The sequence below is a fragment of the Anguilla anguilla genome, chromosome 14 (assembly GCF_013347855.1).
Source record: "Anguilla anguilla isolate fAngAng1 chromosome 14, fAngAng1.pri, whole genome shotgun sequence".
Taxonomy (NCBI): Eukaryota; Metazoa; Chordata; class Actinopteri; order Anguilliformes; family Anguillidae; genus Anguilla; species Anguilla anguilla.
In genome coordinates this window covers 6,862,995-6,924,530 of record NC_049214.1, presented here as the reverse complement: position 1 = coordinate 6,924,530, position 61,536 = coordinate 6,862,995, and the positions used below count along the sequence as shown (strand labels likewise).

General features: G+C 38.8%; 1 protein-coding gene and 1 long non-coding RNA gene across 4 annotated transcripts; one reads left to right on the top strand and one right to left on the bottom strand.

Annotated features, from left to right (window-relative positions):
• Nucleotides 1-6,543: 6,543 nt before the first annotated feature.
• Nucleotides 6,544-24,181, bottom strand: LOC118212833. Of its 2 annotated transcripts, none has more exons than XR_004762322.1 (3): nt 24,103-24,181; nt 7,834-7,896; nt 6,544-7,397 (listed from the first exon to the last, which is right to left on the bottom strand). It is a non-coding gene; the product is annotated as an uncharacterized LOC118212833 (long non-coding RNA). The 2 variants fall into 2 exon arrangements; XR_004762323.1 differs by lacking the exon at nt 24,103-24,181 and adding an exon at nt 13,172-15,033.
• Nucleotides 24,182-24,236: 55 nt separating this feature from the next.
• On the top strand, nt 24,237-61,296 carry itga1 (integrin, alpha 1). Of its 2 annotated transcripts, none has more exons than XM_035391217.1 (30): nt 24,237-24,553; nt 37,619-37,739; nt 39,131-39,243; nt 39,994-40,082; nt 40,593-40,707; nt 41,422-41,549; nt 43,231-43,379; nt 43,641-43,791; nt 44,175-44,349; nt 45,147-45,220; nt 46,256-46,400; nt 46,878-47,020; nt 47,128-47,265; nt 47,576-47,845; nt 48,188-48,318; nt 50,356-50,522; nt 50,951-51,093; nt 52,203-52,313; nt 53,242-53,318; nt 53,608-53,734; nt 54,062-54,139; nt 54,286-54,362; nt 54,677-54,766; nt 55,791-55,899; nt 56,340-56,453; nt 56,944-57,048; nt 57,871-57,975; nt 58,460-58,555; nt 58,915-59,028; nt 59,129-61,296. In XM_035391217.1, exons 1-30 carry the CDS (start codon nt 24,511-24,513, stop codon nt 59,177-59,179), a joined length of 3,549 nt encoding a protein of 1,182 aa, XP_035247108.1. In that variant the 5' UTR covers nt 24,237-24,510; the 3' UTR covers nt 59,180-61,296. The 2 variants fall into 2 exon arrangements, with proteins under 2 accessions (XP_035247108.1, XP_035247107.1); XM_035391216.1 differs by having other exon boundaries at nt 47,128-47,271; nt 47,579-47,845.
• Nucleotides 61,297-61,536: the final 240 nt, after the last annotated feature.

Here is a 61,536-nt window from a genome sequence, read left to right as displayed (position 1 = left end):
GGATTGTGACGGCCTTGGTGATGGTGATAACACTAGTCTCTGTAGAGGAAGTGAGTGACAATTGCAATTTGGTAGTAGTGAGAAACATCCAGAATGCTCAGTGGAAGGATCAGACTCTGTGTTTTGGCAGCGGGGAAGAACATCAGCACCTTCCACCCCTGAGTAACCATGGAAATGGAAATATGTGACCCTGAACCCAAAAACGGAAGGAGAGGAGTGGACAGACGGGCAGCAACAGAGCAGTGCGATGCATAAATGCAGGCAGGGTTGTGGGAGGAGATGAATTAGGAGCAGTGCTGTCTTGGCCACAATATGTAAATCACTGTACTAAGTTTACAGAGTTGTATGCTACATCTGGTCAACAATGGAGGAGGCTGAGGAGAGATGGGAGTTTGAGAGGAGTGTGGGAGTTGAAGAGGAAGTCGATGACCAGGAATTCTGCAGTTTTGGATGAACAAGCGCACGAGAAGCCATCTAAAGGGAGGCCGGTCCAAGGGATTTCATTGACCATTTGGACTAAAGAATGGATAGCTCCTTGCCACTGCCACAGAACAAGACCAGGTTAAAACCTAGTATATGGCTGGACCTAACACACGTGATCCAGCCAACCAGTGGTGTGACTTCATAACTCGGCTGACCAATGGTGTAACTTCATCCCTCGCTCAGTCAGTCACAGACATTCGAGTTTGTAGGGCTGGCCCCGCTGTTGCGGTCCAGCCAAAAAGAGCACTTTCTTAGTCATAGTGTTGAGTAAATAGCATTATTAATTAAAGAATCATTACTTTATTTATTCTTTCTTATAAGCCACCAGGAAGCACATTTTTGTCTTATATTTGTATTCATGCTACCTTGAGGGATGATGATTATATACATTTATGGGCCGAGATGGTGGATCCAACATCCACCTCAAATTATAACGTATGTTTTATGCAGGTGCATTTCTTTCTCATATTGAAGTAATGAGTTTGAATGAAATCGTTGTTTTCTTGGTGTGGGTCAAAGGTCATGTTGCACTGGACTCACACACATTTTTAGCTCAATACATCGTACTTATTTTCTGGGTGTGGTGAGAGTCTCGCTGCAAGCAGACATCTTGAAAGCAGGGCTACAGCTGTGGTTGGTCTAAGCCTCTATTGCTGCTTTTTGCAGATGACATAACTGTCCTCCCCAAAGCATAGCTGAAGTTGGCCTCTCTCCCTCTGATTCATAGGGTGATGGCAGGCAGCAGGCTCTACCCTCCCAACAGACACCACTGGACTGGTGTTTACTTTCAGCAAGACAGGGAAGGTTAAATGAGGCACTGACACAGTGCTGCATTATACTGTTAAAAGTATGTGGACACTCTGAGCAAAGTTATCCCTCTTAACATGCATGCATTGTGTAGAATAAATTTTCAAAAACAAGTATAAACAAAATAATATGAAATAATAGTGAAATAATATAAATGTGATGAATGTTAAGAATGAGAGGTGAATGTGATTTGGCTCAAAATCATTGGAAGTTTTGAAAGCAACTTTTAAAATGTATCAATCCACTGTTCTGGCAAGCGGTTGTGGTGAAATTATATATATTTTTTGAAACAGGAAAGGGCCTCCCCAAACTGTTGGGGAATCACAGAATCATCTAGAATGTCATTGTTTGCTGTAGCATTAAGATTTGCCTTCACTGGAACTTACGGGGGCCCAGACAGCCCCAGGGGTGTCCAGATACTTTTGGTCTCTCATATATATACACAGTATACTTGCGAACAACCATATTTCATATGTTATAATTCAACAATTTCTCACAAACTGCGCCGCATTATATTGGTCCATTATGAAATGATTGCAATAAGACAGCAAGTCTATATAATCAGATTTATGCACAACGTGCATAAAAGGTTATAGGATATGATTCTCCTAAACTTGTTATCGGTAGCTGTTGGGCTCTTCAGAAAATGATTGGGGTCCTTTATTTCAAATCTTCTCAGTCCTCTTTCATTAATGATTTAGAAGGTAGTTTGCAGAGCACACAGTCCCTACAGATGAAGTGCACTTGATTAATGACCTGGAAGCCCTGTGCTTTTCAGCTGATTAAATAAAATTGACTTGATTTTTTTTTTTTACATTTTTATTGGCAGAGTTACCCATGGGGTTCAGATGACACAGCAGAAAGCTACATGCATGCTCTTTAGAGGATTTGAATTATTCTTATTTTTCCCCGCTTGTAAAATGAGAGAAACACGTGGGGGTGTTGTAGGATTGTTCTAACACCACTTAAGTCTCACAAATTTGCCAATGAGCCATACTTGATGCTTGGATGGTTTCAGCCTTATCATAACTGCAACAGAGTGGCGTCACTACTGATGCATATACCAATGAATTATAGAATAGCGACTGGGGGTGGGTGATCGAGAACTATGTATTTCAGACAAGGAGACTTGATTAACGGCACAATAGATGAAATTAAGGATTGTATGCACTGTAGATTAAGATGCACAGAATGAGTTCTGCATTTTGATGAAATATCATACTCTCCCAGAATAGATGTGGAATGGATGAATAAATAAGCTCTGGAGGATATAGAGGACATAAATTATACGATGGTTGGGGCCATGGTAACCATTTGACCAGTAATACATCCCTCTGAGGGGTTAAAACTTACCCTCTGAACACAAATTAGTTTTCTCTTTGTGGAAGACCCTACATATCTTGGGCTGGATGCAAACCAAACTGTCATTTTCACATTAATGTATATTTTATTTTTAGCGACATTATGCATGTCCATTGCTTTACTATCCAACATCTGGTTTCATAATTGTAAGAATCTATTCACATCTGTGTGTCAAACATATTTTATGTGATTGTTTGCAATGAATTATACTGCTACAGTTGTTAGACTTTCTTGCAATAATAACTGAAGTCCCAGAAGATCACTGATTTTGAAAGATATGTATTATTGTTACAGTTGTGTTTATAAAAGCACTTCCTGGCTTTGGTTGGCACTTTTGGTAGTATTTGATGGTATAAAGGATCAGAGTTATCTTCATTAGTACAGCCATTACATTATTACATTGCAACTATTGTTATACGCAGTAAAATGGTCAGTATTAAATCAGATCTTACAGAGTAAATAAAGTCATAGCTGAACTAATATATACTCTGTTAGAGTTGAATGAACACTGGACATTTTACTGTGTAGCATTCCTGGCCAGTTGCCAAGAAAGTGCAAAATGCATACCGTATCATTGAACATAGTTTTTGATCTTATATCTCCCCAAGAAAGAATTTGAATCTCTCTAACAAAATGGAGCTTGTTTATACAGAGTGATATCACTCTTCAGAGTGATACAAAACCTCCTTCACCATAATAATTATATGCCTACTTGCAGCACATATCCTTCCAGAAACAGCATGCTATATATACCGTTAACTAATAGAATAAAAATATATATTTAAAAAATATCCGCAGGATGTGAACAATTATTGTGCTTCCATTGGTATTATCAATCTAGTATGTTGCAGATCATTCCTCTTTCAAAGTAAGTCTGTTGTAACATCAAACCCATTTAATCAGAAAAATAAAATGGTCTGCTAGACCCACAACTGGGTATCACGTAATTGTGAGGCAGGATCTCACTTATTGTGGCTGTTTAAAGAGAGGAGGTCCAGGGAGGATGGGAATACTGCCACCCCCTACTGTGTGTGTGTGTGTGGACATGTATTATTATCTTTGTGAGAACCAAATGACCACACAAGGATAGAAAGATGAGGAAAATTATGCAAGGTTGGGACCTTTTGCTGGTCCCCACAAGTTCAAGAGGCTGTTTTAGGGTTAGGACTCAGGGTTAGGGTTAGGGTTACAATTCGGTTAAGGTTAGGGTTAAGGTTAGGCATGTTGTGGTTAGGGTTAGGGTTAGGGTTAGGGTTAGAGTTTACGGAATGAATGTAGTCAATGGGAAGTTCTCACAAGTATAGCAATAAATTCTTGTGTGTGTGTGTGTGTGTGTGTGTGTTTCAATTTAGTTTTATTATCACATTAGGCTTCTATGGATATTAAAATTAATATACACATGCATGTTTTAATTAAATACAGTAATGTTCTTTTGTTTCTGTAATTTCTTTGGAATTACCCTCTTAATGCTAGTTGTCATGACATGAAATATATGCTTATCCTAGAGTTCATTCAAGCTTCATACATGCAAATACCCTGATCGTTCTATTGAATGTATTTTGAATTTGAATTTTTGATGCACTGATGTAGAATTAATAAAATAGTTTTTTTTTTTTTTTGTAAAAACATGCTTCATGTCTGGATAGGAAAGTTTGCTATCATATGGCAAAATTATTGAATACACATAGTTCATTCTAATAAATAAATCAATGGAAAATGTGTGTAATCAAAATGAATCAACAAATTAACAATGAATAGCCACATTGTCCCTGTGATTTTCTCTAGTTTTCAGTATTACACTTTCAACAATGACATTTGTGTTACAACATTTCTTCTAGTTGCTGGAAGCTGAAGACAAGCACCATATGGTTTTTCAACAAGGCAGTGTGAGTCAGTGATTTGGCTACGGGCCGTGGACCTCCCGAAACGCGCACTGCACACTCTGTCGGGATGAGTACTCTCCACGGGTCAGCGGGATACCGAAATGCCTGCAGGTTACACAAACATGTTTCGCTGTAACACAAAGAGTTTGCTGTCAGGTTTATATAGATATTAAGCAGACCATCACTCTCTGTGCTGCTGGTGCTGAAGAAAAGAAAGGCTCATCTTATGCTCTAGTACTGTGCTACCGCCATGCATTACCTGAATGTGCTGAAAAACAGGTGATTACTGCTATGAAACCAGAGAATGTGAACATTGATACAGAAAGTGGTGCAAGACCTATACTGGTATCCTCACAACATGCCATACAGAACATTTATGCCAATTCACATTTTTTCCCATTTTTTTCCAGTTTCGTATTTTGCATTATTTGAAATTATCGTTATATTCCTAATGAATTAGCGCTAATTCCCTCAATATGCTGACAATTGTTAACATAAAACCACGATGTTCACCTTTTTTCCAATTGTCATTTTATACTTCTTCACATAAGATAAAGATAAAAATATTTTATTTGTCATTGTAGGCATACAACAAAATCATGCCATCTTGAACATCAAGAACAACCAGTAAATATGCTACCTCCCGGTCAAATGCCCTGTCAAAATAGCCTGCGTGACTTTAATTCCATGTGCAGCCAGCATTAAAAACTGGATTGAAGAAGATTTGATTAGATTAGGCCTGCTGGATTTAAAAAAAAAAATGTTAAAGCTGCATTTATGCTTAAACCTAATCTCCTTTCACTCTCTAGATACACAGCAGATGCCAGATGACATTTTTCTTCCGGGTGCATTTTTGTTATTTATTATCAGATGTGTTCTATTACTTTAGCACTGTGGTCACACGCAGTGCTACGAAATCCTCTGAGGCTCCCCTCATAGAACCCGAAACTCCCTCAATAGTGGACTCTCCGGCCTTAGCTGCCAGCTTTTATAAAGATTTATTTTTTTCTTCACAGAAATGAATTGTAAAAACTCTCCTTTTTAACCAAATAAATCAGAGTGCTCTTAGGAAATGGCTTCTCCCTGGAAAGCTAACAATCAATTTTGTGTGTCTGTATTTTAAACATAATACAATATAAAATCCCAGACAATCTTATAAGTTATATTTGCTATTGTATTTCTTAAAAAAAAAGAAGAATTTTATTTATTTATTTATTACAACAAACAGGAATTTGTATGAAATTGTTATCATTCATTTTAGAGGCACAGAAACCCATTTGTATAGGCCATTGTACAGCATTCAGACCTTCTCCAGGCAATAAAGCCCTCTTAAAAACCCAGGCAGAACCCTGCTGTTGATGCACTGTGAGAGTCCCACTCCAGCCACCCTGCTTTCACTGTGAGTTTTGTCTTGCTGTTCGGCTTGTGCAGAAGGGGTAAATCCTAATCCCTCCATCAATAGGGTCTGGGGTGGCTCCTCACTTTCATTTACCTCCTAATATCAGGTTGCATTAACGGAACAGGACTACAAAATGTTTCAGCATTGGCGTTATTATTTATTTAATTATTTGTATATATAATATATACGTTTTTTTTTAATGATTTGAATATAAAAATAAACAAAACAAAACTTAAGGATACATTTGGAATATTAATTAGCTACAGTACGTGTAAATAAATAAGTATTAATAAATAAATATTTCAGTAGCAAAAATGAAAAGCTCTAATATAATATGAATATGTGGGGCTGACAGTTTAAAAAAAAAAAATTATTATTATTATTATTTTTAACTTGCTGCTATTGTTCCAGGTCGAAATTAGCGTTTGGATCTGTTAGATCTTCAGTTGCTCACTTGCCTTCAGCTGTAATTAATTCAGACATTATTTACTGTTGCCCTTTACTAATGTCTTTTCTTCTGACCTCCATGCTAATGTCATATTAGATACACGAAGCATCAGCAGCTTCAGCTGTGTTTGACACTGAATCTCTTGCCAAATGCACCCCAGCTCTCACCCTTCTTTCAAAGTCACTGCAATCAACTCTTGTAGCCATGCTAGCCCTAATTATTGGCAATTAGGCCAGAGCAATATTTTTATACATGACCCTATGCATGCTGGGACATTATTTGCATAGTTATTGAAACAATACCTGATTTGTTGGCCACAAAATGCTGTGCTTTTCATGCTCTAAATAGTATATACATCATGCACTTAACCTTCAGCTAATTTGACATGAGTTTTTGTGTACTTGTGGTGTTTTAGCAGATTTGTTTTCTATAGACCATATTGAGTACACTTGTAAGCTGTATAATATACTATTGCACATAATAGTAGGCATAGTGTATGTCTACCTGTGGATGGTGCATAGAAACAATAGCGAGGGACTGTGTTGTGATTTTTACAGTTCATATAATCTGTTCTTGTTAGAGAACACTACCTTAACAGCCATACAAATAAAGGGGAGACCAGCAAGTCAGCACTGCTTTATTCAACATCTCAACTGCCAATAACAAAAGCCATGTAATGCCTATAACTTCCAACCTCCAATCAGCTTGGGATAAAATCATCCACCAGCAATGTGATTTAGGGGTGCAGAACGAGATACGCTGTGTGACGTGATATGTCAAGTAGGAACTTGGCCTGAGTGTGGTCCTTTGGCCAGCTGGCTGCAGGGAAAGGGACACCATAGATTCACTTGTGGCTCCCATATTGTGCGGGGCCAGATCACAGCGTCAGGCCAGAGCAACAGATCCCTTTTAAGAGGGCCAGGCAGACCTCTCCAGCTGACTCCACAAATCTGCCCTGCAGTGTCTCAGTTGGAGGCAGGATTAGGCCGGACAAATGTCCTGAGGGTCCGGTCACCTGTGGAAGGAAATGCATTGCAGATTTTTTTTTCCCCCCAGTATAAATACAGGACAGTATACAGGCAAACATGACTGATACTGGCATCCCATGGGGAGTACCTTGATTTAATACTTATAGATTCTTATTTCATTTTCAGCATGTAAAAATGTAAATGTAAAACTTCCTAAAGAAGTTTTTATTTGAAAGAATATTGTGAGAATATAGCATTTTCCACAGCAAAAATGACTCAGTTTGGTGTTTGCTGATATTGCCATTTTATGTCTGTACAAAAAACGCAACATCAGAATTTCATTGAGTTAAGCTGAGGAAAAACACTGACTAAGTGTTTTGGCATGAGGAGCACAGTTTAAAATCTATCCGTATATTTAATGGTCATTACTGCGCGTTATCAATGCTTAACTAATATATTAGAAATAAAATTGGCCTCCCTTACATTACTTGAAGACATGCACAAACATACAGGTTCACCCACTCACTGGCATTGTACTGCACAGTTCTGAAAAGAGAGATCTCATTACAAATGGCTTGTCACACATAGAATGGCATTAATGTGATTTTTATAGCTGTGATGTGGCACAAAACCCCTCTAGCAACAGGCCCTGGGATCTGGGCCATCTCTTTGAACTTAATATCACACAGAACTTGTACTCAACAAAGAACTCAATATCGCTGTCATTTATAAATGGTGTCCATTGTGCCAGGGTCTTGCTCATGTGATTAATCACACTTGTGCGCAGATCAATGGAATTAATAACATCTTGTGCACAATTCCATGCATGCCAAATGGCAGCAATACTGTTTTAATATTCAGGTTTAAATAAAGAGAATAGCTTTTTTGTGGTTTTCCAAGACTTTCAGCCTAAAAAGATGTATTTTTATCAAGCACATTAACACAATTATGCTAATAATTTATTTGTTCTTCGCCATATTGGGGGGAAAAAAAGAGTTCATTCAGTAGCATATGTGCATCTACATTATGAATATGAATGCAGTACTGACTCACTTGCACTGCCTGGCTGTTCTTCAGAATAAACAGAAACTAGATTTGACCAAATTTAATTGCTCCGTGACCATCGGCAGCGGCTTGTTTGGTAGCACGGGGGCACCTGGAATAATGGGTTAGCCCTGGTAATGAGAGGCCTGGTTCCACCCGCAGTCCCGCTGCATGGACTCCACATGGATGTAATCAGCCTCCAGCTGAACAGAATTTAAATCAGTAACTAATTTAATGCAGGATTACCTTTCGCAATTTAATACACAGCCTGCTTATTTTGAATATATACACAGAGAGATTATAATGGTTACACCAATGCTTTCTGAAAGAGAAACATATTTTGTGGACGAAAACTTTAGTGATAGTTCTGTTGATTCCAGAGGCTGGCGAGGGTTGCACAGGCTACTTTCATTTCTCAAAGCATGCACTGTCTGCGGGTTTTCTGCATCCCGCGCTTGTCATTGAAACATCTGAAAGATAAGTGCCAGAGACTGGCGAGGGTTGCACTGGCTACTTTTATTTCTCAAAGCATGCACTGTCTGCGGGTTTTCTGCATTCCACGCTTGTCATTGAATCATCTGAAAGATGGGTGCATTCGTCTTTCACTGGATATAAATCGATCACAGTTACTTCAAAAATATGGACAGTGTCGTGTGGGGTTAAAAACAGTGAAAAGTCTAGGTAGATCATCCTGATGGTGTATTGGCTGTTTTCTTTTGAACCTTCTTTTCAATTATCACAGCAATTATCTCCGACCTGCAGTGACAGCATCCATGGGCCCCGTCCTGTTACTCCGGTGCCCTTCATCAGTACATCAGTACAATACGCTAGCTGAGCTGTGCATTGCACCAGAGGGAGTTCCCCATGCGGGCAGTGGACGCTGACAGGGCGCAGGCACCTGATGGACTACAAGAGTTTCTCTTGAGCAAGGAGACGGGCACTCTGTTAACTCAGACTCTACCTCCCTGGGCAGTACTGCGGGCAGGTATATTATGCACAATGCAGCAGGGCTGCCAGTCAAAGTTGGCACTGTCGTTGATATCAGACTGATAAGAGGCACTACAGTCGCTTGTGTTTAAAATCACAAGGCTCAAAGTGAGATTTCAGACAGAAATCCCGGTCATCCTCCAGTACTGCCTCCAGCAGCTAAATAATGTTTCACCAGTCAATACGTTTAAGCATGCTGTGGCGTTCTTGTAATACTGTAAACAATATCCATATTGTTATAGTGATTTAAGAGTGAATGTGGAACAAACACACGTATATGAGGACACACTGCCACCTTCTGGTAAAAATGCACCAGAGAAACCCCTTCATGACTCAACAAACTAATGCGCAAGCGGTCAGTCAACTGGGTGCAGTCCTCTCTGCATGGTTAATTCCATTCATCATTAATTTAGCGGTCTTAATTTAATATATAAAAGCTTGAATGCAGCAAAATGGAGTCCGCATTAGTTGTCAGCTCAAATCAGAGACCTTTCATTAAAATTGACCAATTTTTCATTTATTTTCTTGACCATACAGATTAGTTCAGTTCAGTGTACACACAAGGACAATGCTCAAATGTTGAGGGAAGAGCTACACTCGTTTTAGCTTCAAAGCATACTGGTTTGTGTTAAAGGGTATCATTAAGATATCGCACCTTGAGAAATTTGAATAACTGGGTTTATTTTAGGAACACCTGCATTTTTTTTATTTTAACCATTTATAGACAATTTACTGTAAACAGAATGACATATTAAAATTAAGAGAGAAAGGGGGAGGCAGAGAGAGAGAGAGAGAGAGAGAATTATATTTATTTAATCCATTATCAGACTACTACACGGTACAGTGTTACATCGTACAGAGCATAGGCTGGGGCACCATATATGGCCCTATATAAGACACAGCATAGTGTCATGGTCTACCCTAATTAAGATTACTGCCTGTCACAGTGACTCTGTTGTATTAGCACATATCTCTGAGCAAATTCATTATCACAGTCATGCTCCAACCCGGCCGCTTTGTACTAGGCTGCCCTCTACAATAATCAGCCGTAGCACTTTGACTGACCCCGCCCGCCATTACACAAGATGCATATTCAATCATAAACATGATCGTTAAAATTATGTACATATCCTCGCTCTTTCCAGAACTATATCCCATAAATAAGGTGAGAGTGAGAGTGAGTTTCAGAAACGATGGTCTCAAGGGGAATGAAGAATTCTAAACATAAAACAACCGGCTCGCTGGCATTATTTATTCATGACGAAGCATCAGAAAGTCCATCGATGTTCATCCAGGATTTAAGAGTTTTACCTCCTTTGAAGAGCTTTCCCAAACACACTGTAGCTGTGCAGAGCCTCCCACTGTAAACAGTTGAATCATTTTGTTCCTTCTCCCCCCTCTGGACTATAGCATTGATTGATTAATCACTCTGTCAATGAACAAATACTGACCTTTTTGAAGTTCAGCAGCGTGCATTCAAAAGTCACTTATCCACATCGATCATTTAATGGAACATCAAGGCAGTGCATTTTAGATTGTCATGTCACACATTTAAGTTCAGTAGGCCCTCCATACCTTGACCTTCCAAAAACAATGTTGGAGTGAACAATGTTTACAGTATAGCGAGAGTATAAAGGAAAGCATTATCATCATTGTTTTAATCATTACATCAGTCACTGTTAGCTAATAAGCTATCTGTATGTAAAATTGAATTTCATTATTTTACTGTCCATGGTTGCAGCATTTAAACACTGTGTTGAATGAGATAAATAGTATATGAAAGACACATTACACATGTGTAATGGCAGTTACTTGAGGAATAGCACTATTGTAACCAGGACTATTGTAACCATCTATGATGCAAAAGCATTTTTAGCAATGAAATGAATACCAGAAAATTTGATAAGCTCAAGATTCAGAAGAAAACTGCAAAGTGCAGCAGTTGGTTAAGGAAACAACACAAAATTCAGGAGTGACCTATTTTTTTTTATTTTTTTTTTTACAAGCATTCCCATCTTGAAATCAAATTTGTTCAAATAAAGTGTAAACATCCCAGCTGGGGGTTTGAAAGGATCCGATAGTCCCCCCACAATCGGGCTGTGGGCATGAATAACAGTGGATGCAGAAGGAAGTGTATGCAATGTCACAATCCATGCTGCAGCAGGGCCTGTGCGCCAACAAGGCCTTCGGGAGCAGAGCCATTTCTCTCAATGGACATCACACACCTCCGGACTAATGGGAAAGGACACAGAACATAATGCGCCAACTAGAGCCTGCGCAGGCTGTAGTAATGGGTTATAAATCCAGGCCCTGGGGCAGGAACTGTCAAAACCCAGCAAGACACAAGCAGCAAATGTTTTTTTCATCTTTTTCCCTTCTGGGCAAAAGGCTCTCCACTGCACAGAGAGTTTCTCACCCCCACCCGTTTCTCACTCTTCACCCTTTAGCGAAGCCCAGCCACCCATGCTAAAAATAAAAGTATGCTTTTTAATGACTCATGACGAATCAGTGCTGTTCTGGAGCGCAGACTAGGTTCAGATCAATGGAACAAGCTGAAGCCCATGCCATGCCCATGTGTTCCAGAGCGCAGAAACTGCTTACAGTCAGCCGGGACTGGCCAAATAATGTGCCCTGAAGATGACTCCTGGGCAGTGCACTCAGCCCCTGCCCCATGGCACAGTTCTGCTCATAACCCTTCCTTTCACAAGACCACTACAGTAACACTGTCACTTCTTATAAGACTCTGCAACGTAGCATGGACCATGACACATAACTGAAATACAAGGTCGAGGTGTGAAAAAAAAGCCAGAAGAGAACTGGAGAAGTGCAACTCAGGTCACTAATCCACGACTATTCTACTGTTAGCCCACAGGTTTCCTGGAAACAGACTTGGCACTGATGAGTAACTGAAATATCAGGTCAATGTAACTGTTCTGTTGTGCAAGAATGGAAATGTAAAAGTGATGGCCTATATATTTTTTTTTACATAAAATACATAAAATTAAATATATTCTTTAATTTTATATTTACTGAACCATATAAGGGGTTACCTGGATACCTCTATTCCTCTTATTCCTCTCACTGTCTTCCTTCCTCAAATCCTCAACCCTCCAAATCCTTCAGCTTTTTTTTTTTGTTGAAAAATATACCTACACTTCCTTTTATAAATATAGCCGTGTCAGGTTTATACACAAAGACGGTACCGCTCCAACTGAAGTATTTCAAGCCTGCATTTCCTTCCACACAGTAGTACTGTGTGCAGTACAAGTGGATCAGTGAAGTACAGTCACATAATTGAAAATTTATAAAAATGACCTCTCATCTGTCTTGAATTTGTAATTCAAAACTTTGCTTTAGTGAAGTTTTACATTACAGTGCAGTGAAAATGTAGATGTGCTTGGCATGAGAAAGAAACACGGGCAATCATGTGATGAGTATTTATAAAGAACAGCATTGAGGATTATGAAACTGCTGTAGATGTACTCATTAAACTGAATCTTCGCTTCTATTACACCAATCATAGAAAACCTAAGTAAACAAGCGGGTCTCTGGGAGGGAATTATCCACTCGGAGGAAACGCATTCGCCAACTTCTTGATGACTTCCTTCTGGTAAGATAAAGAGGGAAACGAAATGCACGCACACTGAACATTTTTTTGTAGTCCATCCTGTTCTGATAGCAGTTGCTTTTGAATCCTAGAGTGTCATACAGCATTGACTGCCGTTTCACACGTTCAAACTGAACCATCAGAAGCTGCTACTGAATGTTCTGAGGACCAAATACTACTGACCTGTCTCAGCTCGGCATCCAACTCCGATTGGTTGGCCACCTTTCATCCAGAGAAGACGAATCCTGGAGATCCGCTGCAGGTTTCGTCTTGCTATACTGATCAGTGCCACTAGATCTCCCCAATAATTTTCAGTGCATGTTCAACGGAATTCGACCATCCTGTTTGTCATCTCATCCTGTGCTGCTCTACAACTGGCTCTTATCCAGAGCGAAGACATGACATCTGAATTTCTAACTACATGTAGACTTCCTGCCAAAATTTTTTAGCTTAGTGTCTTAAACCATTAAATTCATAAACATTCAAACAGCTGTCTTCTGTAAAAGACGCCTATTACACTAAATCTCAAATGGGGCACACCATGAAAATGACAGCCATGCATGTCTTGATGTAATTGGTGCAGGTGGGTCCCGGGTCACTAAAGCAACTATTAAACCTGGAACTATTAAACCAGATGCGGCTGAGTAAACCGTGTCCCTCTGAGTAATACAACATTCATTCCATTTCCAGAGGAGGGCTGGACATTGCAGCACGGTTTGCAGAACCACTTCACTTAAACTGAAAGGCTAAGTAAGCTAATGAGGATCTTCAGGGCCACAAATTCTGATACATTTGCCATCACAACAGATGACACACTCAATCTGTCCAAGAAGCTTGTACTCACAGAAGCAGCAGGCTGCTTGCACTGCAGCGCTGTAGTACTGCTCTGTAGCATCTACAGAATCTCTCCATACCCACCCAGTATGGGTGTTCATCAAATTCCCTTGGATCAGTTCATTCATCTCTGTTCTGTCCATTAAACATATTGTTGGGATACCGTGATCAGAAATGGCTCATACTCATGCATTATGTATTACTCCTGTATGCAATAAAATCACTCTTGATGTACTATGAAAAGTTAATTAGTTTCACAGTGACAGCCATGCAGGAGCCAAGGAACATCAGTGAGGTCAGGAGCTTTACAGGCATGGCTAATCACCTGGGGAAATGTCTGCCACATCTGGCTGCGAAAACCAAACCCCTAGGAGCTGTCCCCCTCCAGACACAGGCAGATAATCAGGTGGCATATGATTCAAGAGCTCTCAGCATCACTCAGCAGATCAAGAAGGAGCTGCTCACTGCAATGTGGGCCCGCGAAAGATTTGCAAGTTTCTCGTAGGGAAAACTTTCCACATCAAACTGTTGGTTCCTAGAAGGCTCCGGAAACTTAGATGACCTCCCAACATGCATATGGCGACTGCGAATGAGACGCTTCTGGTTCTCATACGCCATATCACATGTGGCTGAGAAAATATTGTGACAGCAAATATTTTGTCAAGAACGCCAGTTAACAGCTCAGCAGATCATTAGCAGATGACTGAAATCCAGGCACACCAGGACGGTGACTCAGTCCTCGGCAGGGGCGTAGGAGTGTGTTTGACATTGGGGTGGGACACATTTGCGGCCCAGCCCCCATCCCAGCTGACCGCCACAATAAATATTGTAGCTAGTGGAAAAGTTAATTGGTTCCACTCCAGCAAGCTATGAGTATTAAAGATGCAGATACATGCTAGCCTCACCTGCAGGGGCTGGCTTTGTTGTTCCTTTATTTTTCTGTATGCATGCGAGATATCTCCTCATGAATGATAGGCTATTAGTAGACAACCTCATGAGAGGTTAATAAAGAATACCAGAAGGTTTGTCAGGAATGACCTTCTATTTCAAAAACCTTGCTGGCCATCACTTAGGATGTTGTTATGTTCAAGTAATGTGTAGACGTGCAAAACATGGTAATATGATGCGTTGCATCAGACTGCATCCGTTTTTGGACTGCTTTTGTTGGCGTATTTTAGGATTAAGGAATGCTGCAAATAACAGAAGACTGCCAAATCAGACAGGGGGCCGTCCGACTTTTAACCTGGCTCCGATACTTTCAGCTAAAAGCATTCCAGCTTCAGAAAAGTCTATCAGAAAAGGTTAGATTTCATGACGGCACCAACAAATGTTCTATTCTTTGATACACATAAGGTACACAAAAGCATAGTCAATTAATTTATGTACAATTTATTGAACAATACATATAACTTTATAATCACGATATAATAAAATTTGAACAATGCAAGCAACTTATTTTAATATGTTAATAGTAATAGCGTAGTATTCACAATACTTATTGCAAACTTCCTCGCAAAATCCTGCGGTTATTACAGATTGATACTGTACCCATTCACTCATCTGATTGCAACCTACTGAGCCTGCTAGTTAGTAGGTACCTACGGCATGATTTGAATGAGGTGATTTTTTAAAGATTAGGTTCGATTAAAAGAAAGGATATGTGTGGTATTGGGTGGACCTGTTGACAGCACTCCTGCAACATGCCTTTCAAAATAAAGCTTCATTATAAATGGAGGGGGGGGGGGCGGTTGTGCAAGTTTAACTGTTTCCAATATTTGGGGGACATGTCCCCACTGTCCTGCCTCCTATGGCTCCGATTTTCAGTCAGACCTAGAAATATTGAACAGATGGATGGCTTCATACTGTAAGTACTCTGTAGTGTGTGTACTCCAGCCATCCCTTCCATTCATAGGCAAGCAGACAATCAGTGTAACATGGGCTAGTATACTGAAAAGCAGTAGTGTAGTAATACTGAAATCAAACCCTTGGGGGATGGGGGGGGGGGGGGGGGGCTGCAAGCTTGAGGGAAACCATAATGGTAAAAAATAAACCCAAGTCTTGTTGAGAAAAAGAGGAAGAAACCATATCTTTAAAAAGGCTGTCACAGAGTTGAATGCAATAAAAATCAAATTGCAGTTCACTTCCCCATTTTAAAATAGTCTATTAAAATATAACCACTCTATCAAAACCTCCAGGCAAGTTTTATTTTTCCAAACTGATCTGAAGAAACCAAGACAATCCCCGCTTCCTTTTTTTGACAGTAGATTGCCTAATTAATCCTTCACCGCCTTTGAATCATGAGCTATTCTCTACTCTCAGATGTGACAATACTGCAGTGTCAGAGACAAGATAATGAATATTAGGTCAAACATATCCTCAAAGTGTAACAGAGAGCATATTGAAATTAGCCCTACTTTTTCAACTCAAATCACCCTATGCAGTTTCAGTGCTATTGATGCTGATCAGCTATTTACAGTAGTATCTAAACTAAAGCCATTACATTGTGCCCTAGATCCCATTTCTACCAGTTTTTTTTTAAGATTTTCAACAGCATTTCTGAGGAATTACTGCATATTATTAACGGGCCATTGCAATCTGTCTTTTTTCCAACTAAGGTCAATGCTGCAATAGTTAGACCGCGTTTAAAAAAAGAACACTAGATTCCACCAATCACAGTAACTCCTGGCCCATGTGCATGAGTAAAGTACTGGAGAATCTGGTTTTCTGTCATCTATCTGATTTTCTAAACTCCAACTGTATCTTTGAGAAATTCCAGTCTGGCTCCTGTGCAGATCATCTCAGAGTTGATCTTGATGCCAAAAAAAATGCATCTTGTTACTCCTAGATCTGAGTGTCGCCTTTCATATAGTTGATCACAATATCCTAATTGACAGGCTGAATAAATGGGTTGGTGTCTCCAGCATGGTCCTGAAATGGTTTCAGTCTTACTTGACTGGACGTGATTACTTTGTCTCTGTGAATCTTCCTGTCAAAGAGTAAATATCACATGTGGTGTGCTGCATGGGTCAATTCTTGGACCATTGTTGTTCAGTCTTTACATACTACCACTGGGGACCGTTATGCCATTAAGCATGATATTAACTTCCATTGTTATGCAAACATTACTCAGTTATACATATCTGTGGTTGCAGGTGACCGTCACCCCATCAACACTTTGGTAATCTGTATCTCAGATATTGATAGTTGAATGACTTAGAACTTCCTCCAACTATATACAGATAAAACTGAGATTTTAGTTATTGGGACATGGCAAAAAATGATACAGCAATAAAACACCTTAATTCACTTTAATTTTTAATAGTTATACCTCAAGCTAAAAACGTGGGTGCTATTTTTAACAGTGATTTGTATTTTGAGACATATCAGAAATTTTACCGAATCTTTCTTTTATGACCTAAAGAATGTTGCAATGGCCAGCTCAGTTCTGTCCAAGGACTAACTAATGAAAAACGAAAGCATGCATCTATTAATAGTTGCCTGAATTATCGTAATACCATATTTTTTGGCCTCTCATGATTGACCAGCTACAGCATGAACAAAATGCTGCTGCCTAGGTGCTAACCATAATTAACAACATAAAGCTCTCATATTAAAATCACTGCAATGACTCCTAGTCAGTTTTAGAATGTGTTTTAAAGTGCTTTTATTCAACTTTTAAATCCTGCACTAGGTTACACTTCTGATTTATTGTCTATATGTGTTCTTAGTAGAGCTCGCAGATCACCTGATTCTCTGTAGTTAACCTTTCCGCATGCCAGGACAAAGACTTTTGAGACGGCTGGATTGTATTACTACGCTCCCAAACTTTGGAACATGCTCCCAGTTGACCTGAGGAAATCAGAAACAGTACAGTTTTTTAAAAATTTAAACTCAAGACCTATCTCTTTGATCTTGCCTATTTATAGACTTTGCTGAAGTGTCCTTTGTTTCCCTCTTTTTTATTTTATTTATTATTTTATCTATCATTCCTATGCTTTTTATCTTCTATAAAGCACATTGTATTGCACTTGCTTGTATGGAATGTTTAATTGTATTATTATTATTATTATTATTATTATTATTATTATTATTATTATTATTTTATCTTTCAGTGGAGCGCTTGACACAATCAGATTACTTATTTTTTTATGTGGGGAGAATAGTAGTAGAAGAAGTTTTGTATGGTGTTAAGGCAGCTTGAATTTAAAAGGAAATGTTCAGGCTAAGATAAAGTTTACTTCGCTTTAGTAATGCAAAAAGCTGAATTAACACCAGTTAGCAATGCAAAAAGCATCCCCACAGAAAAGGACCCTTATTGAGAAAGGGGGATGTAGTATGCAATGATTAATGTAGGAACCTTTGTAAGGAGGGGGACATTCTGGATGGATTAATTATTACGTGGAGACGGTTCAGATCCAGAAAGATGTCTATTTATTGCTCAGCCTACCAAAGTTAATAAGTTGTGCATACCAATGGAACAAGACTCCCACACTTTCTGGACACAAGTACCAATCGTATCAGCTCAGTGAATGTAGGACAAATGTTGAAGGCAGTGATTCAAAAATGGTCATTCAAATATGAACTGAGACACAAATAATTAATTCATATTTAACATCGCTAGCTTGTCTGCTACAGTGCTTGCGGTTCCCCGATGGTATGGCGATGGTATAGTTTTTCCAATACTCCAAGTAGGCATACATGATGAAACACAAGCAATTCATATTTTTTTATTTCTGTCATTTATATTAATGCATACATTAATAAATAAATCTGTCCTCCAGGACAAGGCCTAGCTCAGTTCAATGAGAGGGGGTATAATCTTGGCTGAATCGCCACTCTCTATGAAAACACAATTATATCATATCTAGGAGGTTAGACATCAATGATATAGTCAGACGCTTTGACTACATCTAAGTCCAACATTGTGGCCTGATGTAAACCACCACTAGTGAACACATCAACAGTCTAAATATCACCGCAGACCAAGCCTTGGACTGGATAATGCAGAAGACTGGCTTTTGTCTGGCCCTATAAAGCAGGTAGAACACATATTTATTATACAGAAAGTAACGATGTTCCAGCACAGCAGCCATGTGATACTCTCCAGCTCTTTTCCATATAATAATGCCCCCTCAGTCTCTGAACTTATGTTGCTCTTTTGAGAGATGGGGGATTCCTGAGCATAAGATGTTACTATAAGTGAAAAATTGAGATAATAATTCTTTTCCCCTTCTTCTTCCATTTTTGCTTAAAAAAAAAAAAAAAACAATCCCCAGTCAGTAGTGGGAACTACAGTATAGTCAAAAATAGTTCCATCTACATGAAACTTTGGCCAGTGTTCTCCGTTTAACCACTGGTATCCCGGTAACCTCTGTGAACCAATTCAACTTTGTGGTTAACTGTGCAGCTGCATGACAAAATGGTCTTCTTGGTGCAGTGCATTTGAATTTGCAAGGGAGGCATAAAGTAAGCCGTGTTATGGATCGCAATTCCCAGTTCAGGGGAACCAGACGCCCTTTCGCCCCCTCTCTCCTAACAATGTAGAGAAACTGCTTTGGTATTAGTGTGAGAAAACAGTGGGGAGACGCAGTCGCTCCCTACATGCTGCTTCAGAGTAAAAATATACACAATTCCCTGCGTACTGTTTTCGGCCAATGGAGTGGAATTACTGGGAATCTGTTTTTAATGGCGATGGACATGTTACATTTTGTGGGGGGAAAAAAGAGCACATGCATCTGCTTCAAAAAAAAAAAAAAAAAAAAACCTTCAGTCTTGAATCAGTCTTTATTCTGAAGAAATGTGGTAATGCTGCAAAATCTTGTTGAAAATGTCAACCAAAGACAAAGGAAAACACTCTTAAAAGGCACGAGGAATAATGACATCCAGGGACCTTTGAGTTTCCTAAGAAATCGCTGAAGCCTTCCAACTCCCCAGAGAAACTATCCCCAAAAGGTATTGAGATATGTCTTATATAAACAACTCCCTGTGCAGACAATTCTAGCCAAGAGCCTTGTTTCCCTGACCATGTTGGTAACATATTTGTACACTCTCCAAGATAACGAGCCATAAGCTCTCTGCTGAACTATCCACGTGTAGTCGGTGTCTGCAGTTTTATACAAACATTTCTGTATTAACTCTGCTTCCTTCATATTGCCAGTATAATTAAACATGCATTTATTTGTGTTTATAACATGCGGATGATGTATTCATTTGCACAACACCCCCCCCTTATAACAGGAAACATGGATTTTTACATGGCATTTAATGAAATCACATGCCATGTACCTATTCCCATATTGGGATGCAACAACAACACGGCAACATGAATGGCTTTATTTTTAAAGGAACTAACACAGTAACACAAATTCCTGTGGAAATGATAAAAAAACAATGGTGTCCTCTTAAACAACTGCCCCTGTCAAATGTACTCTAGGCCAATGATGTCAGTGCAGTGCTTACACTCTATTCTAAACCTCCCATGTGAATGTTTGTCAGCATTTGCAAACTTGATGATAATGAGGATCTCCTCAAGATATCATTTGAAAAACATCTGTAGTTTTCACTTTACACATTTTTGCTCATTGAACCTCAGTTCCAGCCCCAACAGGGTCTTTAATCACACCCTTGGGTCTTAAACAAGCCACAACCCCGACCATATTGTAGCCATTTCCTGTTTCAGGAGTGGGCGACCCTTTAAACCCAAAACAGACACCCCTGTTAAAGACAATATCCCCACACCGAGCAACATGGGATTCATTTATGCACTCATACCACCAACACGGCAATTGAATGGACTGTTTGAATGCACTTTCTCAACCATACATACAGGTTAGAAATGTCCTAAGAAACACCAAAAGCAATACAATCAGGCATCTTGAGAAAGAACTACAGGTCACAGGTGAGACATGCTGTTTTCAGTTCCTCGTTCGTAAGCAGTCTTCATTCCTGTGGGTTCTACTGAAGCTAAGGAATGAGATCCAATGATTGGCACTTCATTTATAAATGCTGGGCAGTGTATATACGGGGCAGACACCCACAGAGAAGTGTGGTCAATGTAGGTAACATGTAGGGCCTGCTGCATAGGAATATATATATATATATATATATATATATATATACATTTCTTTATTTTTTTACAAAGTGGGGGGGCAGACACCCACAGAGAAGTGTGGTCAATGGAGGTAACATGTAGGGCCTGCTGCATAGGAATATATATATATATATATATATATATATATACATTTCTTTATTTTTTTACAAAGTGATCTGACTTTCCCTCAGACCCTATCACTCACTGCTCTTTCTACAGAGGACTTCTATGGATTTTCAATTATTTTAAATGGAAAACCAAAGTAGGAGGCACCAGTGATAGATAATAATGGGATAAAATGCAAGCTATTTAGCCGGGGGAAATCCATACAACAAAGTCATGGACGGATGCTAAGAACCTCGGTCCTTCCCATACGTCCTTGAAATTAACTGGATATGAATATGCAGTTTCTTTCTGATATAGGAAGTAGTATAGACATTTCCCTTTTAGCATCATGAAATGTACACACAACATATGAACAGGAATGTTTAAGTGTATATTTCTGTGTGTGTGTATTTGGACCACTAAGCAATGTCATGTTGGATGTGTGTGTGAACCTGATACTAAGTCTACTGTCATCAAATTACTGTTTTGTAATGGCTGCCCTAGGCTGCACACAAACCTGATTGAAAAATCTGTAAAAAATGTGAATTGGACCGAAGGATTTTAACGGATTCTATATGAAGGAAAGGTCAATGATTCCTCAGATATATTCACCAACCTCATAAAACACTACAGACCCTGAGTCAATAGTGTATTCATGTGAAGGGAGGGTGAAAACACAGAAAGACAGGGGGGCCACTAGTTTTGGCATTTTTCTTTTTGAGAAACAATATTGCTTGACAAAAAAAAACAACAACAAAAAACACCTTTTCTCTGAGAAATTGCATTAGTATGAAATAATATATTTTTCCTATTTTTGAGCACATAATATAGATAATTATCTGTGTTGTTTATCTTATATAGCCTTTTCCCCGTCTTTATAAAGATTAGCCCTAATGCAGGAGGTGATTGTCGATGAAGAGCAGACTCCAAGGAACCTGCATTATGCTCGTAGTTCTACCTCCCATCAAAGGACAAAGATGCACATATGCTGCAGTTGCATAAGCAATGGCTGGCACACAGGTAAGAAAAAGACCATAATCAAATCTGCAGTACATCCGGGATTATAACCCAATGCTTATTCAGCATGAATGGTCCATAGTGCGAATATACAGTGACCACCATGTTATTTGGGACAAAGCCATATTTTTTATTCTTGATTTGGCTCTCCACAATTTTAGATTTTTAATCAAACAATTCACATGTGGTTAAAGTGCAGATTCTCTGCTTTTAAGGGCATTTTAATACATTTTGGTTACCAAAATAACAGCAGTTTTTACAGTGCTGTTATTTCCTTTCAGGGCACCATAATATTTGGGACAAATGGCTTCACAGATGTTTCTGATCAGTCAGGCGTGTTCAGTTGCTTCTTTACTGCAAATGTGAAAGAGCTTTCAGTTTACAGTCTTCATTTTCACAGGCTTTTGCTTGCCTTTGGAGTCCTTATTGTTATTGCCATGTGTCAACATAAGGACCAGAGTTATATGAAAAAACAGCGAGAGACACAGGCAAAACCTTAATCTTACCAAAATCAACTGTTTGGAACATAATTAAGAAGACAGCACTGGTGGGCTCAGTGATTACAAAGTACCTGATAGGCCAAGGAAGACTTCTACAGTTGATAACCAAAATATTCTCACTTGTTGCCAAATTGTACATTAAGGTGTTACCCCCCTTCCTGTCCCTTTGCTCAACATGGAACTGTTCAGGAAGTATATAACAATAGAACCTACTGCATACAACTTCAAACTTGCAGAATGTAATCCGTTTCGTTTTCTAAGAAGGGTAGCCATTTTATGTGCCTTTGTACTTTCCTTTATTATATAAAGTACCTCCTCAGCTAGGTATTGACAAGATACGTTAGAAGAATGCCATTGGCAAAGCCTGTACTTTGTACTGTATCCACAATATTTTGAGTGTGTACTCTCCCACTTGCACCTACTTTGTTTCTTTGTGTTCTCTATTTTCTCTGTTATGCATTATATTAGCAAAGATAGTCAAATGCCGGCTTTAGATGTTAGTGAAGTATTGGAGCAGATGACAGGGCATTGCAGTAGTCTACCCATGGTGTGACAAAGGCATGCAGAAATTCTGCATCCCCCAATGACAGAGAACAGCAATTTCAATATAATATTGAAGTCACCTAAGACATGAATGTGCTAATTAGTCTGGCTGTAATATGAGGGTCCTGTAAGATGAATACTATGTTCTACATAGTGTTAAACTGTTTAACATATATTTGTTTTATTTTTTAGTTTACGCAGGCAGCGGCTCATGGTAAAAGTTGTTCCCACTGCTCATAACACAGGCTGAATAATCAGAAATTAATTTTAAAAAGAAAGAATAGTTTTGAATAGCATTATAGCATACTTGAACTAGCCTATGTGTTTTTATTTTAACATGTTGAATGCAATTTAAACCAGCAAGCCAAGTCTCTGACAAGACTGTCATTCATCCCTGTTCATCCCAAGACACCAGTCCCTGTGGCTGGTCATTACCATGACACCTCCGAGTTGGACTACGGGGGGTCAGACTGTATGACACCTAATCTAATGCGCTATGTCTCAAACTCCCCAGCGCACACATGTGAGAACACATAACCACCAGACAGGCCTCATGTAATGGTGATAGTAACAGGATTATGTGGCGCCACAGTAAAGGCAAGTTTGGTGAAATTTGGTATGAATACCTGGAATGCTCTGACAATTGGCTACCATAGACTTTGACCATAGGCTACTAAAAAAAAAAAATTGGAAAGACCTCATTTGGGAGGTACTGTGGTGTTATATATGGCCATACTGAATTAACAAGACATATAGCATACATTTTGGGCTAACTTGTGAGGTACAACTTATCATGCATTTTTAAATTGGACTCCACCTACAATCATAACGAAGGGTGTGAGATTGATAGGTTGTTGTCGTTGCTGTCGCCAGTGTCATATGTGTTTGAATTATCATAGGCGACTACAAAATTCCAACACTTTGTTATTTAGAAAGGTTTTCAATAATGTACAATGGAAACAGTCTGAAATTGCATTGGGGTATGTGCATGCCAAGAAGCATAATGATTCCAAAGCTTAAAGTACCTTTAAAAAAGATCTGCAGACGTATATCATTGAGCTGGGACTCTCTCGAAGTCACTTTCCCAGGGGTTTGTTTGTCAACTCCTACTTGCATAGCCGAGAAAATCATAATCTCCGTCTGTAGTCTCATCCGCTCCACTGAGATATGCAACACAGATGATCCGTCAAAATGCACCCTACACCTTCTTCGTGGAATAGAAAATAAGGCTTTCAAAAGGGAACTTTTTTGCCAAGAGAAATACTTCAAACTCAAGATACGAACATACAGGAAATGCCTGGCGAATTCTCAGAGTAGCTCAATCAACCCAATCGCCCCTTGAGACTTGGAGACGCTGCTCAGTTGAACGTCTCGCGTTTGACTGGTAGGGTGAAAGAATCAAAGCTCCTACCGTAGTGAGTGTGGAACTGATCATGTTCGTCAGAGTGGAGCATTTCGGTATTATCATCGTATTCGGTAAGTTTTGTTAATCTATTGTTTTCCAAAAAGGAAATTGTTGGACCAGTAAACCATTTTATGTCTGGAGGCAGACTAAGGAAGCGAAAACGTACATGCAGTGTAACTAGCCTACCACTTAATTCATACTATATTCATACTAAATATGCAGCGAAGAGAGCATATAGCCCATTAAAGGTGTACAATGACAGGTATAAATGTTGCTTTTTTACTGTGATTATCGGCTTCACACTAAATGCTTGAGCTGTATGCGAGATCTGCAGCTTGGATGCTCTTCAAATTTGCATTGCACAGAAACTGACGCGTTGGTCGGTGAAGTACTGTTTTAAAAAAACGTAACCCGCGCAAATGCTGAGTAAAACAATATTGATAACTTTTTAAAAAGTTGTTATCAATAAATAACGCAGCCTAATTGTAACATTTCTAACGTTATGTTATAATCACATTTGCCTTGTAATGCCATTAGAATGTGTTGTAAATAGAGACATGTAGTGCATTGCCTTCGACACGCAGGGATAGAAATACCTACCGTCAATGATTATTGTAGAAAGGATCCTGTAAAGCACGATAATTAAGATGCATGTTTCCCTCGCATTCTGTATAGTCTGACAGAATGTATCTTATCAAGTTTTCGTTGGCATTTTCGGTTGTACTTTTTACTGAGCAATACTGAATGATGTTTGCCAGTCATTTTGTAAAATACGCCAAAACAAGATGAAACACGAACAGAATCTCTTTTAATTTAATATGATCAAATCATTGTGGTTCAGTGTATCTGCCTGGTGTTCTGTAATTGCGCGTGTCTGTTCTATATGCGTGCATGTGCTCGAATGAACTCACCATGACACTTAGATAAGGGTAAGACATAGAGAAACCTCTACTTTCAAATATTTCTCCCGGGCGTGACTTTTTCTGTGAGAAACCAATTAAGAAATCAGAAGACACATTGTGTCAGATACAATAGTTTCATTCTTTCAATGGTCTTCACATCTTTACTGGTAACTTTTTGAAGCACTGCAGAGGTCACATGGTGCATTTCAAGTGGGGTTCTCCACTGATAACAGCACTGAGTATTGCTTTGTAAAAGGCAAACCATAGCAGTTCAAATGAGATCCAACAGGTTATCCTGGCACAGTGGCATTGGCCAGCAATGTATTGATCAATTGGCCAGAGCACTGGAAATCTCTGATAGGTGTACATACAGTGAAATTATTCCTCCAGGATTACACGACTGGAGTAGTAAGTATCATTCTTGCCTTCAGAGAAGATGTATGTTTCCCAAGACTCTCTTTCTCTCACTCTCCCCCCTCTCTATCTCTCTCTCTCTCTGTTTCTCTCTCAGATTCCTTCTCTCTCTCTCCCTCGGTTTTCTTCTGTACATGTGATATGGACTCGTGACCTTCATAGCTGAATTGAGTTAGTGATGCAGCTGTTGATAGTAGTTCACAAGTAGAATCTCCTTGAACAAAATTCCCCACCAAGCTTCCCTAATTCAGACTTGTTCATACTAACTTTGCAGTGTGCCTAAATCCTGACATCAAGAAACTATGTTGCCATGACATATCTCCCTGAGCATTAGGGAAATGAAATTTCTCTTTCCATACAAGCACAGTTTACTGTCAGGATCTGCCCAAATTTGGTGCTGTCTGCCTCCATAAGTCAAATGTTTATAAATCAGAGGGGAAGGCTGGTTTATAACCATGCATTTGGACGATACTGAGAAATCCCACTTTGTGCTAAAGAGCAACTTTTGTACCTCAGTGTCCACGTGTGGTTATTGCAGTGGCGGTATTTAAGCCTTGTAAATTTCTTACAGAGATGAGACTACTACAGGTGTTTTCGGTTTGAGAATCATATCTCATCTGGCCTTAATCAGTGTGTATGGGACAAGTGAACTTAATATGGACCTTGAAACATGGCAGGAGAAAAAAATATAGAGCTGCACAAAGTGGCTGAAGTACTGCCACACGTCTTTTTTACCATCTGAATTATCAGGAATCTTTACATCTGCATCTGCTGATTTATTTACTGAGCAGCTTATTCATAGCATATTCATGTATTGTGGTTGCTCGTGTATATCATATTTTTGATGTCCTCTGATCTGCAAATTATTAGAAATCATGCAAGTAGATTGCAATGGCATTTTGCACACACACACACACACACACACACACACACACACACAAAATTGCATTAAAAACTTTTCTGAAGACTTCCAGAAAATGTCTGGAAGTTTTCAGGATAGTGTGTTTGTAACGACATACTTTTTCATCTATAAAACAAAGATTTAACATGCAGTTACACCGTGTGCTGTATGTAAAGTGTTGAAGTCAGCTTGATTAGAATCTTTGAAGATCCATCGAGGAATGCATTTATTTCTTTAAAGTACGTGCTTTGGTTAATTCATGACCCTGATGGTGTACACATTGAATACACTGTATCAATCACTCTGGATTGGTTTGTTAGCCCTCATTTCCTCTGGAATCCTCAGGGAAGACTTTTTAGTGAGAGCTACAGCTAAAATCCTGTTTGCACTGTTTTGTTTCTCAAAGATTTAGAAAAACAAGTCAACAGTTGTGGTGACTTTCTAGTCCTGTTTTAGTTTTGGATTTCTGTTTTCCCACTGTGAACACTTTCGATGTGCTGTTGTGACTGAAATTATTTGAATGCCATCCATAGCCTTGCTGAGGTTCACCCCAAACATGCATTCTTGGCTTTGGGAAGCCCTGTCATAAATTCAGGAACCTCTCACTTGACAGGTTCCTCAAATCCGCCTATGAAGCTATCATCGAGATGCAGTCCTCATGCTTGGAAACAAAAGAAGGCATTCTTTACCACTGAATAACCCAAGAAGAGATCTCTTAATTTTATAAAGTGTTAATCTGTATCCAACAAAGTGCCTATCATTAGATAGCTGGCAAAATATCTAACTTTCAGCAAGACCAACAGTTACCGTGTATGCAATAAAATGTAATGTTCAAACGAGAAATACTGGTACATGTTTATAGAAAGCTTCCTTTTTGTATTGTTACGCTTATGTTATTTCTGTGGGGAACCCTGAAAAGTACCAAGCTCTCGGTGCTGTATAGGTATGGGGCATGCCCCCACCAAGGCGTAACTTTGCGGGATGGCATACCTGCCATCCGAATATACCGTTCGATAAGAAAACTAAGCTCTCTCATGGTCACTTCATTTACTTCACACTATAGTCTGTGATCATGTCAACCTTCACCTACATGCCCATTCTGATAAAAACATATTGTTCTTTTACACGTTTTCTTACGCTTATATTTGCTTTACCAGAACTCACTCACGGCCACCCATATGCATTTCATGACGGCAAATGTATTCCTTTTATTAAAAAGTTACACCAGTTCACCACTGTGCCATTTATACTAACTATATTTCTTCACTTGGCTACCGTACAAAACCTTCTTATCAGCAAACGCCACGTTTCTACATTCATGTTACCTCGCCCTGTTCTCTATCTAGCCACATACAAATAATTACTACGTATGTACGTTCTGAAACTCCCCATTAAAACATTACATTTAACCCACCTATTATGTTTGGGGTCAATTTGACCCCATTCAATGTTTACTGTCTCTAAAAATATGGTTACCATACTTTTTTCAGCTAGATATTTAATGACTTTTCCTAACTTTATGGGGAAAACATGGCAAACATGAAATTAACTGAAGAAATTATTTTCAATGTCCTGTACACATGTTGTACGCATCGGTGTTGTTGGGGTCATTTTGACCACAAACTCTATTGTTATATAAAACCATCATTTTGATCTTGTTTTTATTGTGTTGGCTGAGGGCACTTTCACATTAATTTGTGTGTGTGTGTGTGTGTGTGTGTGTGTGTGTGTGTGTGTGTGTGAGAGAGAGAGAGAGAGAGAGAATGCGTGTGTGTGAGGAGAAAACATAGTTCCCACGAGACCCTGACTATGTGGCATCCTCCTCTGATGATGAGAATGAAGCCTTTGAGATACCACATTCTGACCCTCCTTTTGTTTCTCAACCACCAAGAAACCCCCGTCATCTCTCAACCACCAAGAAACCTTCCTGTCAACTCTCAATCACCAAGAAATGCCCCTGTCATCTCTCAACCACCAAGAACTGACATGTTCACTTCCAAAAATGGAGAACTACTATGGTCCGGATCCCCATTTGAAAGACAGGGTAGACTTAGTGCTGCTAATGTCATCAAAATGGTTCCAGGCCCCACCAGATATGCTAGCAGTCATGTACAAGACATGATGTCTGCATTTGAACTCTTCATAGCACCATCAATGCAAAAGGATATTCTTGAGATGACAAACTTAGAGGGGAGGCGTGTATATGGTGACAATTGGAAAGAGCTGGATGTGACCCACTAGCAATCCTATATTGGGTTGCTTATTTTGGCAGGAGTGTACAAGTCAAAATGTGAAGCAACAGCAAGCATTTGGAATGCTGATACTAGTAGGGCAATTTTTCCAGCCACAATGTCTCTGGAGACATTTCATGTTTTCTCCCACATTATGCGCTTTGATGACAGGGAAACAAGGCAGGGTCGACAGGAGCGTGAAAAACTTGCACCTATCTCGTCTGAATGAAGAATTGATACCCACGGGTACCTAGTTGAGCTGTTATGTTCATTTTTTATCAAAACTCAATTCTGGTGATTAATTTACTTTTATTGGTGTTTCTTCATTATTGAATAACTGTCATATGTTACTTATTGATGTTCTGAAGTGTTTTCTGAACCTAAACATTTGAAATGTTTGACATTTTTAATATTTTTTCCTGCGGTCAAATTGACCCCGAACATAAAATGTTACTATGCTTGATAATAAAAGGTGTGTTTCTTTCCAAATGTTATGTTTCTTTTTTGAGCACTTAATACCAACATAAAGCCCTGCAAACACCAAAACATACTTTGTTTTCCATGTTAGGTCAATGAATGAGATTGTACAGTCATTTGTGTATTTCGCCATAGTCATATAAAATCAATACTTGATGTATAAGGGGAGGATGGGGGGAGTCATGTCATATTTACTGGGCTATTAAGATGGTCAGTAGAAAGGCCTAAAGTAGCTGAGAGAGAAACTTGGGTAACACTTTCAGTTACAATTATTTTCTGCAGGTTTATATTGCAGTTAATTTGAACATAATAGGAGGGTTAAAATTATGACTCACTCATAATTATAACTACTACTACTGAACATGAGAAAAGCACATCAGTGCAATAGATTTCACACGTTACTTAACCCTCCACTTTAACGACTAATGCTTTATACAGACTGTTATATATACCGTTCGATAAGGAAACTAAGCTCGCTCATGGTCACTTCATTTACTTCGCACTATAGTCTGTGATCATGTCAACCTTCACTTACATGCCCATTCTGCTAAAAACATATTGTTTCAACCACGCAATTTCATCATATATTTCATCATATATTTCATAGCCTATATTGTTTGTAGTACCGTAACTTGGCGTCATTTTGATATCAATACTTTTAATGGCAGGCCTGGATTTTGGCAGTCTGAATGAATGAGTTATAGATGGTGTATGTCTTGTATGTGTGAGTAACTTGCCATTTTAGTATGTTGAAAACGTGTTCTTTATGAGATAGGAATTACAGCTCACAGCAGCTTCATTTGATTGGGGCTTCACTAATAGTGTAAAGACATTCTGACTGAGCCAAAGTTCGGTCTTCAGTTTAGCTTCATCAGAGGTCAGGGACTGGCTTTTTTTGTCAAGTTTTATGTAACACCTCCCTCTTGAAACAGAATTTATTTGGTTTATTTGTAATGAAAATGCAAGTACAGTATAATGTGCTTTACACATTAAGGGCTCCATATTCCGGCAGGTGCATGGCGTGTTGTGAGCCATCGCACTGTCAAAATGGTATTTTCACCAGGGGTGCTTTCCAACTGCTTATTTTCTTACCTCCTTGCTTCCTTTCCTTGCCTCCTTTCCTAGTATGGAAGGCCAAACGGGTCAAAAATATTTCCTTGCTTCCTATCCTTGCGTCGTCCGATGGGTGGAGCTAGGAACAAGGAAATGAAGCAAGGAGATAAAACACGTGAATGGAATGAGCCCATGTTGACATCATGTGATTTCAGACATCAATTTCACATAATTTTGACCTGTTTGGTGTTACTTCCCATACTAGGGAAGGAGGCACAGAAAGGAAGCAAAGAGGTGAAAAAAAATAAGCGGATGGAATGGCGCCGTGCGCCAAAGTGGGAGGGGAGCTCCAGCTGGGGGTGTATTGGTAAATGATGCAGTCAATCCAGTCTGTCATTTGCCCCATTCGCCACCCACCTGCCCAGACCTAGTCTAAGGTGTATGGCGCAGGCCATTGTCCAGCAGATTTGACTTAAATCACAGGACCAGGGAAAATGCGTACTTTGCATTTATTGTTCATTGCCATTGCCACTGTTTAGCCTTCTTAATAAACTCGCCAATGCACATATTAGAAGGTGCCAGTTTGTAAATTTTCTGAAAGATTTTCATGTCCAATTGTAATTTTAGTTTTGTTTTTGTTTTTTGTTTTTTTTCTGAAAAGGCTTTCTTAAGGCTATTTTTAAGCTAAATTCTCAGAGTCAACTTCCAGCTTGTTTTTGTCCAGCTTCACAGGTTTCACAGTCTAGGTAATCAATGGTTTTCATGTATCACGTGCTGTTTAATTTGACTTTGATTTAAATCACAGGACCAGGGAAAATGCGTACTTTGCATTTATTGTTCATTGCCTTTTAAAAAATAATAATATTTATTTTAATTTTTAACTGTTTATGACTGTTCTTATACTGCATTGTTGTCCTGTATTTCGTTCTCTTTCTTGCACCCATCTGTAATGAGAAGAATGACAATAACGGCAACTTGAACAATCTTTTCATTTTTTTTTTTTTCCCCCCCACCCTCTTCGGAGGACAACTTTTTTCTTTTCTTTTTTTTAAACAGAGTACATAGTTTACACATCATTATCTTTTACATTTGCACATTATCATTTATAATGAGTCCTCCTCCTGTTTGTTTGTTTGTTTTTTTTTTTTTTTTTTTTTTAAAGTGACAGCCCAACTCTGTACTTCCTGCAAAGGAACATCTTGTGAGAAACATCTGATTAGTATATCATTATCCACGTCTTCCATTGCAGCGGTGGACTACGGAAACGGGCAGCACGCCCAGTAAAATGAGCACGGCTCTTAGAAAGAAATTAAAAGAGGTCATTTGATTGTCCATTAACAAATGCAGCTGCTCCACACCCACTGATAATATATGGTCAGTATAATCAAACCCTCAAACTCTCTCGGGTGTACCACTATGCTTTACACTTCGCGCTGCTCGCCTCTGGTAGCGAAAATGCCACAAGTAATCACAAGTCACGCCCAGTGACACACCACACGACATTAATTCCAGAAAATGGACGTAAATCTGTGCATTTTAAATGCACAACAGCTTCTTATTTATAGGTACTGTAGTACTGGTGATGCCTTTCATTTGTTTAGGAAATTAAAAATGAAAAATTTTGATAATACCTTCAGAAGAATGTATAATAGGACAGCAGCCAAAGGAGCAGTATCCTTTAGGCCTACTGTCTTAAACCTCAGGAAGGAAGTGTCATCTAAACGTTTAATTTGAAAACAGACCAGCTGAGATTAAGGATCACTGAGACAGAATGTCACCCTTCTGCCATTGCAATCTTAATATTAGTCTGAGGTGCATTTCATTGCCACGCTGCTTAAAAAGAAATATAGCCAGTTGCTAAGAGTGAGACCCCTGGAGCCCAGAACTTCCACTGTGCCTGAGGTCAGAGGTACAGCTTCAACTCCTGCTTTAAAATGGAGTGGCGTCATGTTCTAAGGAATGGCACTCAGCGAGAGTTGAGTATAGAACAACAAATTCAGAAGGATTTAGGAAGAATAGAACTCCATGCAGTGTAACAGAGGATACAATTTTGGGATACACAATTGTCTGAAGATGCTGCAGTGCAGTGACCATTAAGGAGTCGGGTATTTGGGAAAAGAATGTTGTATAGGTTTTGATCTGGTCAAATCCTGTTACAGTTGTGTTTATTGTTGGAAATGTGCAAAAGTTCACATTTTTGAGATGGTAAAAGTGAGTCCTTTTAGGAGGACCAAAGGGAAAGATCCATTTTATCGTGCAGATCTTATAAACTTGAGTTGTAATAATTGTACCATGTTGCAAATCAGATTGGCAAAGAAAGCCAGCCTCTCATGTGGATGCTGTTAGGGTTCCCAGTAGCATGTAAAAATAGAAACTCCTGGGAGTAGTACAGGCTATGACTGTAGCATGTGTTCAGATAATCCCCTTATGATGAAACTTAATAGGAAAATACCCAAAACCCCCATAAAACATTTTTTAAAAGGACAGCCCAGGCTTTCTGTGGGACAGCTGCCGTCCTGACTTCATGGTATAAGGCACACTGGTTGTGATCCTTGACCAAATGACTGCTGGGAACTAGGATCACTGAAGTTTCTACATGTGTGAGAATGTGAGAGATATCGGAAGTTAAAAAAAAGTCAATTCAATTTCCTCTAGTAGACAAGGAAAAATAGTTGTTTTGAAAGTTTAGGTGTTTGTATATAACTCGTGTGTGTGTGTGTGTGTGTGTGTGTTTTCCATCATGTGACTTGGCACCATGTAATTCCAGTAAAGCATCAGAAAAGCTCAAGAATACTGAAAAGGCTTTCTTAAGGCTATTTTTAAGCTAAATTCTCAGAGTCAACTTCCAGCTTGTTTTTGCCCAGCTTCTCTTGCCCTGCTGTTTCAAATCAGCACTGCATGCCCATCTGGAAACTCCAAATACCAGAGAAATCTTAAGGCTTTCACCAGATAGCCAACCATCAAAAAAGTCTAACACCTGGTGCAGAAGAGTTATAGCAGAATATCGTCTGCGCACCAGACCTGACTGGGCCTAACGGTGTGAGGCAGCTGGCTATTCGTCATAACGTGACATTGTCAGCTCCTTTGGTATTTTTCCAAACTGATGGGAGAAAACGGCGAAATCGTGCGCGGCACTTCAGTCATCTTGACACATTTAACGAGGGAAGTGAATGACTCGGAATAAAATCGGTTACATGCATACAGTTATATCTGGGAATCCAGCAGATTGACAGTTGGACATGATGGCTATGTGCAGTACAGGAGGGGAGCATTCTAAGGTGGGATTGTAATAAATGGCAGCTATGTACAGAAAGACTGTCCAGGGTATTCTAAATGCATTCATAACATTCAAAAGACTGCTAAACAATATTCATAATTTAGAAACATTTCTGGGTGATTATTACCACAGACATACTTTGTAATAGGACACGAGGTGCAAAGTAATACAGTGCATGTTAGACATCAGCGAATCATGAGGTAGGTTCAATTGCTTCATCGTTCACCACCTGGAGCTGAACTGGTTGACATTATTATGCACTTGTTGTACGTCGCTCTGGATAAGAGCGTCTGCTAAACGCCTGTAATGTAATGTAATGTAATATTATAAGGAGAAACTTGTACCAAACTCATACCAAAAGGAAACAGTTTTCAGAACACCAACACCATGTGGCGTGCTGATTAGTGGCAGGAAATTTAGTTTTGAGTATATGTAAATGCCCTGGCCTTTTTTGGTGGGGTGGAATGTGGTTTGTCTTTACATGCCATGCACTTGACTATCTTTACACACAATTTCGTGACCTTCATTTTAGAGTGCAGCAATAGACTCCTGTCTCTTTCTGCTGTGCTGTACCTCTAGTCATTTACACACTCATAGAGATCTTGGGCCAGATTTACTAAGACATTTTGCACATGCAAAAACGTTTAGTACATGTAAAACTAATAATGCGATCAATGGTTGGTGCAAAGCAAATACCATGACCAATCACTGGTCATGTGATTGGTTTTGCATGTGCTAAAAGGTTTTGCACATGCGAATGGTCTCAGTATATCAGGCCCCTAGTGTATTGTGACACAGGAAGCGATCTGATGAGCCATATTTGTGTAGCAAATTGCTGGTTGCTGAAGCATACATATCTTTGTATTACAAGGCATGTACAGGAAAAAAGATCAATTTAGTATTGACAGTAGAACTGTTAACAGGGGCCATCTGTTTGCTGACATAGTGGATTATGTGAATACTTCCTGAAAACAGCATCATGTTTCAACTGTGGATTCTTTTAGTACATGCAGAAACATTGAGAAGAGATACAGGAAGTGAACCGGCTAACCTCCATGTCTATTTTTGGATTCAATTTCAACACGAAATGTTTAAGCAAAGACAGGCTCTCTCCAGATGAAATCTTTTGATCAGAAGTTTTGGAAGCAAGGTTGTGAAAAGCTGAGTGTGACAAAATGCGATCAAAAATCAACCCCATGCTGGCTGAGATAATTCAGGATGAAAGCATGAAGAACCAGCCGAGATATTACGTCATTCTGGGGGAGGATGTGTTCTTTTTTTGGGGTCAGTAAAACCACAGCTCCAGAGAATACATCTGGAACCTTCAGTCTGGAAGCCTGGTTTTCAAGAACAGTTAGATTGCAAAATCACAACATAACTGGACTGGTTTCATGTCAGTGACAGTGTCAATTTCTTTCAGAAAGACAGTATTGTAATCAACACAGGCAGCTATAGTCACAGATGCAATCTCTGTATGTAATCATGACCTGGATTCATTTCACTTCTAACCAGTGAAAAGATGGTCGGGCTAGTTCTCACCAGATACAGTTAGATATCGGATGATTCTGGAAATCAGCAGAACTGGATAAATCCCGTTTACTTTCAACTGATTTATTCAACGATTATCTGTTAATGAAGGTACTATGTAAAATAGATCAAGTATTCCCAAATTCAAATGAAATGTGGGTCAAAATATTATTTATTGCATAATGTCTTGCAATTACAGCCTTAACAAGTCATTTTCTTGTATACAGTTGAGATCAGGGAGCAATGTGCCCACATGCTTCAGATATCAAGACAGTCTGGGAAATATAAAATCAAGAGAGCCTGGGAAATATTTAGAACAGTTAAACTCTTCATGCATTGATATACTGCGAGCTTTCTTCACTGTCCCTTATCATCTGGTTGAATGCCAGTGTAATATACTTAATTCCGTTGAAACACAAATAGTGCTGATGTTCCAGAATCTCTGGGCACTGTTTAAGTTGGACGATCTGACTCCTTTAAAAATACATTGCTTCAGATGACTGGCATCTCATTGTGCTGCCAGTTAAGTAACTATGACTGGTATAAGGCTGTTTGTGGTTTTAAGTACAGCACTGCCATTTTGACCGCAATGTAGTAGAGTGTAGATTGGCGTTTCATGTGTACTGCTGTGTAGCCATTGATCTTACAACACTGGCTTTGGTATCATCATCTGCTTTTAGAGGGCACTGCCAACTGATGCAATATGTGGATTATACAGAGCTGCAGTTTTCAAAATTGTCTATGCTAGTGATTAATAGGGCACTTTGGCTGTCCTCGTTTTTAAGTCAGCAAATATCTAACAGTCACAATATGCTCTTTTACAGAGGAGCGTATGGCAGTGGAGTAGTCTCAGGAATACAAAAGTGTGATATGAACAATAAGGCACAGAAGGACCATTTTGTAATCAGTATATGACGAAAATTATCTGCACACCCCTTGGTCTGAGTTTTTTTCACGGTTAAGGGGCTAGGCCCCTTAGTTCCAGTGAAGGCAAATCGTAATGCTACGGCATACAATCCCATTCAGTGGACACTCTGTGTGTCCGCAACAGTTTCGGGAAGGCCCTTTCCTGTTTCAGCATGACAGTGCCTCTGGGCACACATTGAGGTCCATATAGAAATGGTTTTGTCAAGAATGGTGGGGAAGAACTTAACTGGCCTGCACAGAGCCTTGACCTCAACCCCATCCAACACCTTTGGGGTCAGTTGGAAAGCCAACTGTGAGCCAGGCCTGATCTCCCAATCAGTGCCTGACCTCATTAATGCTATTCAGGCTAATTGGAAGCAAATCCCTGCTGCAATGCTCCGCCATTTGGTATAAAGCCGTCCCAGAAGCGAGGAGGTTGTTTATATAGCAGCAAAGGGTGGACCAACTCTAAATTAATGCCCTTAATTTTGGATCAGATGTCCGGTGTCCACATACCTTTGGCCATGTAGTCTCTGTGTGTGTGTGTGTGTGTGTGTTTGTCTTTCGTCTTGTCCATCCTCCCTCTGAATATTATATTATCATAAGAGTTAGGGTACATCTCAAAAGCACATAAGCCTAGGAAGTAAAATAATTCTGTTAATTCAGTTCTTTCATATTTATTCGTGAAAACATTCACTGTCAGATATTTCAAATCAGTGTGCATAGGCCTACTGTAATGTATTTTCAGAAGGCAACTGGGCAGCAATGGTAATACGGTTTCCTTTCTCTGTTGTTAACAGAGTTAATTTTTTCTTAAGGATTTGAAACCTCTTTGAATTACTTGTTTGTCATGGAAATTCAGGAATTTCATGAATGAAACGAAGCCCTTGCTGGCATGCGAAAATGAAAAGACTGATTGTGGCAATAACAATCAGGCACTGGAGACTATATATGGCCAGCTATTAATTTAAAGTCCACCATACTGAAATGTAAAATGGTCGAATTGTTTTTGAATAGCTTATTGTACAAGAGGTCATTGGATCAGTAACACTGCTAAATAGAATTCCAGAAGAAATAAAAAATGCCCTCAATATTTAGTCATGAAATCACAGTGGCATTTTTGTCATTGTCAGTTTTTGCAAATATAGAAGGACCACTGTTTCTGTTCTGGCCCAGCTGCGTTACATGTTGACATATGGAAAAACAAAGAAGAATATTTAAAAGAGAATATTTTATCCATCATTTTCTATGTCTAGTGCTGAGTGTGCAAATAATTAATAGTTTTATTGGCTGTGTTACATCATGGTAATGAGGGATGTGGTACAACTAATAGTGCTTACTTCCTCATGTCTTTAACACTGTGGAAACAAAAAAAGGTCTGCTTGTTTCTAACGTTCTAGTATAACTCTTCACTGTAAACCTAATCTTATCTCTCTTTTTTTCTGTAGCTCTTCTGCAGTGTTTGTTGTCTTTTAATGTTGATGAGAAAAATGGCATGACATTCAGTGGACCAGTGGATGACATGTTTGGATATACTGTACAGCAGTTCGAGAACAACGAAGGGAAGTGGTAAGTGGAACTGCACAGCGCTGAATCTAAAATAAGGTATTTTTATGAGCTAGATACACATCTAATTTACCCCGTAAGCACAGTCAACATTTGTACGCTGACAGGTCATTGTTCCAGTATCTCCACTGATACTTAATTCCACTGCAATGCCAAAAGCAGCCAACAATGGGTGGACCTTGTTGGTCCTAGTTTAAAATTCTTCACCAAAATGGTGTTGAAACCAGGTGTTATCCTACTGTGGTTCAAACAGAGTGACGGGTGATTGTTCAACTTTTAGACCATGTTATTTGGCAGTGGTTTTGACAGCCTGCATCTGTGCTAAGTGAACCACTTAATAATATTTTCAGAATAGACACAGATAAGTCTGATATTTTTTTAGATAAGAAGTATTTGATTAATTTCAGTTTTCCTTCACAATAAAATCATCAAGATAAAACATAAGGTGTGATAAACCGCAAAGAAACCTCTTTAGAAACACTACTACGTATTACTCCTTAAACATGTAGCAAATAATCCACTAGAATGTACAAACCCTTCTAATAACAGTGCTGTAAAACCAGCCACCCATGACCTGTTTGCCTTATTGGTCAAGGAACAGACTTTTTTTATTTATTTTTTGTCCATTGTAAATGGAACCTCCTCACCCTTTGAAATCGACCACGCTCTTTCAGTCTCTGCACACTTCTGGAAACGCTTAGCAGGAAGTAACTTGTCACGTTCGACTCCAACGCATAAAGCTCATATGGGATCGGTTAATGCAGTATTTTGAGACATGGGGACCAGCTGTTATTAAAAAATAAATTGGCATGCCTGTTCTTTCTAAACATAGACTGCATAGAAGAAAAAAAAACAGTAATCGCAAGTTCAGCATGTGCCTATGGTACGTCTTGTACGTGTGAAAGAGTCTTCAAGGTTCATTACAGGAAAGGAATGCTAATCACCAGCCCTGTTTATATGTTGGCAGGAGAGTGCCACTTGTTTTAATGCAGAAACGTGGGATTATAGCGAGGGAGTGTGCTTTGTTCCTTGCATACAATTCAGTTGTTATTCTTTACACCAAGTTGCATTTTAAATTATTCAGGATTTTTTTTTTTTAATCTAGCGTGAGTAAGAGCACGAACAGTCACTGTATGTGTGAACAATGAATGGAAAGAAATGTAGCAAAAATGCAGCTACCGTATATCAGCAGAGTGCCTTCTGCCAGTTATCATTTAGTGTATTCAGTAATATGCGCCGGCAGTACATTCCAGAGACACAAAATCAATTGAGTCCACTTGTTTAAATGGTCTTCAGTTCTCATATCTCAATTCCCATAAATCTCCTAGTGTAGCTGCTGGAGTGTATTTGTTCTTTTTCAACCCCCACCTCTTTCCCTCTCTGCTCTATTTAAGGGTACTAATCGGGTCTCCGTTGGTTGGCCAGCCAGCAAAACGGACAGGAGACGTCTACAAATGCCCTGTAGGCAAAGGAAGCAATCCAAAATGCATAAAGCTGGAGTTGCCTGGTAAGAAGCAGCCCTTGAATGTATCCTGTACAGAGTCATCTGCAGTTCTGTGGTTCTTTCCAGAACTGTAATCTAACAAAGCCACTTTGTCTGCTTGTCTGCAAGCCTCTGGGATTGTTGTTCAGGAAGTGAGACAAATCAGAAGCGGAAGACGGGGAATAAACAGGATTTTAGTGTCTCATCTGCCAATAGCCACAAAATAATTAACCAGATAACTAAAATTGCTCAAGAACTGTACACCACATTTTACCCTGAGTATGTTGTTTCAATATGTGTTAGGTCTAAACATGTAAATGTTAAGAGCAGCACTGCATCGATCTCTGTAGACTCCTTTTCTGTTACATGTATTTTTGCTGTTTTTATATTTTAGCTGGATCAGGTTAAAATTTTGCAAGGATATGTGACCCAATAGTGTTGGCATTTCCCAGCAGAAAAGTCTGTAAAAAGAAAATTACTGTAACTTGCTTAATTACTCAAGGAATGTGTGTGATGCATATTCAAGTGCTGTTTTAATTGAAAAAGTGAGAAAGAGCCACCTCATAGTATTGGTTTGTGATTTGTCTGCTGCAGGATGGCGATGTAATTCAGTTCTCTCACTGCAATCAGCTGCACGTCAATAACCTGTGTCATTAAGATGGAGGGAAGCAGAGCTTTTATGCCTTAGGGAAAGGCTGATGGAGGAATTTGTACAGCTGTTATTTTCATACGACTCCTTTGGTCATTTTATTTATTTATCCATATATTTCCCAGAAAACATAACAATTCCCAACATAAAAGAAGTCAAGGAAAACATGACCCTGGGAACGACTCTGGTTACAAACCCAAATGGAGGCTTTCTGGTATGAGAATATGTTAGAAACATCTCAAATTTGCTAGTAATGCAGCATGATATATATATTTTTTTTTTTCAGTGTGCTTCATGTAAATGCTCTGATTGCTCGAGTTCTGAACGCTGAATCGCACGCACATAGCCAAAGGAGAGCTAATGATGTGGATTTTCCAGTGTGCTTCTTTTAAATGCCCCAATTTCTCAATTTCCGAATACTGAATCGCACACACATAGCCACAGGACAGGAGTTTCCCGATTCATGGCTGTAATAATAAACATGTAATGACACCGCTTCTTTTTTTTTCCCCCTCTCAGAAGTATTTGTTGAGACTTTTTTAACAACAGGACCCAGACTTTAATATCCCCCAAACAAGATACGCGCCCCCTCAGTTGTGACGTGTGTTGACTCACTTCACAGTATCAGATTGATTTCACATGATGGAACACTCCGGAGCAATTACGGTGTGTGTGTGTGCGTGCGTGCGTGTGTGTGTGTGTGTGTGTGTGTGTTTGATGGCAGGCCTGCGGACCGCTCTACGGCTACATGTGTGGAACCGAGCAGTACACCACCGGCATATGCTCGAACGTGAGCTCCACTTTCCAGGTCCTTAACTCCATTGCCCCGACTGTGCAAGGTATGTGAGAGCACAAGTGTGGCTTCCCGGCTGCTCTGGCTGAGCTGTGAGCGTCCTGCCGCGTGAGTGTACATAAGGGCATACCAGAATGTGTAAACCATTCCGCCTCGCCGCTGACATTCCCAATTTAGGAAAGAGTTGTCATTCCTGCCTCTGCAGACAAGGTGCAAGCCATGACCCAGAAGTAAACACTGGCTATTTACACAATCCCATGGCTATACATAAAAAAAACTGCCTGGGGGAGCTGTGCTCTTACGACTACTGGTTTGCATTTTGCGATTGTTATAAAATCCTTATTTAACCCCTAGTGTTTGTTTTAGCATTTCCACACAGTCACAATTAATATGTTAAAGGTTTACATGTATTGTTTATTATTAGTAGTAATAATAATAATAATAATAACAATTACTATTATTATTTATATTATTATTTGTTGTTGTTTTTGTGGGTTATATGTTATGTGATCTACTAAATCTTAATTTGGAAAAGATTTGTCATGTAAAATGTTAGTTATAAACTAAATAGCTGGATTTAAAATATTTTTAATTGAAATAAGTATTTCGTTTTTTATTTTAGTGTTTCTATGTGCAAATATAGATTCACTATCTTTCTAAAAATCCCATCAAACAATAGAGTATACTTGTAGTTTTTGTCTTATTCAAAAATCATTGAGTCACTTGTTTTCATTGTCTGCTTATGGGTTTTGTATTCCAGGATGCAGCAAAGAGCTTGACATTGTTATTGTGCTAGATGGCTCAAATAGCATCTATCCATGGTCCAGTGTCAAAGACTTCTTGGTGAAATTGCTTCAGAGAATTGATGTTGGACCAAAGTCTTCCCAGGTGATACATCTCTTAATACTATTTAGAAAATCAAAGACAACCGTTCTCAGTTTAGGTGTGATATAAACATCTGATGTCCCTTTTCCACCAACGCGAACCTAGTTCTGTTTCTGGGCTGGTGCTAGTGCCGGTTCGCAGTTGGTTCAACTTGCGAACCTTCTAAGAACCGCTTTGCTTTTCCACGGGCTAGACAGCATGTCATTATGTCACTGTATACGTCTGTATACGTCTCCGCTTTCCCAGCAACATCGTTACCTATTAAAATGTATGTCGTGTAAAAATACAGATAATAAATGTATAAAAAAACAACAACTTCATGCATATACATTTAGTTATATTATTACAGCCGTATTTACTATATCAACTTTAAGACAAACAACACGCTCGGAATTATCTCATCGCAACTCATTAAATCCAATGGCGCAGATGTTGCTTCATAATTTCAAACTGCTTTCCTAACGGCTATTTTGCGTCCTGCGACTTGGGTTACAACAGTGAATATGTACGGGTTCCGAGACGTGCTGATAGCGACCACCCTGTCTCATATTAATCTCAAATACACAAGACAGGACATTTAAACAGTATGCTAGCAAATTTATGTCAAGTTCCTTTCATTCATATGGGGTGGTCGATACATGTCCCCTTAGCAACCAAAAGCTAGCGCTAGACCCCCTCTGACTTATTTGCCGTCACAGAAAAAAATCACGAAAGTACTGAAAAAATAACTACTTGAGGATAACAAGGACATTTTTTCCTACATAACTAAGTGCAGGTTGTTACCGATATTTTGCCTACATAGTTGCAACAAATTGGCACTTTTTCCCCTTGTTTCACGGTATGTTCTTCGTGTTCATCTGTATCAGTTCTTCAATCCTCATGTGAGAAATGCACTGATAAAAATAGTCTGTGTTGTACTGCTCTTGGCTGATTTTTGCAGACACCGCCACTTTTATGGTAACACATTCAGAGCTTAATTAACGAACTTGTGTTCACTTAGCAAGTTGATAACCACTTTCGTGATACCGGTTACCGATTGCTGTTGTTACGTTTCGTGAAGCCAGCTAACAGAAAGAAACCCGGGGTATGTTAAGCGTCCTTCATAGTATACTCCCCATTTTGCACTTAATTGTTTGTTTATATTTTGTTTTGCCAAAAGTAGTGATATATTCATTTTACTTCAGTAGAACATTTACCATTATAGCTCGAAACAGGATGCATTATTTTATACTGTATGTGTACTTGTTAAACTTGCACCAGTAGTCAAAAAAAAGGTTGCAGCTTCCTTTATTCCCTAATTAATACTTCTTAATGTTCAATAAGATATTTAACCTGAATTGCTTCAGGAACCAAATAACTATATAAATGGATACCAAGGAAAAATAGACTAATGATAAATAATTGCAGGTGGCATTGGTTTAACGTAATATTGCAATTATAGCCCTGTCCTGTATGTGTGCCATTGGAAAAAATCAAGCATACTTAGGAGCCGTTTATTCATTGGCTTCTCTGTGGCCTGATTAGTAATTACACGGCCTTTTAAAGCTGATGACATCAGCAAAGGACGACGGCGGTTACCGCATGTACACAAGCCCTTTATTTGCCCGTCTGGGTTGAACTTCCAGGTTTCTGTTTGTATTGCACCCGGGGATTCTCACGGTCTGCGCTTGCCGTTCCCTGGCAGGTCGGAATCGTTTCCTACGGGGACAATGTCGGCCACGTCTTCAACCTCAGCCAGTTCAGCAGCACAGAGGACCTGGTGAAAAACGCCAGGAAGATTCCTCAGAGAAGAGGGTCAAGGACAATGACTGCGCTTGGAATTGACACAGCAAGGTCCCACTTCTGTCCTATATCATGTTTGTTTTTAGCGTCTTTGAGACGGTGAAAAGCGCTATATAAAATAAATGTATTATTATTATTATTATTATTATTATTATTATTATTATTATTATTATTATTATTGTCTATCACTCAGATTAAGCCTCCTGTGAAAAGAGTTGTCTCTTACAGTTGGGTCTTGCTTACCTGTGTTTAATGGGCTCATTGTTTAGCCCGGGAGATATTGCTTGACAGGCCGTTGTTCTTACATTACAGAGCAGAGGCGTTCACGGAGGAGAGGGGAGCACGGCGCGGAGTCAAGAAGGTCATGGTGATCGTCACCGACGGAGAGTCGCATGACAACTACCGACTCAAAAGTGTTATCGACCAGTGTGAACAGGACGGGATTGAAAGATTTTCAATTGCTGTACGTGAACTCCTCTTGCCAAAACATACTAGTACATATTGGTCCAACAGGAGTGTCTAGTTTTGACTTTACACTTGCTGATTGTGAAATGAGCCTTCTTGGTGCTATCACACTAAGTGCCTGCTAAGTGATTGCAATATAATTTATACACATTGAGGTTGAAGAGCAAGGTGCATTCTTTGTTGCTAATTGTGCGTGTGTGTGTGTGTGTGTGTGTGTGTGGGTGTAAAAGACAAAGTGAGTGTGACACAGACTAAACCTCTCAGTATAAAATGTTCACCCAACATAGGCTGTTACCATACATTCTATGGACGTTTTAATATAATCAAGGATTAATTGGTAATTGGCCATAAGCCTAATTCAAAAATACTTTTGTATTTTAGGTCCTGGGAGATTACAACAGACAAAACAAGAGCCTTGATAAGGTGAAAATGTTTATAGATGAGATCAAATCAATAGCAAGCACGCCTACTGGGCACCATTTCTTCAATGTCTCAGATGAGGTGGCACTCTTAAGCATTGCTGACACACTGGGAACCAGGATATTTGCACTAGAAGGTAAGGGACACACTCCAGATTGTAAAGGAGAAAAACAGCGTGTTTACTCTCATTATCAAGAGTTTACACCTGATCGGCATATTATCATTGATTTACTTTTTGTGAGTTGATGATGTAAGGTGAGCGACTTCTTAGAATTCGATTATAAATATCACTGTAAATTGTAAAGTGATAATACTAATACTGTGATACTAAGCTATGGAAAATTAAAACATAGTGAATTCTTTGGACAATGGGATCAATATAATTAAATAAATTGAGGTAATTAAAAATAACACTATAATATACTGTTCCTATGAAAAGACTATATTTGTAACTTGATTCTGTCTACAGTATTTTGAATCGATGTACGCGATTTGAAATCCCTGCTCTTTTTGTTGGTACTCTGCAATGAGTGGGAAATTAGCAGAGGGGCTGAATACTCTTTGTCTTTTATAGCTCATCTGAGATTTGTTTGGTATTTTTATGATGTAATAGGCCCTTGAGTGCCATTTGCTCAGTCTATATGCCCTACATATGTCAACTGAGCACAACACTACACTGCACATGCTATGAAGTACAAATAAGACTATGCTGAAATTAAACCTATAAAGAAAGCGTATTGATCAGTCAACAAACTCAGCTTTGTGCAACAGATATTTTTATGTTTTGCTTATTTATGCTGTTAGTTTCCTTCTCAGAAAGTGTATTTACTGTACTTGCTTTATTCTGGGAGTTGTATACATCCAGTAACTGAGGGCCTGTTTACGCATTCATTAGATGGACAAAAAATATATATATATATTTTTTTTTTTCAGCCACATCAGGTAATGACACTGCATCATTTGGGATGGAAATGTCACAATCTGGATTCAGTGTTCATGCTTCCAAAGTAGGTTTGCCCTGTTATATTTTAGAAAAATATGTATTTCTCAGTTCTGTATACCCATGCATATTCATGTCATTGTTTCCTGATGAATGTGGGGATTCATATGACTTTGGATATGCCACTGAATGAAAAGCTTAGCCCAAGCGTTGTCTCGTCCTCCATCACTTAATAGTGGTTTATCATGGGCCTGCACATGTGCAGTGAAAACTACAAAGGAGTATATATGGTGTGCTTAAATCAGTCTGGGATCTGATGAGAAAGATTTGTTTCCTTGTAAGGACACTGAACTGCACAAACACATTCAGCATGCGTTTCCTGTCTGTAAATGACTACATAAACACGTGCTAGCTCTTCCAAACTTTTTTTCTGAGTCATGGTTTCTCAGTGTAAACACAGTTTATTTTTATCTAAGCTGTTTGAACACTCAAACTCTAAATCATCCATTATCAAGGCACCTTCCTGTATCAATGCAGAACAGTGCATCTGGCATCAATCTAACTCACTTTTCTTATACTGCAGAGTTAGGAAGGAATTCAGTCCTCCCTCTGCAGGGTTTGGATTGAACTTTTACAAATGTAAGGAGATGTTACTGGTTTCCTTTACTTGTACAATCATTTCCAGTTAAGGTTTAATAATGTCCAATTAAGGTGTAGTTAAAAGCATATAAAGTAGGTTTTCTAAGATTCAATAGTTTCAGCAACTAGACTTTGGGAAATCACATTTTAGATACTTATTTGCCGCATCATGTTAAAGATAATCATGATGATGATGATGATGATGATGATGAAGGAATGTTACAGTTCATTGCTAATGCACTAAAATGAGTTTTCCCATGGTTAGCATGCTTTGCAAACATTATATCTCTGTATCTTTATGACATAAAATATGATAAATATGATAATCAGCTAATTAATTGCTGGTCTGCTACTGTAATAGAGTGGACATTTTCCCAAATTATTGGGCATCACTGTCTCGCAGATGTGACCACAACTTGTCTCTAGACCATTCTCTGGATTCAACTATATATTTTCCTTGCAGGAAGGAGTCATGCTTGGAGCGGTCGGAGCCTATGATTGGAACGGAACAGTGGTGATGCATGTGGGGCAGAAATTTATCGTTCCAGATAAAAGTACATTCCACAACCCTTTAGTCAAGAGGTATGAAGGCCTGGCTGGATATGTTGGTAAGTTCAGAAGTCGTCTGTTGATGTAAGCAGCATTGTCTGTGCCTATTCCAGATAAATACCCAGTCCTAGTGCACAGCAGCACATTATTTTCCTTTTAAGGTTTGTAAGATATTGTGCTTCTTAGTGGGTGGGGTGGCGGGGGGGGGGGGGGGGGGGGGGGGGGGGGGGCTGTGACATAACCTAATAACAGAGTGATGTGGAAGTTCCATTCAGTCTGGGTGAGTGTTCTGCGTGGACTACTGGCGGTACAGTGAATAACTGGCAAGAGATTCAAGAGGCCAAACCAACTCTATAATCCATGCAAATTGAATGCACTGTACATTTTATATTTCCATAGAAGATTATGATCATCATTTTTGGAATACTGGCATGTTTATAACCACGTTCACAATCTGGCTCGATAATCCAGCGCCTCTTGATTCTTTGGTTCTGTTTTTGGCTGTTTATTCCTTGTTAAAAACATACCTTTGACAGGTTATGACGTACAGTCAGCGTCAACACCTAATGGAGTATTGTACATCACTGGAGCACCACGGTACAACCACACTGGTCGAGTCACTGTGTACCGACTTGATGGAGAGGACATTACAATCCTGCAGACACTGAAAGGAGAGCAGGTGCTGTTCAGTGCCTCTACAACCATTAATGACAGTTAAAACTCTGAAATGTGTCTCAATGAATGTGTAGTATTTAACTTACAATGTGTTGCTTTCTTTTCATTTAGATTGGCTCGTACTTTGGCAGCGTTCTTCAAACTGTCGATATCGACAGTGACTCGTTTACAGACATCCTCCTAGTCGGGGCTCCAATGTACATGGGCCCAGAAAGAGACGAACAAGGTCAAGTGTATGTCTACAAACTTCAAGAGGTATTAGCTATATTATGTCCATATTTGCCATTATGTAGCATGATAGGAGTGTTTTTCATAATGTCATACTGAACCATGTTGACATCATTAACAAACTTATTTTGTCAGGACGGATACATCAAATTTGCAAATGATAATTAAATGATCAGTTGATTATTTTTGGAATATGAATATTCAACATTGTATATGTATCCATCATTGTGTACGTATGCTTTAAGAAAACTTCCAGGACCCTTACAGTCAAGATAAGATAAGAAGGTATTAGTAATTCATGGTACCAGAGGTGAAGCTTTTGATGTTTTCCCAGGATGGTGCATTCCAGCATGAGATGACACTGAAGCCCATCAGTCAGACGTGCTGCACCAACCACTCCCACTCCCACAGCTCCTGTAAGGTCGTCAATAAGAACGAACCCTGCGGAGCACGATTCGGCACCGCCATTGCCGCCGTCAGAGACCTCAACTTGGATGGCTTTGATGACGTGGCGATCGGAGCACCCTTTGAGAATGACCATAGAGGTGCGGTATACATCTACCATGGAGACGGAAAATCTTTAAAGGAGAAGTATGTGCAGGTAAACCTTTCCCAGCCCTGACTGTGGCCAATCCAATGAGAATTGATTTTCCATGTACACAACTTCAGTGGGTTTTTTCTACAGTTACTCCATAAAGGTCCTTAGAGTGGATTGTTTTGCTCCATTTTGCATTGTATTCTTTGTCTTCTGGGGATGCGTATTCTGTGTATCTGTTGAATCTATGCGTGATATTCTGTCTCTATATTTTACTTCTTCATTCAAACCACCCACCTTTGACCAAACAAAAAATGAAGTTATTCAATGTGCTAGCAGACTTAATATGATCTATAGTACCATGAGGATGAAAACTTAGCTTATTTCCGATGTCTGATATTCTTTCAGCGAATTGCTTCCGGTGGTGATGGGGAGAAGATGAAGTTCTTTGGTCAGTCAATCCATGGAATCATGGATTTAAATGGCGATGGGATTACTGATGTCACAATTGGAGGACTCGGTGGTGCTTCTCTGTTTTGGTTAGTATACCCATCCCGATACATTACTGTTCTTTTGCCTTGTGTTTGGGAGTATACTGTATGCTCTTAAAAAGATCGCTCTATAGAGTTGAGGCCACTTAGGGTTAGCTAAAATTCAAGACACTGTTCCTCAGAAGTTTTCCAGAATGGTTTTGTGGAAAAAAAAGAAGGCACACAGTCATAAGAGTGGCAGAGCCTGTAGACACATATTGCAGTGGGTTATTCCCTTCAGGACTAGTGTGTGAGTCACCCAGAATAGGGGGTGGGGTTGGTAAGGACGTTTCTGCATGCAGCCACATCCTGCAGCCAGGCCCGGCTGGCTCCAACTGCCTTGCGTCTGGGTTACATTATTACCAATAAAAAGAGATGGTTGCAAGGCGAGGGAGTGCCTTGGTGATGGAGTGGATGCCTGCCATAAATTCTCCTCGTCTATAGCTATGGAGACAAATCTGCCTCAAGCCTATTTATACTGGTGAGCACGAGTATGAACCCATGATTTACAGATGGAAAACTAACAGAGAGGGTGGTCAAGAAGGAAAATCCTGCTCACTGACTGAACTGAAGCCTCTGTGCTTGGCACTGGGAGACACAGAGATGGACTGGTGCAATGCCGTACTTGCCTGCCTGCTTTGTGTCTCCAATAAGCATAAAGTTTTTGCTTTTTGCTATGAAAAGCCTTTCATTTTTAAATATCTGATAGTTATTACAGATAATCACATCACAATGGTACAGCTGGGATGTTAAAGTCATGCACATTTGCAAGTCTGCCAGCACACAAAGAACATTATTTTCCTCTTTTACGAAATCAAATACTGTGGGATTATATTTGACATTATATTTGACAGCTACAGCTGAAATTATTCTCACCTTTGAGAATTTCATCCATTATAGAATGCATTGACCCCTGCTGGCGTACGATTTGTGGGGTTTATTTAGTTTTATTTAGCTTGGGACCACCCTTATCATACTGTTCCCAACAAGTTGTGACCGGTAGGTCTTTAACTTCGGGCTATCTTATCCAAGGGAAGAGACTGTCTTCCAGCTGGAGTCTATCCACATTGTTGACAGTAGGTGCAAACTAACAATGGCCATAGAAGGGGTTTTAACAATTTACTGTTGATGAGGACGCTCAGACAGACAGGTTGTGGGAACAGGGTTTTAAACATTTGAATATTGAATGTTTTTTTGATGTTTCAGTGCCACTAATAATAACAACTGCGATATATATAGATGTGCAGAGGGTAATTTAACTGCTCTGTCATGTTCATTGGAAAAGTTTGGCTTTTTTATTTCCCCAAAAAGCCACAGTGTTATACACAATATATTTCAGTGCATTGGTAACTAGAAATACAAAAATAATAAGATCTGGTTGCTAAGGAAATAAAGACTGAAATTTATTAAGGATAATGGTGAATAATAAGCATACAATGACAAGATTTTAACTGTATAAGATACAGTTCTTAATTCCTCACACAAATCACTAATTCAACAGAGGCTCAAGCACAAATTCTGTCCTTTAAGTGTTGCAGATTACTCACATTCAGTATGGAACATTTTATTATATCCACAATATAGTTGTGGCACCTTGACTGTAGTAATTGTAGCAATTGCTAGATAGAAGCCTGTATTGGGTGAGTGAGTACTTTGCTTAGCAAACAAGACTACTGTATTATCACATGCTATATTCAAACTTGTGAAGCACCATCTACTGAACAGTGCTTTCAGTGAGTTCAGATTGATTCCATTGAACAGTCTGACTTCTGACTCCTGAATCCTCCGACTCCCCGCTCCTGTTTAATTTGATCGGTCACAAGTGCTACTAAGTTAGACATAGGACTTTGTGGTATGTGGAGTTTGTTGTCAGTCATTTGGCATTTTTTTTTATTTCACTTAAGTTTTTTTTTTTTTTAAATGAATGCCTTTGACCTTGCATTTGAATCTATCTGCAAATGTGTGTTCACTCTCTTACTTCAATACTAAATGGCATTTCATTTTTTTTAAATTCCTTATTTTCATGTTTTATTCATTTTAAACCAGGTCTCGGGATGTTGCTGCACTGAATGCAACTATGGTGTTTGACCCAGAGAAAATAAACATGCAACAAGCACAATGTGAAATCGGGGGAAGGAATAGTTTTTGTGTGAAAGCTAAAGTTTGCTTTGAGTACAAAGTTAAATCTGATCAGAAGACAAACTCACAAGCTGGTAAGAGTTCCTCTTGGTGATGCCTGATTTGATCAAATTTGCTCACACGTTACAGTTCTTACCTTTTTATTGTAAAATCCAAAAGATAATTTGCAAACCTAATATGCGAATCTCCTTTTGTCTTAGAACAGTAAGCAGATGAGTAGTTACAATATGTTGGAATTATTGCCTGCTTTACCTCATGATTCTGAATAAGCAAATTGAATCTGACTGTGGCATGGGGTAAATCTCATTCTGTGACATGTTTACAAGTGCAAAAATAAAGTTCGACTTTGTTGTTCTGTCACCTCCTAAAGTAAGCAACCGTGTTGAGTTTTGGTGTCGAATGGGTGAGGTGCTCGTTGTAAGAGTTCCACCCAGCAGATTATTTTATGAATGTCTTTAGAGCCGTCTTTGCCTCGTTTAATCCCTAATGGTTTCCTTTTCAGACATTAAATACTCACTGACAATAGATGCCCTCAGAGCAGCATCGAGGGGCCTCTTTGTCAGCATCACAGACAGGAAGTTGCAGGCAAACGCTACTATTCAGGAAACACACCACTTGTGCAGAGAGCATGACTTCTACATGTTGGCAAGTAAATCATTCCTCATCACCTTTAGACAGTACCTGGGTAGAACACAAGATCAGTTAAGGCAAACGATCACCTGTTCAATCTATGTATGAATGCATATATAAATGTATGCATGTATATGTATTTATAATGTGCATATGTATACATGAACTGTATGCATGTCTGTGTGCCTACATATCTGCATGTTCCTGTAGATGTGTACTTGTGAAGGCATCTGCAGTGTATGTGTATGCACGTATAAATGTACAGTTCTGAAATAGTTCATTGGGCTTGTCCCTGCTCAGTTTCCTCTCAAGAGAATGAGTTACTTTCTCAAAGTGATACAATGTGTGGAAGCCTTTGTGAAGCTTTGCACAGCATGAAAGCCTGCTTCCTCTTTCTCGATGAGTAATGGCCTGAAAGAAGGCACAGGAACATAATGCTGACGTAGTCTTCACGCAGTCTTTCTCTTCCCTTAACAAAAGAAGTGTCAAGTAGAAAGTCACACTGAATAGCAACACTTCCTGCAAAGATAGGCAGGCAGGTAATAAATACACTCTCTAAAGATGAGTGGCTGGTTTCACTGCTGACTAGCAACTAGGAGTGTTAGCAGGCACCGTTGTTTTCATCAGGGGTTTTCAGCAGAGCCCACTGTGTCAAAGAAAGTTGAAAATCACAATAATACGTGGTTCACCCAAAAAATGACTCACTTTAATTGGAAACAGGGCAAAAACTGATCAAAGCCCATTGATGATTGGCAAGCTCAAAATTACTCATGAAATCACTTTGGCAAATCATTCCACTCTGTGCACTCCTTGGCACACAACCCCCAGGAAGGACGGACAACGTCTGGCAGCTGGAGAGTGGGATAGCTAACATGCGCATGCAGCAGATTTGTCCTGTGCTACAAATGACTTGGCTAGCGGCACTTCTGTTTGATACAGTACAATATGAAGCGGTGTCTCTGTATATGTATCCTGAGTTTCTACATGCTCGGTACAGAGAATGTTCTAATGTAATATAAGTTAATTCATTTATGCTTGTGTGGTGCCTGCTCTCGTTAATTCTAAGGCAGGGAAATGCACAGAAAGCATGGCTTACTCACTGTACCGTCTGCTCATTCCTTCAGGACAAAGTGGACTTCAGAGATCCTATCATGGTGTCTCTCGTGTTTGGATTAGCTGATGAAGAAAACGGTCCAGTCTTGGATGGGGATTTACCCACCTCTATCAATAAAACTGTAAGATCTGTTCCTTCTCTTGCATAAACAATATTTCTGTGAAAGATTTATCTGAATAGTGTATTTAGTGGATTTAAAAAGGATGATGATTATTATGATAGTATTATTATTATTATGACCAGCATTGAGCACATGGTCCATTTATTTTGATAATTTGCTAAACATCAAAAGATAAACATCACTAATGTCAGCTATCACAATAAAAAATGATAACCATTTTAATATGTGCACATACTTGCCCTTTTGTTCCAGAATGTGCACGCCCATTAGAAACTCTAATAAGGCTTATGTCATGTTAATAAGTGAAGAAGCATTTATGTTGTCACGTTTTTGAGCGAATAAGGCCATGTAGCAAAAGAAAATGAAGTCCATGGTCCATAGCAGGGGGGGTAAACTATTGTAGCCTAATTGTTTAGATGGACAGAAACATTGTGTACTGCGCAATGTGAATTAACTGTCTGGGCCTCATGTGCATCTGATGCAATATTTTGGCCCAGGGAAATAGGAGTGGAGCGATGGACACACCCACAGGGTCCAGTGTTCACACAGACATGCAAGTCCTCTGTGAGAACACTCCACAGGCAGCACGGCTCTGCTCAGCTCCGAGCTGGGAGTAGCCCTTGTTGATCCTGTCAGTATTCCAGATAGTCAAAGGTTAAATGAGTCCAAAGGGACTTGGCACCCAGAATTTAGTGCACTGAGGTGCAGGAATTATGTTTAAACACTAGAGGGAGACACTTGTGCACATGTGGCAAGTGATGGTGTGCTATATTCATTATGTCTTCCAGGTTATATCTCTGTAAACACCTTATGGGCTGGTGTGGATATGTGTTAATATTCTTAAGGAAATACTGTTTTAAATTTAAATAAAATGTTTTGTATTGATCTACTGATATGAATATGGAGTTGATATTTTAATTTCTGTCAGATTCCTCTGGTAGACTGTGGAAATAATGAAAAGTGTATCACTGATCTCCATGTTCAAGCTTCAGCAAATGTAACCAGGTATTATTTTTACATATTCATTTAATGTGTGACAACATACTGCATAGCACTACTGGTCACAGTTTAGCCTTCAATACGTTTACATTTAGGCAATATTCCATTCATTTCCACCTTAAATGGTATATTTTGAAAATCAATCAATTACCGTATGTTTTCTTGCCATGATTAATAATCAGTTATCATTCTTGAGGAATTATTTGTATTTAGGTGCATTGTATTTTGCTGTAGTGTTCCTCGTGAAAAATATAACGTCTGATGAATATTCTGATTCCATGTCCCTCTTTTGCAGGCTTACCATTAAAGCAAGCCAGGAAAAGTTCAATGTAGAAGTTAATATTACAAACAGCAAAGACAGTGCCTACAATACAAACGTTACATTGACTTACTCTAAAAACATAAACTATGTAAATGTTGAGGTAAGTTCTTTGTATTCACTAAAGTTGTGCTTGTGGAATATTTTATAGTGGCCATGTTGGTTTATTATTCATATATATTTATGAAACAGTGTCTGCTGAATTTTGTTCACATAATAAATCTGATTTAGTTGGATACGTTGTTGCACTTGCGGGAATTTTAATGCTTATTATATTGTATTTATTTTTTGTTGTTCTGTAAATTATCAACTTGATGAACAGTACAAAATGTAAAAATTGTGACTATCAGATAAAAATAGGTTCCTTTGTTGCTTAATATGTTACACCTTAAGAAGTGTCAGCCTAATTATCTGCAGTTCTTCCCATCAGCCTCGAGAAAAGGACTGTGAACACAAAGTTAATGTAACTTGTGCTATTGGATATCCATTCTTGAAAACAGGCGAAAGGGTGTGTATGCTTTTCCAGAAACCTTGGCAACATTTGGTTTTATCATCACTGAGTTTTATAATCATAAATCCCAGTATCATATGCAGTATAAATATAAGTTGCATTTTATTTTTAAGCTCATATTTCTTCACTGTTGATTTGTGCAGGATACCTTCAGGATTCAATTTGAAACAAATCGTTTTCATGTTCTGAAGAATATTGAAATTAATGTATCTGCAACAAGGTAAGATATAATTAATTTACTGAAATTGTAAGAACTTGTATCTTTTCTGGTATTTAAAATTGATGAGATACTGTACATTAAAACACAGAATCCAGCAGTACATTATATCTGCAGTAACATGTTCTGGTACTATAAAAATACTGCATGTTAGACTAGGGCAATAGCAAATTTTCACAAATTGAGAGTATATTCATTTAACTCTAACTCATATACATGAATTAGTTGGATTATCTGAAGTATTTTGGCAGGTCTGTTTAAATAATGGTGAAACGTAAATCATAACCAGTGACAGCATCCTTGTTTTATCGTTACAGTGACAGTGATGAACTAAAGGAAACCCTTAATGACAACTATAAGTCCATTATCATCCCAGTGCAGTATGAGGCCATCCTGCGTTTTTCAGCGTAAGTGCAGTAATATGATACATTGAAACATTTACATGACCTGTGCGGTTCCATCTCTGTCCACACGGGGGTGCTGTGGATGTACACCTGTCTTTTGTGATGAAAGAGATTCTTTAAAATGAGACTGCAAGTTCATAGCCTGTTCCATAACAAATTGACTTATTTCACACACATGCTCAACCATGTATTTTTTAACATCTGGAGAAAGCTGAATGTTTTTTGAATTTTTGTTGTATTTGAATTCCTTATGTACAATATTAACTTCCAAAGATCAGTTGATGGAAGTGGTGCATATTCTTTTCCCCCTCAAAGGGTATTATGCTCATTTATTATATATATCTATATATATATATATATATATATATATATATATATATATTGTTCATTATCTAAAAGAAAATATCATCATGCCAGGTATTTGACCATTATAACTTATTAAAATGCTGAAAAATGTTCCCCCAAACTTTTTTACAGTAGCTATATGCTTCATATTTGCTGTATATTTGTATATGGGAACTCTTTATCACTAGTGTCAGTATTTTAAACATCAAAATGGATCCCTTTATTAAACAGAGCCAGCTTAATATTGTGTACAAAAGCCATCAATACTGACAATTATTATTTTACATTCTAGTACAAGTGAGCAGTCGTGAAGTGTTTTTATAAAAGCATTTATTAGCTCATATCAAATACTGTAAATCTGTCTGCAAGAATATTATAGCTACTTTATGTGTAGTACTATGTGTAGCGTGTCATTTTATATTTCTGAAAGTGCTAGCTTAAATATGTCTTGCAGCATTGGAAAGATTCAAGTACAATAGTCAATAATATTGTGGATAGGTTAGAATAAACTTTTAACTTAAACTTTTTCTAATCATGTGTGCATAATAATCATGTTTTCACATTAAAGTAAGGACAGAATGTTGAACAGAGCTGAACAGATGAACAATGTGTGAGGAACCCAGTGCAGGATTCCACTGAAGAGGATGTGTTTGATTTTCATCTGTATCTTAATCCCATTCAGTCACAAATATATGAAGGAGGACCACATCATTGTCAAAGAAGGAGAGAAGTACCCCAAAGTATTCAGTGACACCAGCTTAATTGGGGATGAAGTCAAAATAAGCTACATGGTATGTGGGTATCATTCAAACTGCATTACACTTAAGCAATATACTGAACAGTGATCACCATTGATTAAAATTGTGCCCATCAGTCCAATATAATTGATCAGTTTAAACTGAATTTACAATAAGTTGTACTCAAACTCAAACAAGTAGTCCAATTGATTTCCTTGTGTTATTCACACATACTGATGAGAAATTCCAAGTTTACAGTTTGTTCATGCATACAAAATTCCTTTGTGCGATTTATACACATGGTGTGGACAGTGGTGAAATTTTTCAGCTTCCTTTGGCTCAGGCCAGAAACAAGCTCAAGAAAAATGTCTGCCTTTTCCTGTGCAATTACACTTTTTTTTGTTCTTCCCTCCTCATAGGCATTGTCATTTACAGCTATACAGCATGATGTTGTGTCAGTTTTTGGGTCCGAGTGCATTAACTCTGTTTTATAGATTGAGAAAGAGGCCAACCAGGCAGTTCCACCTCTTGAGCTGAAGGTCACTTATCCACACAACTCGACGAATAAGAACATCTTGCTGTACTTGACAGATGTAATCTCTTCCCCGGTGGGTACATTTTACGAATGCCAGTCACTTTTGAGGATGAGATTTATTTGTGACCTTGAAAAATAAGCATGCACTCACTCAAGAAGTGCAGTTGGCTTGGATTGTTCTGGCATCTGCAACTCATCATAATTGTACAGGAAGTCCATACAAATTAGAGGAAAGCTTTAAAGCACGGAGCTAAACCTTTAGTAAGATAATGGTCAGATTTTAGTGTGGGAAATTGCAGGTTGGCCTAAAGATAAAGTTTGTAATTCCACTGCCTGCTATCTATGGACATGTGATTTAGACAATACCTTTTTGGATTTCCTTAAAACAGAAAACACTCTAGACTTAAAATTTGTACTTTCCATGTCTGTAATTGAGACAAACCTTGTCTTCTTATTATATCACTTGTTTTGTCTTACAGGGTTAGTAGTTATTTAGTTCATTAGTAATAATATTTTTTATGTTTTTCTACAAAATGTAAATACCATTTTACTTCCTCTTACAGAATGTTACATGTAATGCAGGGGCACTTACTAACCCCTTAAAGATCAACCCGGCCAATCAGCATTCACCTGAACCACGGAGGGAGACTCTGAGTAGCTACCTAGTGGTAAGAGTTTGTTTCCCACAGGTCATCATTATTGCATTACATTAATTTAACTGACACTTATCAAATACTCTATATTCACATTGATTTATAAGAGTGGTAGTGCTTCAGAAAAGGGTTATTAACAGTCTTAAAGTGAGTAAATTGTTGCAAGTAGTGCTGTTGGCACAGCCATTATCCTGAGTCATCTAAAATGACAATGTATAATGTTAAAGAAAGGCTTTATAAGGTAGGATGGAGATTTTGTGTTTCAGTCTTTTGTGCATTGGTGAATGGAAATAAATGGTTCAACTGAATGCTCTTAGGATTAGGTGAACTATAAACTATTCAACTCATATGTTATTAGAGATATGAGTCGAATAGTTTATAGTTCACCTAATCCTAAGAACATTCAGCTGAACTATCTATTTCCATTTACCAATACACAAAAGACTGAAACACAAAACCTCCATTGAACAATTCAATTTGGGTCATTTAGTATTTTCTGTTTCTTGAAATGCATTCTGCATGAAAATACAGTCCAGAAAAGCAATTGGTGGAAAAACAGTAGTTATAAGCTAATTTCAACTCGGGATAATTCACAGCCTTATCTTTCAATTCAGGTGAATATTTGCACAAGAGGCGAGTTCAGGTGGCAAAAGGATTTCTGAATGTATTCCCACTAACACCACTGCTGCATTTCTTGCTGTATTTTCTGGGTGAGCGTGGGGAATGAAAATAGTTTTGATGCCTATTCAAGGTGTTACCCGCTTCCCTGAATGCCTATCAGTGCAAACTGCCCACAAAGGTCGCAGAACTAACTGTTTAACAATGTTTTTTGTATAGGACTGCAAGGATCTAAAGTGTGTCTCCTTCAGCTGCACAATAGTGCCTGCAACTTCTAGCCAGATCAACATCACCTTCAGAGTCTGGAAGCCTACCTTTGTCAAAGTAGGTCACGCTCACAAATGACAACAGTGTAGTGTAAATGGTAAATGGACTGCATTTATATAGCGCTTTTATCCAAAGCGCTTTACAATTGATGCCTCTCATTCGCCAGAGCAGTTAGGGGTTAGGTGTCTTGCTCAAGGACACTTCGACATGCCCAGGGCAGGGTTTGAACCGGCAACCCTCCGACTGCCAGACAATCGGTCTTACCTCCTGAGCTATGTCGCCCCTGTACACTGGTAGTGTCTGGGGACCTCTCTGTGTTTTAAGGATTATAATTTATAATCTGTTAACCTGTTTTCATCTTGGGAATTTTAGGACTATATGTTGGAAATCAATAAATTGTTGATTGGAATTTAGAAAAAGAAATACTAGAGATCATGATCAATGCTAAACATGATCAATCAATTTGTGGGCTAATCTAGGCATGCTGAAGAGAGTGATGGATTGGTTTTCAGATCATTTGATTGCTCGTTTTCCTCATCAGGCAGAGTTCTCTACTCTGCAAATGATTGTCCGTGCCACATTAGAAAACAAGGACCCGCAACTTTTTACAATGAGCAAGGGAAATGAAGCAAGAGAGGTGAGCATATCCTTCGTCAGCATTGACATCAAGAATGACAGTGACATCCTAGTGCAGGGGTCCTCAATCTTACACAGAAAGGGCCGGTGTGGGTGCAGGCTTTCGTTCCAGCTAAGCAGCTACACACCTGATTCTACTAATCAACCACTACAATCTTTGCTAAGGGCCTTGATTAGTAGGATCAGCGGTGTAACTGCTTGGTTGGAGCAAAAACCTGCACCTACACCGGCCCTTTCTGGATAAGATTGAGGACCTCTGTCCTAGTGGATTGTATCTCACTCATTGGCATTGCAGGCCTTTGATGTGATTATCAAGGTACATCAGGTTCCTGATGTGCTGTGTGGATCTTCACTCCGTAGATCAAGATACAAATTTCAAAAGAGTCCCTCGGGGGAATACCACTGTGGATCATCATAGTGAGCATTCTTATAGGACTGCTCATTTTGGCACTGGTTATTTTTGCATTGTGGAAGGTATGTACACTAATGATCTTAACACGTGAACATTTTAATTATTCCGCCTCTTGAGTGTGCGCCCAAGGCTTACAAACTGCATTTTGTTCACCCCAAACAGGCTGGCTTTTTCAAGAGAAAAACGGTGGAGGAAATGAAGGAGGACATGTAGGGTGAAGAACATGTCCGTGCTGCAGGGGGCTTGTGCTCCATTATCCTCAGGTCCGAGTTTGTTTTAGCAGAGCAGGTCCACAGCATTTCAACGCCAATTACGTACTCTCTATGTCACTCAGTCTACATGACCACATCGTAGGTAGTTAAGATTTATTCCATGATTATATCAGTGACTCAAAGCTGTATTTGTTTTTTTTTTCCCCACAAAGAGCACTGTAATTTGATACTATGTGAAATACAGCATTTTATTGTATGTTGATATCCACCACTGCATAATCCTTACTTATACAGTCTCAATGTACTGAGTAACATGTTAGTACATTTTATGTACAGGATTGGCTCTCATTTTCTGCAGGATTTTTAATAATCCCCCCCCCCCCACCATGAATTGTTCATCATAATGACAATGAATGAAAAATGCATGATTGGACTGTATATGTAAAAGCAGCATTTATTTAACATACAATTTGTGCAAGTATGTTTATAATAGGACATTATACTGCAAGGCAACTATCATATGGCATTCAGTGAAATTCAGAAAAAATATTTAAGTATCTGTGAAGTAAAACCAGTTCAAAAGTTAAAGTTCTCAACTAAAGTAGCTTGATACCAAATGATTGAATTTTTAATGAAAATGACAATAACAAAACTTGTAATGCTATGTCAGGATTATTTTAATGTACAGATTTCAGTGTAATTTATCATTGGTTTGTTTGTACTGTTTGATTCTTGGGATTCCAGGCAGATTTTTTTTTTTTTTTTTTTAAATGTATCTAGCCACTAGTTAAACATGAATGACAGTTTTTCAGTCAACCATTCCCTTTAGTTTAAATGACATTAGCCATATGTATGTGTATAATTAGCAAAATACGTTTTGATTTTATTTATTATTGGATTATACGTTTGTTTACACATACACATCTTTCAAAAACTGCTGTCAAACTAACATGCAAAGGGCCAAGCCTTTTTCCTGAAAGATGCAGTGGGCCTAATGCAATCAAAACATGCAGAAATGTGTTGGAAACTTGGAAAAACAAATTAAACGGGCATCGCATTTATTATTTCATGCATTTATCAGGAAATTCAAAATGTTACTCACAGTTAAGGACAAACTGGCCCCTGGGTACATTGAATCTGAGCCATAAGGCTGTAGTGTGTTGTGATGTGTAGTATTATACATGAAAGTCAGAAACATAGTGTTGTCTATACTGTTCCCCTTAATTTGCATGTGTAAAATTATACTTGAAAAATGGCCATATTACACTATGGAAGCAGAACGTTTTTGTTATTACTACCATCATAATTAATATGAAAATGTATTCACAGAAATGCAATTCATAATGTGTGTACTTTCCACAGGAAACCTACAAAGAAAGATGGCGTTCATTCTTTATTGCAGAAATAACTGGCAAATATTTAACTTTGGATATTAAGGATACCAATATTTTCAGAACAAGAATTGGAATATGACTTATGGTGTCAGAGGGAGGATGGATGGACTTATGTAGCTCTTTGATATTAGATTTTTTTGTATATTTTTTTATGCAGATTCAGGTGTGCTTTATGAATGGGGTCTCCGCCTTTCACAATAAAGGCCTTTATATCCATTCTTCATAGTTTTGCCAGCTATTAATCCACATTCAACACAAAACAGTTCATTATGGACCACGGCTACTTTGCTCTAAAAATAGATTGTTGACAGCTCAAAATCACATTCTCTGTCTTAGTCAGGTAGTGACCAATTTCCTCCTTGTGTTTGTTTTATTACACTAAATAATGCTTTTTTTTTGTCCACAATTTGCACAAACAGTCCTTATTAACAGTGAGAATGTATTGTATATAAGGAGATGCACCATCAGCTTTTACCTGCGTTGTTTAAAGAGCTTGTGTAAAAATGTCTGTAAAAAAATGTAAAATAAATATTGTCTCACACACACAATGATGAAAGAGACCAAAAGTATATAAACAAAGACCTTTTATCAGTCATCTGCACTGTTGAATTTTTATATAATGCACTGGTTTTACATACTGTATGTATTCATCAGAACAGAAATATACATTTTTCATGCTGTCAAAAAATGGTTTAAAAAAAAATAAATGTTTTTCTTCCCAAAGGACTGAATCCCTTTTAATAGGCAGAACGGTTTCATCAGCCGGAACTCAATGATGCACGCTTGCATGCGCAAACACACACGCTCGCAGACACACTGCAGCAGCCTTTTCCATCCAATGAAGGCTTGATTTTTTAAAAACATTACTGCACACTATCTCCTGGACTGACGAGATCTTCATCAGTGAGACGGCCATAAGGACTGTGATGTCTCAGCAGGAGCGGAGGAGGAGAGCCACAACATT

Coding starts and splice junctions, on each gene's coding strand:
- itga1 (XM_035391216.1), top strand. CDS start 24,511: ATGTTCGTCAGAGTGGAGCATTTCGGTATTATCATCGTATTCG. Junction 41,550..43,230: donor TTGGACCAAAGTCTTCCCAG/GTGATACATCTC, acceptor GTTCCCTGGCAG/GTCGGAATCGTTTCCTACGG. Junction 50,523..50,950: donor GAAGACAAACTCACAAGCTG/GTAAGAGTTCCT, acceptor TTTCCTTTTCAG/ACATTAAATACTCACTGACA.